The sequence below is a fragment of the Mya arenaria genome, chromosome 10 (genome assembly GCF_026914265.1).
Source record: "Mya arenaria isolate MELC-2E11 chromosome 10, ASM2691426v1".
Lineage (NCBI taxonomy): Eukaryota > Metazoa > Mollusca > Bivalvia > Myida > Myidae > Mya > Mya arenaria.
The window spans coordinates 36,847,025-36,910,651 of record NC_069131.1 but is presented as its reverse complement, the minus strand read 5'-3'; the positions used below and the strand labels follow the sequence as shown (position 1 = coordinate 36,910,651).

The window sequence follows — 63,627 nt, the reverse complement described above, 5'->3', positions numbered from 1 at the left end:
TTTCTTCCCGGTATCATGTGAGTGAGTTTCTTCCCAGTATCATGTGAGTGAGTTTCTTCCCAGTATCATGAGAGTGAGTTTCTTCCCAGTATCATGAGAGTGAGTTTCTTCCTAGTATCATGAGAGTGAGCTTCTTCCCAGTATCATGAGAGTGAGTTTCTTCCCAGTATCATGAGAGTGAGCTTCTTCCCAGTATCATGAAAGTGAGTTTCTTCCCAGTATCATGAGAGTGAGTTTCTTCCCAGTATTATGAGAGTGAGTTTCTTCCCAGTATCATGAGAGTGAGTTTCTTTCTAGTATCATGAGAGTGAGCTTCTTCCCAGTATCATGAGAGTGAGTTTCTTCCCAGTATCATGAGTGTGAGTTTCTTCCCAGTATCATGAGAGTGAGCTTCTTCCCAGTATCATGAGAGTTAGCTTCTTCCTAGTATCATGAGAGTGCGTTTCTTCCCAGTGAATGAGAGTGAGCTTCTTTCTAGTATCATGAGAGTGAGTTTCTTCTCAGTATCATGAGAGTGAGTTTCTTCCTAGTATCATGAGAGTGAGTTTCTTCCCAGTATCATGAGAGTGAGCTTCTTCCCAGTATCATGTGAGTGAGTTTCTTCCCAGTACCATGTGAGTGAGTTTCTTCCCAGTATCATCAGAGTTAGGTTATTCCCAGTATCATCAGAGTAAGTTTCTTCCCAAATATCATCAAATGAAAATTCTCACCAGTATCATGGGATTTAGTTGATACCCAGTATCATGAGAGTGAGTTTCTTCCCAGTATCATGAGAGTGAGTTTTCTCCCAGTATCATGTGAGTGAGTTTCCTCAAAGTATCACGTGAGTGAGTTTCTTCCCAGTACCATGTGAGTGAGTTTCTTCCCAGTACCATGTGAGTGAGTTTCTTCCCAGTACCATGTGAGTGAGTTTCTTCCCAGTACCATGTGACTGAGTTTCTTCCCAGTACCATGTGAGTGAGTTTCTTCCCAGTACCATGTGAGTGAGTTTCTTCCCAGTACCATGTGAGTGAGTTTCTTCCCAGTACCATGTGAGTGAGTTTCTTCCCAGTCACATGTGAGTGAGTATCACGTGAGTGAGTTTCTTCCCAATATCATGAGAGTAATTTTCCTTGTATCACAAGAGTGAGTTTCTTCCTTGGTTCTAATAGTGAGTTTCTTCCCAGTATCATGAGAGTGAGTTTCTTCCCAGTATCATGTGAGTGAGTTTCTTCCCAGTATCATGAGAGTGAGTTTCTTCCCAGTATCATGTGAGTGAGTTTCTTCCCAGTACCATGTGAGTGAGTTTCTTCCCAGTATCATCAGAGTTAGGTTATTCCCAGTATCATCAGAGTAAGTTTCTTCCCAAATATCATCAAATGAAAATTGTCACCAGTATCATAGGATTTAGTTGATACCCAGTATCATGAGAGTGAGTTTCTTCCCAGTATCATGAGAGTGAGTTTTCTCCCAGTATCATGTGAGTGAGTTTCCTCCCAGTATCACGTGAGTGAGTTTCTTCCCAGTACCATGTGAGTGAATTTCTTTCCAGTACCATGTGAGTGAGTTTCTTCCCAGTACCATGTGAGTGAGTTTCTTCCCAGTACCATGTGACTGAGTTTCTTCCCAGTACCATGTGAGTGAGTTTCTTCCAAGTACCATGTGAGTGAGTTTCTTCCCAGTACCATGTGAGTGAGTTTCTTCCCAGTACCATGTGAGTGAGTTTCTTCCCAGTACCATGTGAGTGAGTTTCTTCCCAGTACCATGTGAGTGAGTTTCTTCCCAGTACCATATGAGTGAGTTTCTTCCCAGTACCATGTGAGTGAGTTTCTTCCCTGTACCATGTGAGTGAGTTTCTTCCCAGTATCATATGAGTGAGTTTCTTCCCAGTACCACGTGAGTGAGTTTCTTCCCAGTACCATGTGAGTGAGTTTCTTCCCAGTACCATATGAGTGAGTTTCTTCCCAGTGCCATGTGAGTGAGTTTCTTCCCAGTACCATGTGAGTGAGTTTCTTCCCAGTACCATATGAGTGAGTTTCTTCCCAGTACCATGTGAGTGAGTTTCTTCCCAGTACCATGTGAGTGAGTTTCTTCCCAGTACCATGTGAGTGAGTTTCTTCCCAGTACCATGTGAGTGAGTTTCTTCCCAGTACCATTTGAGTGAATTTCTTTCCAGTACCATGTGAGTGAGTTTCTTCCCAGTACCATGTGAGTGAGTTTCTTCCCAGTACCATGTGAGTGAGTTTCTTCCCAGTACCACGTGAGTGAGTTTCTTCCCAGAACCATATGAGTGAGTTTCTTCCCAGTACCATGTGAGTGAGTTTCTTCCCAGTACTATGTGAGTGAGTTTCTTCCCAGTACCATGTGAGTGAGTTTCTTCCCAGTACCATGTGAGTGAGTTTCTTCCCAGTACCATGTGAGTGAGTTTCTTCCCAGTACCATGTGAGTGAGTTTCTTCCCAGTACCATGTGAGTGAGTTTCTTCCCAGTACCATGAGAGTGAGTTTCTTCCCAGTACCATGTGAGTGAGTTTCTTCCCAGTACCACGTGAGTGAGTTTCTTCCCAGTACCATGTGAGTGAGTTTCTTCCCAGTACCACGTGAGTGAGTTTCTTCCCAGTACCATGTGAGTGAGTTTCTTCCCAGTACCATATGAGTGAGTTTCTTCCCAGTATCATATGAGTGAGTTTCTTCCCAGTACCATATGAGTGAGTTCCATCCCAGTACCATGTGAGTGAGTTTCTTCCCAGTACCATGTGAGTGAGTATCACGTGAGTGAGTTTGTTCCCAATATCATGAGAGTAATTTTCCTTGTATCACAAGAGTGAGTTTCTTCCTTGGTTCTAATAGTGAGTTTCTTCCCAGTATCATAAAAGTGAGTTTCTACCCAGTATCGTAAGAGTGAGTTTCTATCAAGTGTCATAAATGTGAGTTTCTTTCGAATATCACAAGAGTGAGTTTCCTCCCAGTATCATAAGAATAAGTTTCTACACAGTATCTTGAGAATGATTTTCTACACATTATCATAAGAGTGATTTTCTTTCCAGTATCTTTAGAGCGTGGTTCTTTCCAGTATCGTAGGAGTGATTGGATTGGAGTTTTTTTACTTTATTATAAGCGTGGGATTCTTCACTTTATCATCAGGGTGAAATTCTTTACGATATCATATTTTCATCATCATGAAATTGAGATTCTTTACATGATCATCGGATTGAGATTCTTTACATGATCATCGGATTGAGATTCTTTACATTGTAATACGATAGGGATTCATCCCATTGTAATGGAGTGGAATTCTTCACATAATCATTAAAGTGGGATTTTTTCACATTTTCCAGTACCATGTGAGTGAGTTTCTTCCCAGTACCATATGAGTGAGTTTCTTCCCAGTACCATGTGAGTGAGTTTCTTCCCTGTACCATGTGAGTGAGTTTCTTCCCAGTATCATATGAGTGAGTTTCTTCCCAGTACCACGTGAGTGAGTTTCTTCCCAGTACCATGTGAGTGAGTTTCTTCCCAGTACCATATGAGTGAGTTTCTTCCCAGTACCATGTGAGTGAGTTTCTTCCCAGTACCATGTGAGTGAGTTTCTTCCCAGTACCATATGAGTGAGTTTCTTCCCAGTACCATGTGAGTGAGTTTCTTCCCAGTACCATATGAGTGAGTTTCTTCCCAGTACCATGTGAGTGAGTTTCTTCCCAGTACCATATGAGTGAGTTTCTTCCCAGTACCATTTGAGTGAGTTTCTTCCCAGTACCATGTGAGTGAGTTTCTTCCCAGTACCATGTGAGTGAGTTTCTTCCCAGTACCATGTGAGTGAGTTTCTTCCCAGTACCACGTGAGTGAGTTTCTTCCCAGTACCATATGAGTGAGTTTCTTCCCAGTACCATGTGAGTGAGTTTCTTCCCAGTACCATGTGAGTGAGTTTCTTCCCAGTACCATGTGAGTGAGTTTCTTCCCAGTACCATGTGAGTGAGTTTCTTCCCAGTACCATGTGAGTGAGTTTCTTCCCAGTACCATGTGAGTGAGTTTCTTCCCAGTACCATGTGAGTGAGTTTCTTCCCAGTACCATGAGAGTGAGTTTCTTCCCAGTACCATTTGAGTGAGTTTCTTCCCAGTACCATGTGAGTGAGTTTCTTCCCAGTACCATGTGAGTGAGTTTCTTCCCAGTACCACGTGAGTGAGTTTCTTCCCAGTACCATGTGAGTGAGTTTCTTCCCAGTACCATATGAGTGAGTTTCTTCCCAGTATCATATGAGTGAGTTTCTTCCCAGTACCATGTGAGTGAGTTTCTTCCCAGTACCATGTGAGTGAGTTTCTTCCCAGTACCATGTGAGTGAGTATCACGTGAGTGAGTTTGTTCCCAATATCATGAGAGTAATTTTCCTTGTATCACAAGAGTGAGTTTCTTCCTTGGTTCTAATAGTGAGTTTCTTCCCAGTATCATAAAAGTGAGTTTCTACCCAGTATCGTAAGAGTGAGTTTCTATCAAGTGTCATAAATGTGAGTTTCTTTCGAATATCACAAGAGTGAGTTTCCTCCCAGTATCATAAGAATAAGTTTCTACACAGTATCTTGAGAATGATTTTCTACACATTATCATAAGAGTGATTTTCTTTCCAGTATCTTTAGAGCGTGGTTCTTTCCAGTATCGTAGGAGTGATTGGATTGGAGTTTTTTTACTTTATTATAAGCGTGGGATTCTTCACTTTATCATCAGGGTGAAATTCTTTACGATATCATATTTTCATCATCATGAAATTGAGATTCTTTACATGATCATCGGATTGAGATTCTTTACATGATCATCGGATTGAGATTCTTTACATTGTAATACGATAGGGATTCATCCCATTGTAATGGAGTGGAATTCTTCACATAATCATTAAAGTGGGATTTTTTCACATTTTCATAAAAGTTGGATTTTTAACATTATCGTAAGGGTGGGTTTCTTCACAGCATCATTATCTATATCCTTCACAATTTCCTCAAGCTTCAAATTCCGCAAATTCCTAATAGCCAAAAGTTAGGGGATACACGGGAGAAACCTAGTGTTAAACTATTCGGGCTTAACCCTGGCCCCTAATTACATTCCAATTTTTGCAATTGTAACCAACAGCATTTAATGGATATATTCCGCCAATAACCTGCACGATCCATCCTCCCAACCCAGGTTCAACTCCATGGTCAAGGGAGATACATCCTTAAATAAATTACTAGAATGATTGATCTTGCTAGGTTTATCCATAGTTAAGACCATCATATGAATGGCAACACAAGTCAGAAGCATGCCGCCTAGAATTTTCCGCCACAGCAAATTTGTGGGAGCACTTCTAAACAACTTTGTCCCCCAAAATTATAATCTAAATTTCAACATTTTTGACTGCAGAAGAATCATTGAGGAACTTGATTAAAGCTGCCTGCAATGTGACAGGATACATCCGACAACCAACTTGGGACAGGTGGACACCGTCAGAAGAGTAGAAACCAGGCGTTCTGCGATCAATATTAGAGACAACTATCCGACCACTATGACTGCTACAAACAGCCTGTCGACCCAAACGATTTGCACGTTTTCCCTTTAAATCCATTGGCTTCGCAGAGGCATCATCCACCCCCTTCCAATGCAACCTTTGGAGGATATCAAACCAAGCTAATAATGCAGTAGGGAAAACGCTACGTATATATTTTAAATCTGATAAGACATGCGCTTTGATTTCAATTGAAGTTGAAATTTCGGCAAAAAATCTTTCCATTGCATCCCATGGAACCCCAGCCACTGTATATTAAAGCCATCGACCTTCAGACAGCGTTCACCTGACCCACTATGGGCCTGACCCGCGCTAGCCACCAGTGAGTCGCCAATTATCCAAATATCTGTAAGAACATCATTTAGTTAGGTAAGTTCGCTGTACGGATATATGTTTTGTAAGAGTCGGAAGTCCATCTCCCCATCCGTTGTATCTCACTATCGGGAACACCATCCAACGCTTACTGTGTGGCTCGAACAATGCGGAAACCATGCGATTTGAAATTAGCATACGATACATGCACTTTCGTGATGGTTTTGGTGAGGACCCCTGAGAATTGAGCCCTAGCTAGTGGCCGCCCGTTCTGATGGAGGAACAAGAAACCATTACCACATGGGCGTACCGAAATATAATCCTGCATCGACTTTACTGGACAAAGGTTGGCCCTCTCTTCGACAATATGGACTGCGTGATTGGGGCCCTGGTGTCGGGCCTTTTGCATGACCGACGACAACCCTCTAACATCTTCCTAACTACAAATGCGCTACATGGGTCTGCACAACCATGTAATTTATGATAAAAACTAAGACCTGCAAAATATACAGAAATTGTTGAAGAGGCATAATGTTGCTCAAAACATCTGGCTATGAAAAGAACTATGTGATTAGTGTGGGCCAGAGAGAAGGCAATTCACATTCCAGCCGAAACTTCGTCAAGGCAGCAACTGATCGTCGATAGACGCCTTTCGTGTTGTATGAAATACTAGCAGCTATTAATTGTGTTGCTGTGTGGTGAATATGCTCCATATTGAGCTGGGACCGGCTCCGGTTCTGGATTGGCTCTTGGAGCCAACTCTTTGAACCGCCTGATCTGTAAACGAGGTCATAGTGTTTATGACCGCCACCACAGATTGATTATCACAATTGAATTGAATTTTCTTGCTTTGCAGCTGGGCGCCCCATAACCTAATGGCCACCAGCATTGTGAAGATTTCTAAAAGCGTGATGTCTTTTGTTAACTCCTTCTCGTGCCAACTGTCAGGCCACGCATCATAGCACCAGTTGCCCTCAAAATACACACTAAAGCCCAAGCCTGCACTGTCCGTGAAAAGTTCAACGTCTGCATTACAGCACCAAAAACGAGATGATGATGCGGCTTTGACAATCCACATATGGAATTGATGAGCCTACGACAAAAAGGACGACCTGGAAGAATTGCTCTACAAGCGAAATTCAAAGCACCAATGAGCGACTGCATTTCCCGCAACTTTACCCTCGATTTTGCTACAACAAACTCTAATTTTTTAACAATGTCCTTAATTTTCTCCAGAGGCATGCGTACAACTAGTTCGTCTGAATCAAGCTCTAAACCCAGAAAACAAAGAACAGTTACTGGACCCTCTGTTTTCTCGTCTGCCAATGGTACCCCCAAATTTGCCATGCACTTAACAAATACAGACATCAGATGCTGACATTCGGTAGTATCACGTCTGCCCCCACCCAGAAAATCGTCAAGGTAATGTAATAAATTCTCACCCGATGCTTTTCGACGCACACAAAATTCTAAAAAGTGGCAAATTTTTCAAAGGTACTGCAAGAAATGCTAAAACCAAATGGCAGGCATTTATCAAAATAAAATTTACCCCCCCCCCCAAAATGGAACCCAAGCAAATCAAAGTCATTTGGGTGAACCGGCAAAAATCTGAATGCACTCTTAATATCCATCTTGAAAAGCATTGCCCCTTGTCCCAGTCCTTGTATCATTTCAACGGCCTTGTCAAAATTTGTGTACTGGTCCGAGCAAAGGGCTGGGTCAATAAAATCGTTTACAGAATTACCAACAGGATAAGACAGATGGTGTATCATCCTGAAGTCTCTTGGGGTATTCTTAGGAACCAGTCCAATAGGTGACAAGCGAAGATTCGAAATTGGACTTGAAACAAACGGGCCTGCTACACGACCTGCAGCTACTTCTTTCGCATTTTTTTTCTAAAATTATGCCCCGATTCGAGTTTGCAGACTTAAGGTTAGTTGCAAATGAGGATTGCCTAGGGCCGCTGTAATACAAAGGAAAACCAAATGTAAAACCGTCAAGTAAGACTATTGCCTGATCGCTTGGATAACAATGCAATTCGATTTGTAATTGTTGTATGTGAATTAGGGAGGGCGCTAAGGACAAAATACCAGGAATATACGCATGATTACTACTGACGGTTGTAAGACCCTCGCTGGCTATACACTCGTCCAAAGGTTCTCCTGCCTTGCTGGCCCCTAATCCAGTATTGGGAACGAAAATTATTACTGTTCATGTTTCCCATCGTAGGTGGTGTGCTCGTCAATGAAGATCACTGGTAATGAGATCCGGCTTGTCTCTGTAGTTTTATTTGGCATTGTATTTTCAATTGCCTTAATCATTGCTGGATATAAGTTTGTTGTTATGTATTCAAGTCTGCTGTGTGTCGTCCGGCGTTAATCACCAATCGTCGTTATTCGTCAACGATTTCTTTTTAACAACAACCTGGCCATAATCAGGTTTGCTAGTTTTTTTCAAAGATGTTTATGAAGAATTCTGACAGCGGAAAGTACACCATTTTGTCCGAAATCATCGGAGAAAATTATCGAAAATGTTCCTTGGCATAGCAAAAGCTTAGGCGGCGGCCCTCTATTAACGTCCAAGACGACATAATTCATGAAGATGGTTATCAGGGGGAGGCCTGGCTTTTCTCGTTAGGGCTTCATGTATAACGAAAACTTCAAATACTATAATATTTAGAATGAGGGGTCCGTTAGATAAAATCGCAATGCTTAAGATCGTAAATTTTCAGGCGTAACCCCGTGTTGTATGTAAACTGCGTTTTGATAACAATATAATAATACAATGTCCGTAACTTTACGGGTGACTCCGAGCGCGCTTTTATGCATTATAAGGTTAACGACTAAGACATCTTATTGCACAGATTTTGAAAAAGTTATATATGAATGTTCCGAAAGAAATATTCGACAAAAGTAATTATAACCGCTGCAATTCATAAAAATGCCTTGGTTTTATAAACTTAGAGTTAATAGAAGTATTGCTTTATCTTAAAAACATTTCGCCCTGCCACACCACTAAAGCAGTTTAAAGAAAAGAGTCATCAAACTAAAATCAGTTTTTCGCTTAAAGACGTTGCGTTGTGTTCAGTTTTTTAAACAGAAATGTACCCTTGACATATGTTTTATCATTGAAATGAAACATTTCATGAATAGTCTTTAGAGCGATATTATTATTTAAATTCAGGGGTCGACACTTACTTTATTCCCTAAGGATCCCGAAGGAACAATACTAGCTAAAATAGAGTGCACGCACGTGCGTGCGTGCGTGCGTGCGTGCGTGCGTGTGTGTGTGTGATGCAATATTATTTAAGTCTATATTTATTTGTGGTTGATAATGTTTTTGTTTTTTTTAAATATTATGAAATCAAAAGCGGAAAATAGCAATGTATTGTTTAATGTCAAACTGTGTCATTTTAGAAGACGAGTGCATAAACTTAAATTCACTAAAGCTTATGTTCGTCGCTCACCATCGTGTAGATTTAGTCATTCAATGATATAAATGTCATGCAATTTATTTTCTAAAATTTCAAGAAATCAATCAATTCCAATTTCATTTAAGTGTTTGTCTCATCCATTGGCCTGCTTGTGACTTTAGGTCTACGATTGTAGATTGTGTGGTTACATAACACTTGTGTTACAACGTTAAAAAAATTGCGACTTTCGGACCACTTTTCACTGAAACGGTGTATCGCAAATCGTCGTATTATAGATTTAGCTCATGACACATGTCAAGCTACCACCATTTACACTGTTGATGCTCTTTGATTAGTGAATTACCGTACCACAACGTATAGGTGTAATGGATTATTATTGTCATTTGATTGCTGGTTTTGAAGTTTTTTTCCTAACAGCTGATATTATATTATTTGTGTCAATTTTGTTATTTTACAGTTGTCAAGTGCTTTAAACTCGGATTTGGGAATGCGGTGATTGTTGTGTAATCGACGAAACATACTAGAAATTGTAGTAAGGAGTTGAAAAAGAAGAAAACGTTATTGATAAGTTAGTTTAAATCCTTTTCAGATGTCGTCTAAGTACCTGAATGACTAAAACAACAGCCTGACGCAAAGGTCAAAATGAAGGACGAGCTGAATGAAATTAATATTCAATATTTCGAATAAGCATCCTTTTGTTTAATTTAATTATATAACTCCCATTATGTATTAGTAAGGTAAAGTGTTTTTTTTGTATTTATATCAAAATGTCTTCTCTCAATCAAAATGCATTTATCGCAGTTACAACATGCAACAAAACCGAAAGTATAATCTAAATTTATCGCGCACAACGTCATTACGAAATATTTGCATAGCACATGACTTTCTGAATTGTTGCTAATATACTAATAATTTGCACTCTTTAACTAAGAAGGTTTTGTATTAAAAAGATTTCCAGGTAATGCATCAGAAAAAACTTATTGTACCATTATTTTATTCTATAAGACCGAGATTGCAGAAAAAAATGCAATTATAGTATAAAAAATACTTTGGTTTTACACTGATAACATCACGTGATAATGTCAATCAATCAATCACGCAACAGCAAAGCTATTGACGCAAGTATGAACATTGTGGTGTTGAAAACGATATAAGAGCAATTATAAACAATTGCTGAAAGGATCCAGCTTTTAGTATCTAAATTCTTAAAATAGTTCAATATGAAAAGGGTAAATAAAATCGGGGACATTATTTTTCTTATTACTATTTAACAGTTTGTAATTTTTACACGAAGCTACATGCCGCAAATCGTCATTAACATTTCGAACCTTCAGCTCGAACTACAGTTTAAAACTAAGTGTAAAGTAAACGTGATATTCGACCGAAGGGACTGACAAATGACCTCGATATGGCGATAAAGTCGTCATAAGCGAAATTGATTTAAATAGAAATAGAAGGAATACTTTCGGGACAGGGAAAAGATTCGATATAACCAGAAAATCGTGATATCAGACAGCGACATAGCGAGTTTAGACAGTATCTGTTTTATTTATTCTGTTTGCAGCTATGTTCATGGGGCAATTATACATACATTATGTTAGAATAAGCAGAAGATTCATTCAGTAGCAATATATTCAAATGTATGATAAAATTACGTCAATACAACCCTCGATACATGCAATGCAAGTCATATAATGCAATATGTGTGGATGTGAATTCAAACAAATAGTTTGGTTGAACTTATGCATAATTACAATAATAATATGTACAATTAAATTTAAATCAATATCAATTATACTACATTGTACGTAACAGTTAGATGACTTTAAGTAAGTATTATTGATTTAGAATTGGTGGAGTGAGCAAAGCAGACGAGCATTTTCTAAACAATACAAATTCTACATCAGGTAATCTACCTGACTTAGAAAAATAACTTCATTGACAGACAAATTGTCAGCGCAAAATTTGAGACATTGGTATGTATCGAATTAAGTGACAGTACACGCATCTATAAACACCCGCGAAAGTTTAAATTCTGAATGATTGAGCATAGTTCTTAATGACTGCCTTGGCATTGGCTGAAGATGTGGGTTATATTCTAAAATTGTGGATTGTATTCTAAGATAGGATATTATATTTTCATAAACACATACATTCGGCTCATTGCTAAACATAACGAAACAATATTACAAGTATTTGTATACAAAGATATACTTAACAATATTTTCCCACGTTTTTGCATATACACAATGTCCCTTACACAGGCATTTGGAAACACTTAAGACAATCATGAGATCTTGCCAAACAACACCAAACTAAATGTATGACCGTTATGAAGATAGAAGATTATATAATTCTCCATGACATGTGAATCGTTCTATGCATATCAAATATTTTATTTTGTTCAATCACACATCTGCGTTATATTAGGCAGTACTATCTTATTCTAGTATGACGTACATGTAATTAATTTAGAATTCAAGTGTAAATAGTACATTCTGTGTTAAGCATTGTATATATCTATATATATCTTTACGAATATTTACAAAAATATTAACAAACATTTTGGTTGGGTTTACAATAAAACATTTTGATTGGTCGGATCTGTTGCTTTATATCGCGTGTATATAAGTTCCAGCCGTAGTGTTTGTCCTTTGGTCTTGTTGGACGGATGAGGTATCCACGTAGTCGTAGTGGCATACGTTCCTGTTTAAACGGACTTGGTTGTCTTCCATAACCGATAGTGGATGTGTTAGTAAGTTGTCAGGCACAATTGCAGATGTCCTTCTCTTTAAATAATGCAATATAATTTAGGTTAAATGAATATAAGGCGATGAAAAAAACATTACTATCTAAACGTTGCTTCCTTTTCAGAAATGTCATAAATGATACAATCGACTCAACTGGTATGAAACTTAAGCAAACAGTGTAGCGATTTTATCTCTACATCTATTTCTTCTACATTTAATTGCATCAGATTAAAAACAAACTTACTAGATCCTGAAGCGCAGTTGTCTCAACAGTACACTGTACAGCATCGTACACATGTCTACTAGGATCGCTAGCTACAGGTCCTCTTCGGCGCAGAAACCTTTCATACGCTGTGTCAAGCAAAATTGTCCGTTATATTGCGCTTATAAATAGTTATCATTTTTTTCCCAAATTATAAGAACAAACACCTTAGCAGTCGAAATCAAATACGTTCAAATATGCCAAACCTTGAGATAAAGTTGAGGATTCTTTAGAGTGTTATTGAACAAAATATTGACAATGAGCAACGAGCGATAACGAATCACTCAACTTAAAATAATTATATTATATAAATCAATTGAACATATATTGAAAGGGAACTTATTTTCATTTAGGTGTCTCCATAATTACCATGAGATTTGCATCGACGAAGGAGAAGCAAGGTCAATGTTGTTACAAGTGAAAGTAATACGGTTCCAGATAATGCATAAAGGACCGACGTATGCCATTGTTGAGTTACAACGGATGCACAGATGGTAGTTGATTCTGCAATTTGAAAAATGTTCCTGCTCAGGTATTCAGTTACATTATGAACGTTTTTGTAACTATATTGTTTAGTCCATCTATTTGTTTTTGTTTTTATTGCGTTTCATTTATGAAATATCATGGCAACAAACGTACCTTCAAAAGCTTGAAAAGAAATTGTGTATGTTTCATGTTTTGAATCAGATGAATCGTCCCCGCATTTTGCAGAACATTGTATCCGTTTCCCGTCTACTTCTTTAGTAATGAAGTAGAGTGCATTTGAAACACTTATAAAGCCGGATGTACTGTGCTTTGTCCATTGTGATGTCGATATTGGGTAAAGATAGACAGAGCTGCTGTTCCACGCAATTACACATGGTATGCATGATCCACTAGAGTGACAGGTTAAGTTAAGTACTTTGGGACTGCTCTCTGTTACAATAGCTGCCTCCATCAATAGATCTGAAGGGTTATTAATTAACAATAATCGATAAATGCAAAAGTTTAATAATTAAAAATAAGATGATGTCGGACTTAATTCTTTTTTGCAAAGTTTGTGTTAATTATTGTTTGAGAAATTCTTATTGAACACAAAATGCAGTGAGATCATTTATGCCATTAACGTTCATGTTATCTACGGATGGAAGTGGCACCGAAAAACATCTCATTATATTGTTATTCCTAAGAGACAGTTAGTTAGACGTTGTCTTGTGTTTGAATATATATCTCAGGAATCACAATAATCGGAATTACAGACGTTAACTGTGTTTTATTGTTACCACTGCTTTCAATAAACATTATCTCTCAATTAAACTTAGTGTTTACAATTAGAGTAGAATTCAGCAAAAAAGAACAATTATTATTTTACATGTTTATGATCAGATATAGTCGATTTAACTCGTCGATAAAGACAGTCTCTTTTGATTTAGAGTGTGCAAAAAATGTATATGAACGAGTACTTACATGAAAAAGATAATGTATAGTCTTTATATAATCGAGATGGGAAATGATCGCATCTTGATGAACAGGTTATAGTTCTCCCGCCCATGTCTTTAGTAATACTTTGAAGCACGTTGGAAACAACACGGTAACTCCCACTGTCACCGTAAGTCCAGTTGTTCCTTTGAGCGCCTCTTAAATTATCGGTGTCACTTGACCATTCAATTGTGCAAGGGGGGTTTGATTCATTTGTTTCACAAGATATGTTTAATAAACATACATAAAAAGTGTTGTGATATTTATGTATTTTGTTTACAGACATCGAAATATCCGACGGCGGATCTGAAAACAGAACAGGTCAAACTCTTCGATTAATGTTTAATTCAGAAGACATGCATAACGTTATTATATCGTTATATAATTTCAATAACACACTCTCAGGCAAAAGTAACATAAAATATTTATCTAACAATAATGCAACAATTCACCATGGGAAATGTAGGTTTCATAAATGCGTTATGACTTATCTTATTCAATTGATACGTTCCGAGATTAACTTACATTTCATACTGATATTTTTGCATACTGAGACTGATTTTGGACCAAAATCATAAATGCTTGTCTTGGTGCAGCACATCTCTCTTCCATTCCACAATTTGATAGTCTTTGTCACCTTTGCTGAACTTGTAAAAGTATGAGATGATTCATTAAATGTATCAGATTGTTGAACATCACCTAGCAAAATTTTGTCAACGTGTATGGATATAAACGGAGCTGGGATAGCATTTCGCACTTCACAGATAGATGTAGAGTTTTCACCATCGAGGAATTTAGGAACTGTTAGAACAGGTAGGGTACCTGTCTCTGGAATTGAAACATGGTGATTTATCAACATTCAATTTTATACAAAATTCATTTTATTCAACAAAAAAAAGGTACAAAACTTGTCACTATATGTCTCCTATTTGCTTACCTACGCTACATAGAATGCCGTGCACTTCGTAAGGTGTTTCAAGGGCTGCATAAGAAACTTGACATGTCACATTCCGTCTAGACATTCCGGCCATTTCTTGAAAAACGTTTTGGTATCGGTACGACCCTTTATTCCGTTTGATTACAGCAAGAAGAAATGAGTCCTAATAAAAGTATAACATGTACAGGTTGTGCTCCATTTCCAGTTTAGCAATAAACGTCGGAGCCTCCATAAACATAAATGCATTCTGTTGTATCAAAGTGAGGTGATTTGGGACCAAGAACTGGGTTACCCGGTCTCTCTAAAAACACAAATCTTTTAAAATCCCTTGGAATACATTATACCATTTTAAAATGCAAACGAAAACTAAAGATTATCACATTGCTGCTCATGAATTGATATATTGAAACAGATTATCAGCAAAAGCAATGTAACTTTAAAGCTGCACAGAATCCGTATTGTATGATAAAGAACAATTTAAAATATACGCTCCTTCATTTCTTCATGTCCAATAATATAAGCAATTTATAACTAAATAATAAATGTAATTGTCGCAACAAAATCCTATTTTATTGCGGTTGTATAGAGACAATATCCACAAAGCAACAATTAGTAAGTAAATGGCAAAGTAACAATTGCAATTTTTATAACAACGAATATTTTAAATTATTCCTTAAACAATTAAAGTTAATTGATATGAACTGATTGATTAGATTGAGGTTATCTCGTTTTTCGCCTTGGTAGCTTATCAACATTTAACACGTTTTGATTTCTTTAAACTTCCAAAGATCACGTAAATAGGTGTTTCATGAATACGGTCACAGAAACAATTACTAGCACAAAAGCAACTGCATGGACAGGCCTTGTGGCAAAATCCTACCAAGATGGTGTAAGAAGTCTTAATAATAATAAATAGAACCCCAAATAACTTCAAATAGGAAACACGATACAACAAACACAACGAAACATAAATGGAAGTTTATGTTACCCCCTTGAAACGATCAATGATATATACCTTTCAAATTTAACGATATCATGGATGTTTTTATTGTTTTGTTTGTTGAACATCCAGCGTAGAAATAAGATCCGTCGTATTCAGTTGAAGCCGTCCATTTTAAAAAGAATGACCTATCGTCAGAATATCTTTTAACATTTGTCCCATCCATTGTTTGAAATGACGTGTCCCCGTCCTTTATGTACCTCCATTCTACGTCACATCCCCAAGGGAGGAACGGTGTCGCTTTCAGTGTTACCTCCGTGTTCACAAAAGCTGGTCCTTCCACTGATATCGTCCCATACCTCGATGCACAGACGTAGCCAAGAAGAGCTGAAAGTTTTCATACTATTTACAATTCACATCTCATCCTCAGTAACGAAACAGTTAAACTATAACTATGTATTAATATTGAAAATCCGATGGCTAACAAACGAGAGGGACACACAGGCTATCGATATGAATTGTCTGAAATTATAAGAACAATTCATGATCCCTAAACCTACGAAGAAATATACGTTACATTGTCTTTTCGTCTGTTACGTTAGCATTTAAAGTAAACCTTATACAATTATAAATTAGAAGTGGTAGTGTCACTAGCAGTAGCAGTAGAAGAAGCAGTAGCAGTAATAGCAGAAGCAATAGAAAAAGTAGTAGTAGTAGCACTAGTAACTAGTGATTGTAATTATCATAAAAACTCTTTTCTAATATTGAAATTAAAAAGAGTATATGATTTGCATTCAACATACCGGAATTGAGTACGGCAAGTTGAGCACATATTATCGTCCATTGTCGTGGCATATCTCTTCAAAATTATTTAACCATGAATGCGAATTATTTTTTTTCGGTCTATTTAATGCAAATGTGTTACATACGTTACTTATTATTTCAAGAAAATATAGACCGACCATCCCTTGAATTTTAACAAGGAAAGAAATGTGTTGTTTTCCGGTCTATCCACAATTGTTAACTGGAGTACCGGAAACCCTTAAGTTATACTTTCGATTTGACAATGACTTGAGTTTACTTTCATGAATGAAAGACGTTTGTAAATCATACCAGACAGGAAATGACAAACATCTAACACTGTTCCTAAATGTTGCATCGTTATGGATTTTTTTTCAAACCGCAATAAAAAGGATTATGAATTGAAGATGGTCGAATGTTCGATTTCGTATATGGTTAACAAAGACATTTTAAATTATCAGTATTCTACGATCACTCTTTTCTCTCAAGCTAATATTAAGGTATCTGAAGAACAAATAAACTCGTCGTTTCACCGAGTCATCGGTAATAATGTTTAATTTGACAGTGATCAAATATATTTTTGTCAACTTAAAAGACGGTGTAAGCTAATTACTGATAAATGTAAAAATGAGTAAGATCTTTCAAAGCCATACAAATCTCGTTGGTAACATATATTTTTTCTCTTATCTTTGTTAACGATACAAAAATAAAGGAGGAAGCCAGACTTCCAAAATTTCCATAATCGTATATGGAATACCTTGAATAGAAGTTTTTAGGGGAAGCAAGGTTTATTGTAATATGTTTGGGGTATTGTTTTACATATTATTTTTCTACTCATTACAATAATACCAAAATATTATTCAAAATAACATTCAAAACTCACAAAACTGTTCGTAGGATACCTTGAGTAGCATTTATGTTAGCATGTTGTGCAGTCATAACGTCCATCAACGTTAGCTAATATTTTATACATTGAGAAACGAAGCTTATACGGTTTAAAAATAATAATAAAATAATAAGACCACGGACCAAGTTGCGGAATGGACGTATTGTCATGGCTTTTTTGTCGAGTATATAAATATAATTCGCTTACAACTTATAAACAAGAAGTGTATTCTTTTTTTAATTTATGAACTCTTTCGCACATAATTTCTGTAATCAGAAAGGAATTCTTCAGATGTGATATAGTTTCCCTTAAATTGAGTGAAAGTGTGTGGGTTTAATTAAGTTAACTGACACCTAGATGCATGATGTAAAGCAACATTGTATCGGCTACTGATCATATCCTGGGATTTCTAGGGATATTTAGTTATTCTAGTATGTGGACATATTGTCGGGAAATCATGAAAAGTTGTTGTATTTTGTCCTAGCCCCAGATTTGCATCATACATCAAGTGTTTGTGGTTGACCGTGTATGTACGGGATGGATATATTGACTCCGTACAGGCAACGTGTACGGTATGGAGGAACAAACCCCATACACATAACGTGAACGGGATATGATTGTACAAACCATATACGGGATGGACCTTGGTAGCATGTGACCGTATAAGACACGGATGATAAAAAATAACAAATACGGGCGGCTTTGTTATAAAACGTTCTTTAAAGACATATGAAACCGACTATTTATATAAATTCATAAGATTTTTAAAAAAACATTTTTTGAATGATCATTGTAATTTTATTTTTAGATCTGCCTTTACATAATTATTTTATTGTTTCATTTGCTCAAACAATTTTTTTTTTATAATTAAAAATTCTACTGTTTTGTCATACAACAATTTATACAGTTATAACATCAAGAAAACCTTACACAACTAATATAAGTTCCATTGTGCGATTTCTTGGCTTCATGCATTAGGTCAAATTACGCATGGACAACAGGTCGCTGAAAACATAAACACAACAAGCTTATGGCTTAGAAACATTTGAACTACAGATTTGATATAAAACAGCAATATGGCAAATCCATCGCAAGGCTCCTCCTATGAAGTAAGAAATCCCAATCATAGAAAACCAATAGAAAATGTGATACAGCCTATATTCATCAAAGTCTAGACGTTTAAATATGTACTCTCAAAGCATTTAACTGTAGTCTTTGGCAGATTTGAGCAATTAGGAACTGTTATAGTGCTTTAAGTGGATTTGGTATTATTATTGGTATTTGGAATCACAATGGTATCAGAGCTGAGGACGAATAGAAAGTCAAAACTGTTTATTTTCTTTATCTTGATCACTTTAATAATTGTTTTAAGTGGAACTGGATATGTGTATACGGGACACAGAGTGGGATACAATGAAGGTAAGTCGATAATTTAAGCTTCTCTAGTATTATTTTTTATTATATGAATGACACACTAACGTTTTTTGGCAGTCTCAATACCATAGTGAGGGAGAATCTTTGGCAGTGACATTTATAAAATGGAACAGCCTTACAATTGTCAAAACCTTATGGTTGGTGAAATCATGTATGAGTTTCAACAAATTTGGTATATTTATTTGTTTTGTTAAATTATCATCGGGATATCTAAATGCAATTTTGTCTAAATAGCGTGTGCTCTCAAAAGCTTAAAAACTGAAACGATTTTCAAATGTCGTAAATAAAAACACATTTTCTGAAGTTAAGTTCGATGTTTCAGACAGAAACCATTATCTTTGGTTACGGAGATTGGCGGAGAAATCAGTAAACGAAAGCGGATATTCCTGGAAGAACGTCCGCGTTCTCTGCCTTATTCTCACTTCTAGTTCCGGTAAAATAAAAATGGCCGCCGTAAACGCAACCTGGGCGAGCAAGTGCAATAAAAAATACTTTTTATTGTGTAAGTGTTTAACAAAATTTAATATACTTTTACGTTTTCTAAATTAGACAAACGTGTTCTTTTAAAAAGAATATTTACCCTGGATATATAATATTATTGCCGTCTATTTAGTTGACATATAAAGTATACCACGGTAAATGTTGGGCAAATTGTTCAGAACTAAAGTTAAAGCGTTTTTAACGACATCGACAAAGATGAACTTTTTATTATGGGCTTCGGAATGCAAATGAAACTGATGAACTTCCATTTTCATGCACGGAATAACTTTGAAGTCTCATATCTTGATGAAAACACTGCAGTTTACAAATGCAATAAAATTTCTCAAGTAGTAAAGAGTGTAAACTTATCAATCTGATTTTCCAACCATTGTTGACTTCTAGTCAATCGGTCCGTTATTTTTAACATAATTATAAGTATCATTTTAATACTGAGAATTATTTATTAATATTCATTATTCCTTTTTTCAACGGATAAGGTCTTATATGCCTGCTGTTAACATTTGCATGAATAATTTCTATCCAATGAAAAACAGAGTTTTCTCTTAAAGGGACTGTCTCGCGTATGATTAAATAGGGGAAACAAAAGAAAATTGTCGAAAACTGACATAAATTTGCCATCGATGTGTACAATGCATTGAAATTTACTAACTGAAGTACCACATAGTTTACAAATTATTTAAGTTAAGCAGTTATATTGTATTGTTTCTATTAAAAAAGATTACTGGGTATGTCTACCAGGTAGAATTTATTCCTTGTGCGTGATTGGCTAGTCGGTGTTATCACTGGATTTAACCGAGGTAGGTGTATAGCTTATTTATATCACCCGATTAGTATACGCCACGAGCTCAGTGAGTAAGACGATGGACTTTTGGCGACGCTGGTGATCCTGTACAAACATTCTTTATACAACCTAACTTCCCTAGTAACTAGCACGTTTCTTCACAATCACCATAGCAACCACGAATTTTGTTTACAACACTGTTTTTGTAGCTCCCTAAGCAGCAGCTTGCGTCCGACTAGCAAACGCATATTCCCACAACACCCATGGTCATCCTAAGCAACCATCAACCGACTACCTTGGTAATGATTTAGTAGTGAACTGTTCCCTAATAATAATTACATTCTTTGCAACAATCGAAATCCACTTAATTGACTCCAATTAGTATCCAATCACTTCCTTGGTAATATATAAATGTAGCTTTCCTCCCTAGTTCTCTTCACAACAATGAACCTCCTAAGGAATATAAATCTTCCTTAGAAACCACATGTTTCCTTAAAAACCAGTGACCACCTTGCCTTTGGCTTGCTTTCCTATTAATCACCACATCAATTAGCAACCGCTAACAGTTATTAACTTGTTGAAGAACCAACTTTTGCCTCAGCGTTTTAACTTTTAACATAAACCCCGTTTAATGGCACAGGTCAACGTCAACGACATATAACACAAAACAAAAAAGTGAATGACCCTCTTGTCACGTACAAAACCAGTTGAATTGTTTAAAGGTTGATTTTAATTCGTTGTTATTTGTTCGTCTACTTTATGTACATAAACATCAATTAACACAATGTAAGCTATAGTGAGGAGTCCAGGGGTCAGAAATTGAAATATGTTTCCTGTGTAGAGACACATGGTCATGGTCCAAACGCCAATGGACGAAAGTCATAAGCGTACAAACACAAACACGCACAAACAAACACCACAAACAGGTCACATACGCCTCAAACTAGCTTTAGGGATTACCACCTTGGAACGAGATTGATACTCGAGCTCACACATTACGAGTTGACTTGGAATTTAAGCTAAGTTATATATATGACCATATCCTTATTTCATCGGTAAATGCTAGATATGAGGATTGGTCAATGCATGTCAATGTATTAAATAAAGGTTTATATTTCCATGAACTTAATAAGAGTCCTTGATGGTGAGTGGATAAGGTATCATTTTTCTATTATCTTCTTGATTGTACCGATATAATTATGATATTATTTAATTATTGATAATGAAGAGAGAAAAACCCAAACTGCGGAAGAGCTATCGGAAATTGGTTTTATCTGGCTATCAGCGATTGTATGTTTATTTAAGGCTTGTTGGTAATGTAATATACAGGTTATATGCCCGGCTGGTCCATAAATATGTTGTTTGTAACCAGCTATATTAGCTCCGTCTTATTTGTATAAAAAGTCCACACTAGGGTCCGGATTTTACGGGTTATTGTAGAGAGTTCAACTTGTAATAATGATAATCATAATCGTGAGAATAACCACGATAATCATGAGAATCGCATTCTGAAAATAGACATATACAATTATAAGAATAAGATAATACTTAATCTTATATAAATCATATGTATAGACATACATCGGGTATAATTAATACTTCTAAATCAACTGCATATATCAACATGATAACAGTTTATAACACTGAAACGTGACCTAACTCTAGTGGCAACGATAAAAACAAAGTACATAAAAACAAGTATAAACGCAGTACAATGACATTCAAAACATAGCCAACTGTAAATACAATAGGCTATCAAACAAACACATATAGCTTACCATTTGTGGAATGAAAGGATATAAACAGTTCTCTCTCTCTCTCTCTCTCTCTCTCTCTCTCTCTCTCTATCGTGTCTGGTTATGCATAGTCCATGACAGGTTTAGCAAAACATATGTCCAAATCCTGAACAAATACCAAAGTTGACTTCTGAAAGAAGTCCAACCCCCCTCATCAAACTCTGAATAGGAACTGCAATCACGTGACAGATCACATGATTGAAATGGCGGGAAAAACTATAATCCTATGCCAACATGGTTATGGTCAGAAGACAGGTAATTAAAAATACAATGGTCACAGTGAATGAACTTAAAGAACATGAAAAGGTTACACACAACCAATTCTTAATTAATACAACGAATTGTACCCTGTTACAGTACTAAACTCTAGTGAAATATAAAACGATAAAATTAACATTTCAGCTTGTGAGATACAGAAAACGGATAATGCTGAAATGCTTATCATCCCTGTAAAAGAAGGAAGAGACCATTTAACGGCTAAAGTAAGATATGCCCTGATGTATGCATATGAAAAACACAGGCACGAATTTGATTGGTTTCTGAAATGTGACGATGACACATACGTCATAATGGAGAACCTACGTCATATGTTGGCTAGTAAAGACCATAACAATCCGAGTTATATGGGATTTCACATGAAGGTAAGATTTATAAGACATTCTCATTCTATCAAGGAATGAGGAACAAACACAGCAGTCAAACCTTTCACCGTTATTCAAGGAACCCATCAATCATTAACAATATTATGTCGGTTTTTCTCTTCGCTGGCTTAAATCTTCCAAGATTCCCCTTCCTTCATTGGGTGCCGCTATTTTGTACGGACCCGGATTTAATACCTAGATACCGCAAAACCTGACATATTACAAAGTCATCTTCTCAAAATGATCGTAATTGTACTTCGACATACGAAATTACGAAATAAGTCGAAAATGCACGATCTAATGATGGATTCATAAGAGAGACACACACCGTCAGATAAGAATCATAGACAGGTCAAATGGGTAGCGTTATCAATGAAATAATAAACTTTCGCTCCCCCAGTTTTAATTTATAGATGTATTGTCTCAATTCGATACAAATTTACAAGCCTGATAGTATAGTGTGTTGTTGCAAGTAAATTATCTGGCATTAGGATGACAGTCAGAATTTCCAAGCGGCTATCGATAATAATCGGAAAATTAAGTTGATAAAATGTTGTTGTTTTTCTTTTGAGTCACCTAGTTGAATCTGGGAGTGGGATCATTCTTCCGAGTTTTAATGTGCATTTCTCATTCATCATTCATCATTTTTTTCTTGTTCCATGCTAGTTTAAGCCATATCTCTTTTAAAGATAGTGTTTACTTTAAGTGCAATAATTATAAATTTCATAATTAACACCTTATGTCAACAACCATTCGTTCCTTTTTTAAAATATGAACTTCCTGAAAAGAATGTTACGCTTCATTTATAATTTCTTAACAGCTGCATGTCAAGAATGGCTACATGAGTGGTGGTGGCGGATACGTCATCAGTTCTCGTGCCCTTCATGACGTAGTACGCATAGGTTTTAAAAATGGCTCCTGCTTGTTCGATGGCGGCAGTGAAGATGTGGAAATGGGAAAATGTCTTCAGGTAAGATCACCAGCAGCATGTTTCTTCTTCAAATGATAATGGAAATATGAATACTCTATAGAGATTTACATACTGGTCACTAATGTGACTCTTTTGAATTGAGGCTATATACGAAAGGCTTTATAGTGTACAAGTGTTAACATAGCTTGACACGCACAAAACCAAAATCGCGGACACACACACACACTTACACACACTTACACACGCAGGCACGCACACACACTATGATAATGAAAGCGGTAGAATGTTTCGTTTAATTAAACTGTGGAAACTTCAGGGATAATCACTACATACAAGCACTCTTTTGAGTTCATATATATCATCATCAGTGAATATATATGTGTATGTATGCAATTTACATTTGTTAATTAAGTGATCTAATATTTAATTAATATCCTTTGTAAATAATTCAAACTTTTTAATTCTTATTTTATGCCGGAACATATGGCTTAAAATATGAACTCAGCATAGCAATTTTGCCTAAATAATTGCTACATTTGCAACACATATTTTAAGTACTGGTCACTTCCTTTCTGATACAAATCATGCATTGTATAGAAGTTACAGACAATTTTCTAGTATAATGTCCTCCATTGTATTACTTCCATGTGATTAGGTAATCTGGTGTGTTATATTCAATGCTCTAAATACGATGGATAGTAAAGGATAAATTTTGTAAAACTGTCCGACTTTGCACTACATATGTTTTACCATTTTTTTACAAATGTAATTTCGATTCTATCGCAGAGAAACTTTTCACAACTATGTGGAAAACTAAAATAGAACACCTTATTAGTATTAGAACGGATATTAAAGAGAATTTTGGGTTTCAACTGACTGAGGTCGTTTATTTGGTTTAAATCACAAATAAGCTAGCTTCATTGACAAGTAATGTACGTGAAACAAGTCTAAAAATAATTGTTTTTATTGTGTCAAAATATTTTAGACCTTCCCATTAACAATATCAGCTCCTGGTTAAAAAATCAAATACCTTTAAAAAAAGTTGATTTTTTTATAAATAAGTGAACTTCCGAAACGCTTACACATGTATAAAATCTTGGTATCTGGTATTCTTGAAGAAACGGGCACCTGTCAAGGCTCTGTGTGGTATTCAAATTCTAGTTCTTATCCTTATCCTTAGACACGCCTCAGTGATTCCATTCAGTCCATTGGCCAGTTATTTTTACAGTCCAATCAAAACACTTGGATTCTACTCTTAGGTTCAATCTAAGGATCGTATTGCATATGACCCCTAGAGTCATTTTAGAGGCCCATTTATAAGTATATGACATGAATTTGTAAAAGTACATACACATGGCAGACACTTAATATTGATCATTATCAATAACCTTAAAAAGAGTGTATAATTAATATTTGTTGACACCTCAGATGATTTGCTTTCTTTCGTTTATATTTACGTGCACCATTATCATATACAAACATCATAAGTATAACTGAAATTTCTATTTTTACCGTCCAGGCTTCCGGTGTCCAAGTATTATCAACCCTTGATGTGTCTGGAGAAGAGACATTTCACGCATCCAAAATGTACGATCACCTTACGGCAAATCCAAAAACCTTCTGGCTGAAAGACTACGCATGGAACAATAATTCAATGGTAAGTTTAAAACAACAACACTCTTTAATGCACTGGCGATATAACATTGCTGTTTTTTGTTTTCTGAATATGTCAAAACTCTAGAAAGGCCACTCTTTGACGTTGAATAAGCAAAAATGTCCTGTCCTTGCTTTTGACTGCTCATCGTCATCAGTGTGTATGTTTTAATTTATGCACTTAAAATCTGATATGTATCATATACCATAAATACAATGTATAAAATCAGAAAATAAAAGTCATGTATTCCCTGTCAGTTCCTTTATTATGTAACAAATATTGGTGTTTATTTAATATAAGTGGACTTTTATGTTGTATAAATAGCTTTTTTTTAAATAAATACAATGAGATGAGACTGATAAAGTGTACATTCATTTGTTACTGTATTGCAAAACGTTCGTGCTACATCAAGAGTTGAAAGTGCACTATCCGTCGAAAAGAAAAACTATGCAAAACATTCAATGAAAATAGCACAAGCAATCGTTCAGCTTATACATTCAATAACTTTTGTGTTAAGGCCTCTAGAAACAGAGTTTAAAAGAATTGACAGAAGCTAACACGTGTGGCCTCCGGGTAGGCGTATTTATATTGCGAGAAAAGTGATAAAACTTACTAACCAGGTGACAATATCCTCCCAAAACACCAAAACCCCTTCAACACCGCCATTTTATTCCGGATCACACATTTCCTTCACTTAAATTTCGGGAAACACAAAACACGTTGGACTCCCTGCATGAATATGCAAACATTAAGATGAAAAAAGTTATTTGTGCTAAATGTGACCACTACATCTATCATGGTCAAAACTTTCATACAAAAAGGTTTAAGAATCACAAATCATGACTATATTTCTTAATGTCTTTAATATCTAAAGGTGAATAGTACTCTCTATCAACAATTATGTGAAGTATTAGACTAAAGATTTAGAATATTAAAACAGGTTTTTGCAGTTACTTTTATTTTACCCTTATTGGAGAATATAAAGTATGGTTTATTACCATCATTCATTGAATTAAATGTAGTATCGAATGCTTTTGCGGCGGAATATAGTTCTTGTCTTAAAGCCTGGTATACATGACACTGAAACAATACTTATGTGCAGAACAACAGAAACCAGCTCAGTAGTCAAAAATAAAACATAAAGTCCGTTTAATGACACAGAGTAAATGCCAAAGACATAGAACACAAAAACAAACAAAAAACACAACCAAAAAAAATTGAACAACAGCACAAAACTCCACAAACAAAACAATGCATATATTCTTACGAATACCGCTACCATACATCGGCGCGTTACCGTAACCGCCTAATGCAGACCAATTTTTCAAGGGTGCTGGTTACGCTACTGTTTTACTGTAGGAATACTGTAGACGACTATAACGTACCGAAATAATGGGTACCTCCTGTTTCGCAGCCGCAAAATGCACATTTTTCACAAATTTGCGGTGTGATTGTCATTAAAATAAAAGGATTGTGAATTTCAAAATCAGCATAAGTATACTATGGTACTTTGTCTTAGAAAATGTTACTACACTACGGTATTTCTTTCCAACATAATAACCATGCAACACTAAGCAACGTTATTTCTTTAAAAGTCGTCATTCAACATTATTCGGCTCTGGCTTTAGTATACTTGCTTTCATGAAACAGCAAGCTTATGTTATGCTCTTGTATCAAGAGTGTGTTATGGTATCACTGTCAAATTTAAGAAATGAGCAAAAATGCACAGTGGTATTACTGTGAGATAAAGATTTGTTTTACGGACCTGTGTGTTAACTTCGATAAGGTAGACATCACATGGTTGAATTAAACTATAATCAGTCGCACTGTGGTAGCGCTCTCAAATATAGAAATATGCAAAACCACGCTGCGGTATTATCGGTATAAACATAATACGTGACCAGCATAACACAACTCATTTCAAAGGCGAATGAAGTTGCATTTGAAGGTCATTTAACTCTAGTTACGCTCCCTTTAAAGGGACTATACACCAGATTGGCACAAAATCAGTTTTGTTCTGTAACAAATCTCAGGACAATTATTTAATGACATGTTTTACTCTTTGATATCACGATTGTAAAAAAAAATACCAAAATGTAAAATAAAATCGAGTCGGAGACCGGGTTCGAACCGGTCTCGCCAGAATTGCAGTCCAGTGTTGTTGTATCCACCGTGCTACGAAGGCTTACCCTGAACCGCAGGAATATTTAAAATATATACCTATATTAAACTTGGTAATATCACATGATAACATCGACTAGCCAATCACGCCTAAGAATGAATTCTACTAGGTAGACATACCTAGTAATCTTTTTAATGGAAAAATACGAAAAAACTGCGAAAATATAAATTCATTGTAAACTATGTGGTACTTCAATTTAATAGTTTGTTTCAATGCATTGTACACATCGATACCTAGTTGAGGTCAGTTTTCGACAATTTTCTTTTTTTTTTTTCGCTATTTCATCATACGGCGTGTAGCCCCTTTAACTGTTTTAAAGTTAGCCATAAGGTTCTTATAACTTCAACAGGGCATTTATTACCTGATCGCTATAAAGTCATCATGAAAACCAATTTGACTGCAAATATATCAACAGAACATTCATTACCAAAAAGCTGTATAGTTGAAACGGAAATCTAGATAGAAATAGAAATAGATAATAAACCAACAGGACAAATATCACAAGGTCGCTGTAAAGGTTACATTGGATCCACAGTGACCCCTCTTATAGAAGCTGTGTGAGAAAGCAGCATGATTTATTTCATCATGCATTAATACATATCTGTTGATGAAGTAATGATCAAATATGACGGTCACCATATAAAAATCGTTGGTGTTTCTTACAAGCCTGCGAAAAGAGGAATTAAAATGTTCGTTTGTCCTAATGCTGTCATGGGTTATCTCTGGAATTTCCAGGTGTACTTATGTCCAAAGACAGACGTTGGTTTGACTCAAACAGTTGTAGCGAACTGAAGAGAAAACATCACAGGACGAAACCATGTTGTATTTGCCGACATGATTAAAAGAACAGTGGTGCTTGGCAAATCTACACAATCGTGTGGCGCATTTAACACCGGGAGGAAATATTGGCCAATCACAAAATCAGTTCACAAAAAAGAGATGAAAAAGTTAGGATGCTCAGCAGAGAGGTACACATGATACGAAAGACCTCGGAAAGGAAGCTTATTTCCACTGCATGAAATTAATCTAAACATGTGTGCAACACGATCACATGTTTCGATCTTAATAAATAGCTGATAAGACAAGGTTGTGAGGGGAGAATGTTATACAAAAGGAAAGTGGAAAAATCATGCATCGCATTCCGCAATTGTTGACTTATATAAGTACATGGGTGTTGTGGACAGTCATGACCATCTCAACATCAATAACAGTGTACAAACGCAAAGCGATCGTTTTTGGCTCTATTCAGTGTGGTTTGCCTTGGATATCTCGCTTGTGAGCAGTTTCATCAAGACAAGGCAGTCAACACTCGGGCTACCAATAAACTGTTTCAGAGAATGGTAATTATACCTTATTTTACAGTAAATTACAAACATGCTGTAGAATGTTAAGCCGTAACCATAATCACGTTAGATAACATATTGATCGTTGCATGTACTACCAAAATGAAACATGAACACCATCTTTTAAAATTAACCAGCTGTTTAATATTGTATGTATCTGTTTTAGGTTGCAGAACAACTTATCGGTGTCAGATTATAGCACGAGTATAAGGAAATTCAAACAAACATGCGACATTGCTGAACTTGACCCCTTTGGCTCTGTGCAATGCAAAGTCAGCTTGCCCAAGACTTTGGCCCCAGAAACACCGTGGAAAGTAATAAACAACTCAAGTATGTAAAACATTTTTAATAATGTATGTTTTAATAGTACTGCATTTTAAAACGTCCCTTAAATCAAAACAATGTATGGTATGTTTGTCTTTTAAGTTTATGAAAACGCATACATTAAATTATTCTTACTGTTCAATGGCACATCTTTGATTTCAGAGTCTAGTACAAGAAAGCGCCGTTTAGATCAATCAGGTATTTAAAATACATTTTCAACAAAGTATTGATGAAATAGTAATAACAAAATATTGTTAAGGTGTCAACCTTTAGTTTCTGTTACATCATTGCGAAGGTCTAGGCAAAAAAGCCGCCAAGAAGAGAAAGTAATCCTCCTACAGTATTATTTGGAATAATACTTTTTTTACAAGTGACAAATAATGTTTGTTTTCAATTTTGTAATAGTATCAAACATTTCGCGCTTAAAATTGGGACATTTTTTTTACGAAAGTATGCATATACAATGCATTTGTTGCTTACAACGTGTCTTTATACCAAATATTCATCAATATGTGTTTTTTTACAGACCGATGTTATTGCATTCCATCAGAAACTCCACAAGACTTTGCTGTCTTTTCGTTAATCTCATGGTGCGATTATACTGAAGTTGTTTCCCGTGACATATCTTGGGATTTTTTGGCAAGATAATCGTTACACTCAAGTACATTGATTTATGTTTTGGTTAATGCTTTTCCTTTATGTAGTAATATACATGCGTTATTTGTTGATATAGAGGATCTTTACTTGTCTACCTAACAGTGAATCATATCATTATTGATGATCGTCATGTTTGATTTAATCCATATGTTTTCCCTATGTTCCTATGATGTAAATAAATGAATGAAATTCAATCTAAGATGTAAACATTGTATTACCTTAATGTAAAAATGATTGTAAATTCGTATTTGGATTTTATTCATATAACTTAAGTATACATTTATATGGAAAATGAATGAGCATGTGTGTAAAATATCATAATAGAGGATTGTTAATTCCTTTCTGATTTATTTGATATAAACATATTGTTTTGTAACCGTTCTATGTATGTGTAAATAATAAAAGAAATAGAAATATTTATATAACGAAAGTCGAAAACTACAGGGACAAGCCCATTAGTTGATCATTCAAAATTAAGTCCTGTTTAGGGTAACAAGTCAAGGACCCAAACAACAATGAACTAGAGACACACACATATTAACACCACTTCTTAAATTATAAGTTTCATTTTTTTGTTTTATTACTGACTTTTACATGAAATGATATGTGCCTGGAAAATTGTAATTATTTCATGCATTAAAATTAAGCACGGTTAAAATACCGTATTTCAACACACATGGTATAGTCATACATTACATTCCAGAGATTGTTTATGTGGTTTACTTCAATTTACTTCGATTCAAGCACACTTATGCATAAATTGATTAGAATAAAAAATCGTTGCCTTTCAAACATCTTCTGAAGCATTGTACGTTTGAAATAATTTTTGGAAAACCCTTTTCTAATACCGTAGTACAAAACTGTTGGCTTAGAAATATTCAATACTAGCCGTAGCGTATTTATGAGAAACACAAGTAACACTAATATCGAGTTACTACAAAGTTAAAAATGCCATAGTGTAACAATGCACGCTCACGTGGTATAATTTCAAAATTGATAAAAACATTAAACGTCTCCGGCAATTTTGAAATACATATAGATAAAAGTCAGTACTAGAATACCAAAGTGTATTGATGAATACCAATATCCTTTATTTATTTAACAAGTTGGAAAAAGAAGCAATTCCTATCTACAAAACTCGCCTATAGTCGTTTTATTAAAAAATAAAAGTGGCCAATATAGAAATGGAAAGTACCACAATCAACATATCACAGGATTACCATTGCGCTGTTTTGCATGTGCGTTTACCTACTGATGATGATATTCAATGACTACAACACACCTCTACGGTTATTGCTACCTTTGTTCAATATTCATCATATCCGTAGTGTATTAATGCGAGTGATGTATTGTTCTGAAGTCAACCAGAGCGTAGTTATGCCGATATGTCATATTTATTTATTAGTTAATATTTTTAATGCCGTTACATAATAAAACCGATAAAAAACATTTTATTGCATTCACATGTATATAAATGATTTTGAGTAGAAAGAAAAGTGTAAATGTTTACAAGAACATTACCTAAATAATGAAAATGTATATGTCACTAATTCGTGAAATTCAAACTTGATTTAATAAGGGTGTTAAATTATGTAATTTTATATATTATATAATGTTTGCAATTAATTTATTTAATTGTAGTAGAAATTTGTACTGTGTTTAATTTGATAAACGTTTTACCTTACTGATAACGCATGTTGATCATGAGATTTAAGACTCTGCTATTAGCAAAACATGTACAAAATTATAAAAATTAGCTGTATTCCGACGCTGTACGATAGCGCTAATCAGAAGCCGAAAAATTAAGTACGGTTTACACTGCTGCGGTAGTTCGCCGGTGTACGATAGAGGTAATGGGGACACCCAAATTTAGGGTCTGCATTAGGCGGCTATGGTAGCGGAAAGGATATATATATACTATATAAAATATAGGTATGTTTATCAAGGATTGTTAGGTACTGCCTTGGAACGTTTAGTAAAAATTACATTTACTGGGGGTTTAAACCAGTTTACGTGCACAAACCACACTCTTATCCCAACAATCCTGAATAAAGGAAACACGTAAAAGGTAAATCTTGAAGTTTGCAATAAATTGAGGAAACTTGATAATAAAAGAAATACTAATAAACTAATAGGTAAACCCCAAGTACTTCTATGGCTAGCGATCCCAACAATATCTGCAGACGGTGGAATACAATTCAGTGTACCTACTGCAAAACCTTTTATATCTACGATGCAATTATTGTTTGAAATTATGAGCATCACACAACACATGTTCCCCTGTTTCAATAGAACTACTGCAAAAAGGGCATATTCTTGACTCTTCTGGAATATTTTATATGTATATAAATGCCCGTCTGCAACCCAACATCTAAACTTTGCAAACGTTACTCTGCGTTTAAGTGCAAAACACATTGTGATATGATTTTCTATTTCATTTTGAAATTCAAAAAAGTGTTCTGAGTTTCTAGCAACTCTAGAAGAACCACAAATACAATGTTTATATTTTTCCAATCATGTATAAAAATATCTGTGCATTGCTTATTACAGTAGGATTTAGATGACATGTTTTATAAGCATATGACAGATCATTTTAATTGAGTTCTATCATTTTCTTCACATTGTCACATATATTTATATTGCCAATTACTAACATTGACATTTCTCTTAATACAACACTATCTAAATATTTAGTAATTAACTCCATGCTTCTCTTCAATCTTTACAAATCTATACCACTGTTGCCGTACTTCCATTTTGCTATCAATAAAGAAAGTGCTCGGCCAGCACTCTCAGCAACACATGAAGCCATTGTATTAAATCAAGGCATTATTCAGCAACAGGCCGATGTACATTGATTGACAAGCTCTTGTTTACCAAATGCAAAACTAGATTAAGTTTACATATTTGGGGTCTAAAATGTACTATATTTCTTTTAACAGAATTTAATTCCATGGGATTAGATGTATGCCATGTGTTTAGTACATAACCTTACTTTGTCATTTTCATTATCTGATATGAGAATAATATCATCTGCATAGAGTAATTTAGATTATTTCTCATTATCAATACACAATCATTTATCTGGTTATTTATTCTTAATAGCTAAATCATTCACAAACAGATGAAGAGGTTATGGCGATAACTACAAAACTGTCTTAAACCAGATTTTACATCAAACCAATCAGTAATCTCTTCATTAATCTTTACAATGGATTGTACATTCTTATATAGTAACAATTAGTACTTGCATTCATTTTTGTGTATGACATTGGATGATTGCCGGAACATTTAAACAAGCTGATTATCAACCTCCTGTGCAGCACATGTAAAACTCGCTGATTATTAACCACCTGTGTTTGAGCTTCGCCACGTGATTTTGTTTCTTTGATCGAAATTTTAATCGATGATTTAATTTACACAAGTTTAGTGTTTTTAGAGTAATTGTTTGTTAAAAAAACTTTATTGAAATCCAACAGATTCACTTTTTTAAAACTTTAAAATACTTATCTAGCGATAACTGACATAGGTATCAGCGCAAGTTGATATATTGCTCCATGGTATTGTCATAACTGCGTGACGTAGATGATTCATAGCACGAGATTGGCCAATGGAGAATTTGCAAACGATTTTGGATTGCAGTTTCGATTATTAATTTTGCAAAAAAGAGAGAGAAAATCCACGAATTTAAGTACCCATGATATGATCCTTTTCTAAAATTCTACGAAATTTTAAGCCCCGGAATTACTTTTAGTTTGTATAGCCACAACAAGGGACTCACTATTCCTAGTCAGCTTTCACACGTTCAGTAATGGCATTACTAATGTTCACCGACTGGGCTAGTTTGTCAGAAAGTAATTTCTCTGTCCCAAAACGGTCTTTACGTTAAGTACGACTGGTATTTACTGTTTTCCATGCAACTGATAGTTGGTTAAGCTTGTCGAGTATCAATAACGCGCTATCACTAGCAATGCCTGTGGCACTTGTTGTTAGGGATTGGGACTTGAAGTGGTCTGACCATATCGAATCTCCTGGCTTTGTTTGTATACGAGTAAGCTGTTTTCTTTAGTTTCTTACTATAATTCAAACCAATATTACTATATGTAACGTTTGTTTTGCGGCTTCCACCTGCTTTAATAGTGGCTTGCAATTCAGTAGCTCTCATACTGGACACTGGCTGAGAAGCCATAACTAAGTCAATTGGCTGGGATGCCATGACTTAATCAGCATACCCACGTGCATCCATATTTGCAACGTTTATCGGAATCAGGGTGAGGGGAACCGGTCTAATCATTTGGGAACTTTCTTACCTACGCACTTGTCAGCACAACGAAAACTGTTAAAAGCTTTTGCAATTTTCTCCTTCTGTGTAGTTCGTCTTTAAATCAATTCCTGCACCACGAATGATGATATTGCACATATACTTATCTGGTCTTTATTTAAATCAGTTTAATTTGCACGCCATTTTCCAAAAATATGTTGGTCACCGGGGGTAGCACTTAGATGTGCTCGGTCGTTACACTCTCAGTGCCTACTATGGTTATCCATAACAGATGTACATGTTCCACCAACAGCTCACATAAACTGTGATTTGCTTACGAAACATTTACTATTTACTGATGAAATATTTCAGGGTCGGATGTGCTGCAGTCGTTACTCGGTCACTTACCACTATGTTCGTCCAGATGAGATGTACATTTTCCACCAGCTGCTGTACCACACAGAGGTGTTGGGAATCTTGCGTCCACTTGTACCGGATAAAATCTTTAATTTAACGCCTGTCAATCCTTTTTTAATCAAAAATCATATGTTATTAAGTCATTTTTTAATTTTAACATGTTTCGTTTGTTGCAAAATTTATTATGAATCAAAAGTGATATAATTATGATGAACCGTTCAAAATGTACTTACTCACTTTTAAGGTATTTGTGATAATGAAATATGTCTGATTATGTCTTCCCAGTTCATGAGGAGAGATATTGCTTTTGCCCTGTCCGTCAGTCAGTCAGACCATTAGTCATAAACCGTTTCCGGTCAATAAGTATAGAACGCTTGGACCCAGGAACTTCATACTCGGTATGCAAATTGATGATGAACAGTAGATGACTTCATTGATTTTGAGATCAGAAGGTTAAGGTCGCGGTGACCGTGAGGTGTCCAGGTATGCGAGTTGGTCATGCATAATAGATAACCTATATTGGTTTTGAGATAAGTAGGGCAAAGGTTGACGTGACCTTTAGGGGGAAACGATGGTTTGGCAGTGATTTAAACTGAACTTAAATGGTTATATTCATCAACTAAAGAATGCTTGCACCCAGGAGCTTCAAACTTGGTATTACAGTTGGTGATGACTCGTACATGACTTCGGAACAGTTTAATATCAGTAGAACAAAGTACAATGTCTCGTTGAGGTAAAAAAGCGAGTTTCACTCAATAACGAAAGAACGCTTAGGCACAGGAACTTCGTACTTGGTACACACATTTGTCATGATTTGTAGATCACCCCATAAGTTCAGCAGGTCAATATCACACTGACCTTCAGTTGACAAGCGGGATATCTTATTTATGCAGTAGATGCTCTAATACGGATGAATAATCAAAACTTCAAGGTAACTGTTGGTTCGTCTCCAACCAAAGTGCAATTTTCTTGTCCATCATTCATTATACTCAGCTGCGACCACACAATGGGGAAGACAATCTCTTATTGATTCATAAAAATTGAATATCGCCGAAGCTGAAGCTTGTGCAGATGTGATGACAGTGATGCACTTATTACTACCATCAATCATCTTTCTAGTGTAACCGGGCTGTTATTTGCATACTTTGTTATGTTTAGATTTTAATGGATTCCTTGCAGATTGTTTTACCGACTGTATTATATGTATGATTTATATCGTTATATTGCTGGTTTAGGTCAAGGGGAGGTTATGTTCCCTTTCCTACTTCCTTTTTCATAGAAGATCGTGATTTGTATTTCAAAATAATCTTTAAAAGCTTACACACGGATGATAGTGACCTTTTTATTAATGTAAGGTTTTGATGGTAAGCGTTCACACACGCACACATTTAAACACACGCACAAACACACACACACGCAAGCACGCACCCACGCACGCACACACGCACGCACACACACACACACACACACACACACAAAGTGATGTCCCTTTTTATGTTTAAAATATTACTTTATTTATATAAGGAAAAAAAATCAATGGTGTGGTATGCGTTGTTTAGGCTAGATGTGTCTAATTATGTATAATTAGTTGTTCAGAATATTGAGTACCTCCCATTTATTTCTGTGGGTTTCAAACATTGTTTAATGCTATTTGCTCTTCTATTTTGATTCTAGGTTTTGAAAAATAATTGTCTGTCATTACATTTTGCTGAGTTTATATAAAATTTCATTAAGATAATTAAAAAATTACAGATATTAATGTACTTGCCTTTTCGTACTATTCCCAATAGGGCTTCGTGTTTGTAACTTGTTATATTCATTGAGGTCAATGTAATAAAGTTGTTTGATTTGTTCCAAAGCTGTTGTGTTTTTTTACACTCCCAATATAAATGTTCAATTGATTCTACATTTGAATTGCAAAATGTACATAGACTGCAGTCAACTTATTTGAGTTTAAACAGCAATGTGTTGGTCGGTAGTATTCTCATAAGATTTGTAGTTGAAGCTACGCAATGTTGCTCCTATCGTTGATTTGTAAATGTTAACATATATAGTTTTCCAATCTAGATTTTCACTAATTTCCAGAGTTTCTTTCCATTTTGTTTCAGAAGTCTTTAAATTGTTGAATATTAGTTTGAATAATCCCACCTGTAGTCAGCTGTGTCTTAATATATAATGGAATTGATCGAACAAGTGTTTGATACTTTATAAAATCTGTATTCCTTATGTTGTATATGTATTCAATTTGATTAAATTCATAGAAATTGTTTGTTCTATTATTATAGTCAAAATATGTTCAAGATATTTAATACTTTTTTAAACCAAAGCTTGAAGAACATAGTCTTTCCTATACTGCAAATTGTGTGGTTATTCCATATCACTGCTGTAGCTGTTTCCATTGAGTTTGCGTCATATATTTGTTTAATTTTACTCCAGGCTTTGAGGATATCATTTATGAATGAACCTTCTTTTGAGATTTTGTTTATTATGCCATTGCCTAATTCACATTCAAAAACCAATTCATTCCCATGATTAATAAGCTTCTTTTTAAGATTTTTTTTCCATTGACTTTTGTTTTTGTCGTCTAAATATCTTTTAACCCAGACATCTTTGATGGAGTTAAGAAAGAGTTCAATATTTGTAAGTTTTAGTCCACCGTTTTCTTGGTTTTGGTACATAATATCTCTTTTTATTTTGTCTGGCTTCTCGTCCCAAAGGAATTTAAAGATAGATTGTTTAATGTTCTCAATAATATACTTGCTTGGATTTGTGAGCACAGTGAATGGGTATATGATTTTTGGTAGCGCTTATGTTTTCACTACGGTAATCTTACCCATTAATGTTAGTTTTCTATGTTCCCAGTGTTTTAGTACTTTATGGAATTCGTCGACTTTTTTATTTATATTTTCTATTGTCTATTGTTTTTTTTTGTTTGTTATTATAGAATGTAATACCTAAAACAATTGAGCATTCGGAAGTCCAGATAAATGTGTTTTTTTCCCGAGCCTTATGTTTGTGTTTTTTAGAGTACCCACTCTAATAATGATGGATTTATTTGTGTTGAGGTTTAGACCAGAACATTTTGAAAATGATTCCAATGAATTAACCAAAGATTGAAAAGATTTTTCTGAGCCGTCATTGAAATATGTTGCATCATCAGCGAAAAGAGATTGTTTTATTTTGCGGATTATAGCCGAATGAATAATGGACCTTAAATGGCCATAACATACAAATTGTAAACGATTTTAAAATATTTGGGGATGTATTTAATGATGATGATAATTCAATCCAAAATCCATGAACACTTATTGACAATGAATTTTGTGTCTTATAAATGCCAGGGTAACGACATAAGACCACCAAATTATATGTGAGTTATTTTATGCATTCGTTGACTGTTTCTTAAATGAAGACGTTTTGGGTTAGAGTTATAACGACTCCGAGTGGTATGCAAAACAATACCTGCAATGCTGGTGTGAACCCATGTATAATTAGGCAGATAACTATTTATATGTACAGAGATGTGTGTATAATTTTTTTACACTATTGCTTTTACGTGCTTACCTCTGACAATACTATTCAAAATTGCATATAATCGAGCTTTGTATAATTATAATAAAGCTTGTCATTTCTAAGTATATATTGCTAAGATGTAAGATGCTTATGGATTTAGGTATGCCTTCGATAATGCTCTAAATAATGATGTCAATATATAAGTTTTTAATATAGAACACGTATTGTCTTTGCTGCAATTCTGTGTTTAAGTTTGTTTTACAGCTGATGCAATAAAACAATTAATATGGAACGAATAAAGCTATGCTTTTTGTAACGGAGTCTCTTTAAGACGTATATCGAAACATAATGTAGTTATTTTCGTTTACCTTCTGATTGATGTATATTGTTGAATTATTAATCGTTGATGTACTGTAAATGTGTTGTTGTTTTGCTTTTTTGTATTGCACTGTCCATATACTTTTTGATAAATGTCATATTAAATGTTAGTTTAAACATATTGTATTGACAACAAACAAACAAAAACAACAGCATATATACATAATCAAAATTCAGGACTAGAACGGGAGAAATAAACTAGAGCTGAAATTAAATAGAGCTCCTTTCACTGTTATGATAAGTTAAAATTAGCATTTGAGGCAGTTTTTACAAATGGAATTATTATCAAACAAGCTCATATAATAGTTTGATGCATTATCATATCTAACTGTAGTATACTAGGATGAGAGACGGAAGTCTTGAGATGTAGTTTGATGCATTACCATATCTAACTGTAGTATACTAGGATGAGAGATGGAAGTCTTGAGATGTAGTTTGATACATTATCATATCTAACTGTAGTATACTAGGATGAGAGACGAAAGTCTTAAGATGTAGTTTGATGCATTATCATATCTAACTGTAGTATACTAGGATGAGAAACTGGAGTCTTTGGATATAGTTTGATGCATTACCATATCTGACTGTACATAGTATACTAGGAGGAGAGACGGAAGTCTTGAGATGTTGTTTGGTGCATTATCATATCTGACTGTAGTATACTAGAGGGGAAACGGGAGTATTGAAATATGGTTTAATACATTGCAAGATTTTACTGTAGTATATTAGGGTTGAAACGTGAGTGTTAAGATATAGTCTGATGAAATATTATATTTGACTGAAGTATACTATGGTGGAAATGGGTGTATTGAGATATTCTTTGATTCATAAACATGGCTGACGGCAGTAAACTAGGATGAAAATGGGAATCTTGAGATAGAGTTTGTTGATATCATATCTGCTTTTCACATAGATAATAGTGGAATTATAGTTGCAAGAAAAATCATGCCACCAATTATTCCCTCCTCGTCTAATCAGAACAAGGCAATTTTCTATATTACCGCGTCCTGGCTCTCCTATATCAAAATTTTGATACGCCCATTCTTCTCCAGATACCCATTTCCATGTCCCTTCTGAACTCTGCACTTGTTTCATGCAATACATTTTCATAAATGAAGTTGTTCTCCTCTTGACTTGTAACTGAAGCCAGGAAGGCCTTTGCCTGCTCGCATCTGGTCTTTGCATTGTCCCAGGAGTCGCTGTGATCGAACAGCTTATAGCAAGAAGAATGAAACGTGGTCCAGTCATCATCGTATTTCTAGAAGTGAACTTTTTAGGGACTAACCTATCAGTCACACTTTAAGTTTAATGAAGTATTTACTCCCATAAAATGCGCACACTGCTTTTTTAAGATTGATAATCGGTCCGAAGGCCTTGCAAACAATGCAAAGGTTGATTCCGCTCGCCATTGTTAAAGGGCCGTTACCGATATTTATAAGCTGAGAAATAAGTGTATCCTTATAAAACCGTAAATAAACATCTTGGTGTTTGCATTTTGTATGGGTCAATGACAATAGAGGATTTTTCAAATATTTTGTTGATTAATTTTACGTAATTCGATTCTAACGAATGCACAAACATGATTTCATTCATCTTTTTTAAATTTTATTTCGTAAACCAGTAGTAAAATGTAGCCTACAAAAAATGTCATGTATACTTGGTGTATGCTGTTGTTTTCAAATGTTCTGTGCATTAATTTTACATTGAACGATTATGATGAATACACCAACAAACACCAAATAAGTTAACAATTTTAACAATTTTACTCAAACATATACTTATATAGCCAAAATTAATTTCTGTCACAATCTTGAAATGCATTAAAGATTTATACCATATGTTGTTATATATTATATTTCATTGTTCTATTCTTTACGATGAGTGCACAGCAACTCTAAATGATGATTATGCAATTCGTTAAAGCACTACCGACATTTGACAGCTTTTCATATACATTTTCTCTTATTTTAATTTGATCATGTTTTGTAGCACCCTTCTGCCCTAATGGAGATCAGAAGCGCACCCTCCCTCCTCCATAAAATATTAATGCACCCTATAATCAAATATTTCTTTAACCTTGATTAAATCTTCAATTAAAGAGATATTCATAAAAAGTATTTGACATTTAAAACCTTCAATTAAGCATAATTCCTAAATTCTGTGAAATTTCAAAAGCTCAAATTTTCACAGCCAGACACAATGCGACTCTATCTCCTTTTGCATCCTGTTCCTGTTTCTGCAACACCTTGTCCCTTTAAAAACCTGGCTAAAACCTTAAGATTGAGAGGATTCAAATATCAATCAATTCCAACTACTGGAACTTCAGAACCTAGTTGAAACCGGTGGTGTAAAGTTTTAACCTTGCGATCGTTATTTGGAAACGTCATAGTCAAAGACGCACAATAATTTAACTATGAACTAATATGTTGATAATTTATTTTTATTTGCACATGCATTTAAAGAAGAAATCAGTATCGAACACGTCGATTACCTTTGGCCATACTATATATAATTGTGAATACTTTTAACAGATGAGATACTATCGGAGAATACGTGTACCTTGCACGTTACGTCGTTCACGGTCCACTGACCGTCTACGCCACATTGGACATTATTTATGGTGAACGACTGGATGAAGTCTTCTTTACAGTCAAGACGAACCTTACTGCCGATCCTATTCATATTTCCACGAACGACAACCCCATCCGATAAAATGAGCGGTCCACACTCTGAAAAGGCACATTCGGTCGATAGATGAATATTTCAGTGGTTTTAATTACCAGTGTAACGTATTTCTGTCAGATACGTTCAAATATGAATAATTTACTTGTTTCACGTTAACTTTCGCAACATGATAAACTAGAAGACTAATGTATTTCTAATTGAATTGCATTGTAACTTTATGTTCTGATAATACAAAACAAGATTTAAGATAAATAAATTTAAAGGAATACAACACGGGGAACTCTGATAAGCGTTATAGTTTTAGCTTTCAGCCTCATTTCTCCTTATTTCCTACGATGACATACTTATTATATGTTTCTTTTCAATGTATACACATCAAATAAATCATGTCTATAAAATATATGACCTCAAACTGCACATCATATTTTGAGGTAAACTGTGCTCAAACCATTGTTAAATACAACGTCTAATAAAAAGTGATATTTTAACCAAAAAAAAACAACTTGTGAATGTGTTTCATCAATACTCTGGACAAAATAGGTTTAACTTATAAACAAAATCATAGCGGTCTTGCTGCATAAAGTAAGCGTCACAGCAACACTGCGGCCTTCAGACACAGCGGCCTTTAGACACAGCGGCCGGGCGGCCCAAAGGACTTGCGGCTAAAATGCAGCTGGCCAGTGGTGTATTACAATATCAAAACGGTAGGTTTGGAGAAAAATGGATAAAATGTATGGCTTGATAGTTGATTAAATAGTAAAAACTAATCTCATTCGCGCTGAACTCCCTTACAGGAGAAAACGATTTCTGCCATACTCTAATAGCTTGATTCAGCAAAATTAATTCTTTTGAAAAACAGAGTATTTATACAAAAGGTAATCAGTGTCTTTTAATAACGTTGTTTTCGAAGTGTTTTTGATTTGTTTTTATTTTCAATGAAAGAACATTTCACTTTGGTCACTATCACGTCTTGTTCGTGACGACAGTCCTAACTGTGCAACAAAGGGAAGTAACCCCTGTGCGGCGCTTGGGTAAAAACCTGTGTGTTTTTAAGGCAATAATTTCAGATTTGCCAAAACACATACATTTCGTGATTCGTTCGTTAATTATACTACTCAACGCATAATTAATATTCGTCTTCTATTATAATACATTTATAAATTATTTTGAAAAAGACATTATTTCACTTTGATTCAATGAAATGTCATCGCTGCAGTATATAAAAAGGTGGAATATTAGATAAAGATGTTTAAACGAATGTTTTAGTCATAAATGGTTGCACTTAGTTCTCAGAAATTGAAGACACATATGCTGACCTTTGAACTGTAGACAAAGTTCTCATAAGAATGTTGACCGCCAGCTTGACCTAAGTACTAATCCATCAAAACAACGAAACTATTATACAGTTAAGGGTAATGGATTTGTCAAAGGTAACCTACCACTGACGTTTAATGGCCTTAAGACTAATCGTTCAGTCAAACAGTGAATTTTCATAAGACTGTTTATCATAACATTGAGCAATATATAATTTTTCATTCATTATAGAAATATCATTATATAATAGCCTGTACAATGTTCATTGGAACCAAATACATCATTTACCATTCAAAGGCAGGTAACAGATTATATTTTAGAATACTTTTTGTTCTAGATTGACTGTTAGCAAAACATTCACCATTTGATGGCTGCTTGTTGCAGAAGTCACATCACAAACTCTTGTAAAAAGGATTTTGGGCAATACAATCACCCAGTTGGTGGTCAGAGATTTCGACAATGAAATTACTCTGAAAGTATTGTACAAATTTTTTTATATTCTATGAGAAAAAATATTTAGGACAAAATATATATTGTACACCTTTTGTGTCGCATGTGCCTTAATTCTTGTCGCAAGTTTGTCCCAAGGAGCAAGTCACAGAACCCGCTGATCCGCATGGTATTGTGTTCTGAAAACAAAAAATACATATGATAAAAATAAATAGATTGAAACATCATTGGAAGAAAACAATATTTTTCCATAGTTAGTCCGGTGTTACACTAATATCAGTTTTAATAACAGTTAACCAAACATAGATTGGGAATGTTAAAACCTTTCTGTTACTAATATATATACAACATATTGATAATGAAAATTAATCTCAGAAAGATGACTTTTTTCAAAACCTTAAAGGGCTTGAAACCTGATGGTCCAAAATCGGAAAATGCAGTATTTCCTAAAAACATGCCCAGAATTGTCAATGCGAACTAGTAGTAGGACGATAATACATCACTTAACATGGTAACAATAATAAACGTAGCAATCGTGTTGCTGCCTCATTTGTATTTTCCCATTTAAAATAGTGCATAATGGTTTCTAAATTTAAATCATATCTTTGTATAAGTACAGATAAATATACCGACGCTATTTCTAAACTCACTGGGATTTCCGTGGTAGACATCTCCAGTAAATTTCGAATTGGAAAAATGCGCAAAAAGTGCGAAAGACGCATGTGATACATCAGTAAGTATGATATAATGCATTGTGCACAACGATGTCAATTTTATATTAGTTTTTGACAATACTCCTTTTTCTTGAAATTGTATCATCTGGTGTCTAGCACCTTTAAAAAAGTCTATGTAATTAACGAAATGCTTGATAAACTTTTATAAAAATAAAAGTTTTATTTTAAAATGTATGATGAAATGTTTACGGTATGATTTTATTTAAAATGGTATCTGATATTGTTATAAAACATTTAGCCCCAGAACGGATAGGGACACTCGGCATAAGTATTTTTAATGTACTATATTGCCATAGCGATAATGGCGAAAGTGAACAAGTTCTTACTGCTTATCAATTTATTAGTCAGTTTTAAATCTCGATATATTTGTAAATCTTCTTGTAAGAAACGGACAAGAATGCTTCAAAATACTTTTAGCAGCCGTTTGTAACAGTCACGGTCAAGATTTATGGAATGTAATGGAATGGTAGTGGTTATCAATATTGGTCTTAATTGGATCTAAAAACGATGTAGCTAATTGAATAACGTGATATTCAAAACTGACAAATTAAGTGACAGAGGTCAATTATGTATGATAGTGAGATTGCCTAAAGTTGCAAGACCAAAGGGGTGCAAACCAAAACCTGTTTAACACTATAAGCCCGCTAAGTACACGACACCAGTCTCTTAGTCCCCAAAACACCAATCTGTTAAGCTGCTTACTACACGACACCGGTATGTTAGGCTCCCAACTTTAAAACACCAGTGTCTTTGGCTGCTAATCACACGACACCAGTCTCTTAGGCTGCCTACTTTATGCCGCACGTCTGTTAGGCTCCAAACTACGACACGCAAGTTTGTTAGGCTGCTAATCACACGATATCTGTTATGCTCTTAACATTAAACACCAGTCTCTTAGGTTTCTAATTGCACGACACCATTCTCTTAGGCTGCTAACTTCACGACGCAAGTCTCTTAGGCTGCTAACTTCACGACATCAGTCTGATAGACTGCCAACTACACGAAAACAGGCTGCTAACTTCTCTTAACCAGTCTGTTAGGTTGGTAACTTTACGTTGCAAGTCTGTTAGACTGCTTACTTCACGACACTAGTCTGTTAGGCTGCTTACTACACGACACTGGTATGTTAGGCTCCCAACTTTAAAACACCAGTCTCTTAGGCTGCTTATCACAAGACACCAATCTCTTAGGCTGCTTATTTCAAGCCGCAATTCTTTTAGGCTCCAAACTATAACACGCCGGTCTGTTAGGTTGGTAACTAGACGAAACCAGTGTGCCCGGCTGCTTACTTCTTTTAACCAGTCTGTTAGGTTGCTAACTTCACGAACCCAATTTGTTAGGTTGCTAACTTCACGACACTAGTCTGTTAGGCTGCTTACATCACGCCACAAATCTGTTAGGTTGCTAACTACACGAAACAAGTCTGCTAGGCTTTTTACTTCTCTAAACCAGTCTGTTCGGTTCCTAACTTCAAGCAACAAGTCTGTTAGACTGCTTACTTTACGACTCCAGTCTGTTAGGCTGCTGAATTTACGAATCCATTTTGTTAGGCTGCTAACTACATATTTAGGTGTGTAAGTCTGCTAACCACAGGACAACAATATGCTTCACTGTTTAAACTACACAACACCAGCCTGTTAGGATGCAACTTTATGTGACAAATATGTTAGGCTGCTCAAATCATGCTATCAGTCTGTTTTGCTACTAATCTACCGACACCAGTACTCAAGGCTGCTCACTTCAGGACGAGATTCTTGTAAGCTGCTTACCGAACGACACCAGTCTCTTTGGCTGCTAACTTCACCTTGCGAGTCTCATAAACTGATTACTACACGCTACGAGTTTGTTAAGCTGCTATATTCAGGTCGCCAGTCTGTAAGTCCGCTACTTTCGCGCCGCCACGCTGCCAACTGTACGATGCCTTTAGGCTAACTTTCCAAATAAACAGACGCATATGCACACACGTTTCAAACTAACCTCCAGCTAAGGTCAGAGGATACTTTGAAGAAGTTGCATACGCATTTTCAATAAGCATGCACAATGAGTGGCCTTGATACACGGCATGTTGTTGTTTTTGTTAAGAAAATGGCGAACGTTGCTCGTGTCTAAGGCATTTTCGAGAAATCTAATATTATGATGGTTATTTAAAACATGAAATACATTATATAACAGGTGCATATTGTTAATTGTATAATGTACAACGACGTTTCATTCACCGCTGCTTATAATTATTTTTATATGTTATTCTCTAATGGGTCTTACCGGAAACTCTGCCTTTGCCCAGTGCACAACGCCGCATTCGACAAATGTTTGACTGGTAGATGCGTCAGTGGGTAAAGAACACTGTCGACATGGTGACTTTAGATTTCGTACTACACTTCATTTCCGATGTTCGAAACCCAATTGTCTCTACGCTTGAATTAATAAATAAAACACAAACAACCAACAATTGCCGCCTTCTCTTTTTAGTTACGTGTTCACAAATTTTAACAATAACTTCCATTGCCTTGTTGCAGTTGAGATAAAATAGGTCAGTGAAATTAAACGATAAAACAGGAAGTTTCTTTATTTGTTTGAAAACTGAAAGAACAATCGAATGGCGGAGACCAGTACCTTGTCCGCAACTGTGCAACTGCTGTATTATCTTTTGTTTCTGTATCCTGGGTGATATTATATAGATAAACATTATTATTAATTGAAAACTTGCTTTGTGCACTCTAACATAAAGAGATGGTTGTAAATGAAAACGTGCTTTTATATTTTCAGCTTCAATATTTATGTATTCCTTTGATTCGATTTGTAGCAATTAGCTAATGTCATTTAGAAATGAATAATTCGAAGATCCGATATGAAATACTTTTGAGATGGCAAGCTTTAAACCATAAGGGCAGTTATGCTCGGGGTCTGATAAAATCAAACATTAGATATTAATTAGCCACAAAAACCATTTATGTTTTGTTTGCGAAACAGAAGTAGTACAATATACATATGAAGAATGCTTTTTCATGATTTTTTACCCCACAATTGTATCGCGAATATTGTTTTGCCATAAATTATTCAATGATTTTAAAAATAATTTTCAGAACGTTTTATTCCGGAACTTTTCCATGACAACCAACTGCGCGGTTGTATTACAAAACAGTTTGCGCTATGATAATTGCAGTAACCAACTGCAAATACATCAGTTAAAAAGTCTCCTAAATCATATTTCTATGCCAATTTATTGCACAGATCTTGATGAATTTTGTTCTAAATAACAGAGTACAATAATCGTACAATGAATGAAATATCCTAGTATATTGATTGGAATCAATTAACAGCTAAGTCTTACAGTGTTAACCTAATGCAGAAATACGTCCAAAAACTAATTAAAAATACACATGCTTGTTTCGTGTTACGACGATGTATATACACCCAAACACCCCAAAACTGCAATCCACTGTTCAGGTTGTTAAAACGGGTATTCGGTTTTAGTTGTACATTACAACGGATTAATTGATGCACACTACCCCTTAAAATTTCCTTAAACGTGAATCTATATGTAAACAGTATTTCAAAGAGAAATACTAATATTAAGAAAGAGCATTTTGAAGAAGTCCATTGAAAAGGTATCTGTAGCCGATTAGTGCACCATACATGCTTCTCACTCATTCACTTTCACTTTCGTTTTGTGGGATCCGGTTTCATCATGAAACAGTAATCAACAGCTCGCTTACTAATGTATTCATCGGACAGGGATAAAACAAACCTGCAGTCCCAAATGGAAAGGAACACATGAGTCGACAGCTGCAGGTATGCCGATAATATGACATTAATAAATGTCAGAATGTCACCGATATTTCAAAGTTGATCCAATTCGCCGAATACGGACTAGTAAAAATTTCGGATATTTTAATGAAATACAGTCATATTGTTTATAACATGTCTCATCTTAACACCCCGTATCAATATATCATATATGGAATAATTAAAACCATTATTTTGGGAAAAAACGTAAAAGTACATAATAATTAATAGATCTATTTAATTGTCTAAAATGTACCACTTTGAAGTATGCACTTAAACAATTATTGTTGTCGGTGTTGAATTGCACGTCAGATATTATATGGCATTATTCAAATATTAAGAGCGATTAATCATCACACAATATATTCTGTTTGATATTGTTCAGGCGTGCAGACATCGTCGCCATTTGCTTTATTTATTAACGCTGTAAATTGTCCCTTATGCAAATTCCTGTGTAGTGTTAAGCGGCCGTGGCGGAAACTAAATAAATAATTGGTAAGTGAATTTGTTTCGAACACGATGTTAACTTATCAAGTTTGTCATGCAGAATTAAGCTGATATAAATGCTTTTTATTTATATATTTCTTTACTATAATTTACCACACAGCATTGTATATTTGTCTATGTATGATGAAGCCATGAATGATGAAATCATTTGTGATTGACATAGCTGTATACTTTGTCACTATCCGTGACGTTATGAGCACATACAATAGAAGCTTGCATATAAGGTAACGTTGATCTACCGTGCAAATATTTAAGTGCTGTTGGGAATCTCCAGTTACTATCACCATTTCAATTAGGTTGTGTAAAGACGTAGATGTGATAGTTGCAGTGTTCAGTATCTTTGCTGGGTAGGTAGGAATGGAATATGTTTGTGGTTGGACAAATGTGTGGTTCATCAGGGAGTCGCCCCTTACCTAGATGGAACCGGTCCAGGGTCTTCAATGAGAGTGTATGCGCTTAGATGGAACCGGTCCAGGGTCTTCAATGAGAGCGTATGAGCTTAGATGGAACCGGTCCAGGGTCTTCAATGAGAGCGTATGCGCTTAGATGGAACCGGTCCAGGGTCTTCAATGAGAGCGTATGTGCTTAGATGGAACCGGTCCAGGGTCTTCAATGAGAGCGTATGCGCTGAGATGGAACCGGTCCAGGGTCTTCAATGAGAACGTATGCGCTTAGATGGAACCGGTCCAGGGTCTTCAATAAGAGTGTTTGCGCTTAGATGGAACCGGTCCAGGGTCTTCAATGAGAGCGTATGCGCTTAGATGGAACCGGTCCAGGGTCTTCAACGAGAACGTATGCGCTTAGATGGAACCGGTCCAGATTCTTCAATGAGAGCGTATGCGCAGAAAAGAGCGCACGAAAATTCCTTTCTGGAGTCTTGCCAATTGCACAACATTTCTGCAGAGTCTTTGTGCCCCTGAACTGAAAACGGCTATGACAGTATCAAAGTAAACCTGGTAGGAAAAGTGCAACCGGTGTTAATTAATGCAATGATATATTATAATGGACATGTAATGAGTAAAAATTGGAAATTGAAATCGTCTAAATCGTTCCCAGCATCATAAGAGTGAGCTTTTCCAGTAGCATGAGAATGTGTTTCTTCTCCGTATCATCGGAGTACGTTTCTCCCCAGTATCATCAGTGTAAGATTCTCCCCAGTATCATCAGAGTGAGGTTATTACCAGTATCATCAAAGTAAGTTTCTTCCCAGTATCACCAGAGTAAGTGTCTTCCCAGTACTATCAGAGTTAGGTTCCTCCCAGTATCATCAGAGTGAGGTTATTCCCAGTATCATCAAAGTAAGTTTCTTCACAGTATCATCAGAGTAAGTTTCTTCCAAGTACCACCAGAGTGAGGTTCTTCACAGTATCACCAGAGTGAGGTTCTTCCTAGTATCATAAGAGTGAGATTCTTCCCAGTATCATCAGAGTAATGTTCCTCCCAGTATCATCAGAGCAAGTTTCTTCCAAGTATCATCAGAGTAAATTTCTTCCCAGTATCATCAGAGTAAGTTTCTTCCCAGTATCATTAGAGTGAGGTTCTTCCCAGTATCATCAGAGTGATATTCTTCCCAGTATCATCAGAGTGAGATCCTTCCCAGTATCATCAGAGTGAGGTTATTCCCAGTATCATCAGTGTAAGTTTCTTCTCAGTATCATCAGAGTAAGTTTCTTCCCAGTATCATTAGAGTGAGGTTCTTTCCAGTATCATCAGAGTGATATTCTTCCTAGTATCATCAGAGTGAGATTCTTCCCAGTATCATCAGAGTAAGGTTATTCCCAGTATCATGAGAGTAACTTTCTTCTCAGTATCATGAGAGTAAATTTCTTCTCAGTATCATCAGAGTGAGTTTCTTCTCAGTATCATCAGAGTGAGTTTCTTCACAGTATCATCAGAGTATGTTTCGTCTCAGTATCATCAGAGTTAGATTCTTCCCAGTACCATCAGAGTAAGTTTCTTCCTAGTATTATCAGAGTAAGTTTCTTCCCAATATCATCAGTGTACGTTTCTTACCAGTGTCATCAGGGTGAGATTCTCCCCAGTATCATCAGAGAGAGGTTCTCCCTAGTATCATCAGTGTAAGTTTCTTCCCAGAACCATCAGAGTGAGGTTCTCCCCAGTGTCATTGGAGTAGGTTTCTTCTTAGTATCATCAAGGTTAGTTTCTTCCCAGTACCGTCAGAGTGAGGTTCTTCCAAGTATCATCAGAGTAAGTTTCTTCTTAGTATCATCAAGGTTAGTTTCTTCCCAGTACTGTCAGAGGGAGGTTCTTCCAAACATCATCAGAGTAAGTTTCTTCTCAGTAAGTATCACCAAAGTGAGGTTCTCCCCAGTTTCATCAGAGTAAGGTTCTTCCCAGAACCATCAGAGTGAGCGTTTCCCAGAACAATCAGAGTAAAATTCTTCCCAGTATAATCGGAGTAAGTTTTTTCCCAGATTAATCAGAGTAAGTTACTTTTCAGTATCATCAGAGTGAGGTTCTTCTTGATATCATCAGAGTAAGGTACTTCTCAGTATAATCAGAGTTAGATTCTTGTTAGTATTATCAGATTGAAATTCATTTCAGTATCATCAGAGTAAGTTTCTTCCCTGTATCATCAGAGTGAGGTTCTTCCCTGTATCATCATAGCAAGTGTCTTCTCAGTATCATCAGACTGAGGTTCTTACAAGTATATTCAGAGTAAGTGTCTTCTCAGTATCATCTGAGTGAGATTCTTTCCAGTATATTCAGAGTAAGTGTCTTCTCAGTACCATCAGAGTGAGGTTCTTCCCAGTATATTCAGAGTAAGTGTCTTCTCATGATCATCAGAGTGAGGTTCTTTCCAGTATATTCAGAGTAAGTGTCTTCTCAGTATCATCAGAGTGAGGTTCTTCCCAGTATATTCAGAGTAAGTGTCTTCTCAGTATCATCAGAGTGAGGTTCTTCCCAGTATATTCAGAGTAAGTGTCCTCTCAGTATCATCAGAGAGGGGTTCTTCCCAGTATATTCAGAGTAAGTGTCTTCTCAGTATCATCAGAGTGAGGTTCTTCCCAGTATCATTAGAGTGAGGTTCTTCCCAGTATCATTAGAGTGAGGTTCATCCCAGTATCATTAGAGTGAGGTTCTTCCCAGTATGTTCAGAGTAAATTTCTTCTCAGTAACATAAGGGTTAGGTTCTTACCAGTATCATCAGAATGAGTTTCTTCCCAGTATATTCAGAGTGAGGTTCTTCCCAGTATTATATGTATCTTTCAAATTTTATAATATGAGTAGGATCCTTTACATTATCATAAGAGTGTGTTCTTTTTCATTTTAATTATACTGATTCTTCACATTATCATATGTGTTTTTTTTTTCTGATTATCATAAGAGTTGGCCTTTCCCATTATCATTAGAGTGGGCTTCTTAACATTATCGTAAGTGTGTGTTTTTTTCACATTATCATTACAGTGGGTTTAGTAACATTTTCATAAGAGTGGTATTCTTCACATTATGATAAGAGTAGGTTTCTTCAAATTATCATATGAGTAGGATTCCTCACGAAATCATACGATTGGGATTCTTTCCATTTTCATTAGAGAGGTTTCTTCACATTATAAGAATCGGATTCTTCTCATTATCATAAGAGTGAGATTCTTCGCATAATCATTTGAGTGGGATTCTTCACCTTGTCATCAAGGTGAGTTCCTTACATTATCCTAATAGTGAAATTCTTTCCTTTTTGTTTACATTTCCATAAGAGTGAAAATCTTCACATTAACATAAGCGTGAAATTCTTGACATAAACATAAGGACGGTATTCTTCACATATTCATTTAATTGGGATTACATAATCATCTGAGTGACGTTTTTTCCATTGATCATAAGGGTGAGTTTTTATTTTACAAGTACATCAAAATTGGATACATTGCATTCCGTTAATCGAACATTCATTCAACCATTCAATGCAGAGCTATATTTTTGCTAGTTTACATGGCGTAATACTAAATTATTTATAAGGCCGCTGTCATTTTGTTATAAATAGAACAATATAGAACACGTAACAGATCATTTATTCAAACTAAAGCAACATCTGTGGGGACAAGTACAAAACTGTATAAGATCACGCAATATTAACATCTATCAAACATCGTAAATTCATTATAAACAATACATAATCAGGGGTGGGTCCAGGATTCAATATTAGAGGGGGCGTTCATTAATTGCGTAACATTTTGATTGCGCCCCTCCCTTTAAACTGATATATATATATATATTGTTTAAAATGATCTCATTGATTTAAAGGGAGTGTGGAGGGTAGTAGATGCACCGTGTGCCTCCTCCAGGATCTACTAGCGATAATGGACTTTTTATTTAAATACACAAAACGAATAAAGTTCACTGAAATATGTTTCAAATGTTTTAACATGTTAATTTAAGATTTAAAATTACTTGGTGTTGTAGATAATTACAAAATGCGGTATTTTAAGGTCATGAACTATTTTAAGACAATGGAAAAATATCAACTCGCAATGATGGAGATGTGGACAAAGCGAGGCAAACAAACGTGTTCAAAAGAGCGAAAACTATACATATATATCCACACATGAACTAATAATAAATAAAATAAAGGTAATCCATCCATCATTAATAATTATGCAATATTATGGTAAAGTTTAATTTTAAAATTTGAAAAAATGTTATGTTTGAATATATTTTTTCAAGTTTTCAAGCAGAGCTTTTGATATAGACATAATGTTATTCAAGAAACAATTTAAAATTTCCTAAACACTAAAGGGTATTTTTCCCTTTAAATATCAATTCATAATAGTAGCGTCATTATGGTGTTATTCCAAAATAATTTCCTTGCAAAAAAATGATATAATGGTCAATCAATATAAATTAAATATGGAAATAGCCTCTATGTTAGTGTCTAAAATACACTTCCACAAATCATCTTTGCATCCTTATTATGGATGGTTTACCTTAAGGAGATACAATATTTAAACTCTATAATGCGATGATCGAAATAACTTGTTATGCATACACAATTAAAGAATGAATAGGAATCACACGATTGCACTAACTGTTCCGCTACCCTGCAAATATGCTGTACATTTATACATAAGCAGATGTATAAACAAGTAATAGAACACGGTTTAGAAACATACATTAAGGTCAAGGTCGTTGGACGAGATAAAGGCATGGGGCCATGCTTACGGACTGTCTCAAGTCTGAGTTCAGAATCAATTGGCAAAACTGCAAATCTTCATTTCATTGTTATTTTCTTTCTAGTTGAGTTTTGATGATGAAATTCGCTCAATTTTTACACTTATCTGAATTTGTATAATTATAGCAACTGAATAAAAAAGTATTCCATAAAATGTTTCACAAATCAATCACGTCGCTATCATTCCCAAATGAAACCTATATAAGCTACAAAAATGATTATAATACTAGAAAAGAAAATGCTCGAAAATTGTATCGATAACCGTTGAATTAATGAATGCAACAGGTATTTGGCGAACACAAGGTACAAGCCGCATCCCCTTACCCAAAGGGGTGAGTGTTGTCCAATGGTAAATATGTCCGTGTGTTCGAGTCTCAACAGGGGCACGTTCAATTGTCTTTTTAAAGTTATTTAAGCGCAATATTTTGATTCAGATAGAGAGAATTTTCAGATGATTATTAGTGTAAATATAAACATTGATTATTTTAGAATTGCGGTTTATTTGTGTATGATAATATTTGGTCAGTAAAAGGATACTCGTGGAGTTCTTTCAACCGCAATTCTTCAATGAACAAAGATTATTGGCAAATCAGGACTTTCCTTTGGCCATTAACCTTCCAAACATATTACCATGCTTGTCAAAATATGAACTTATAAAATGCATAATTATTATACACACAAAAACATATATTTCAGAGAACACAACATGTACGTGATATTATATAGTATAACACAATATCATTTCCATTCTAAATGATCAAAATCAATGCTGTTAAGAAGCAGCTAATAATAATGTTTGTTATACAAGAATATCGTTAGATTTATTTCTTCTATTATGGTCAAAACGTGAACACATATAAAATGGAATTCGTCTTCTACCGGTACAAAAGTGTTGTTTTGTATATACTAAATTAATTCAATAGTGTTTTTTTGAATATGCCAGAACAATAGTGTAGTTTTGTACATATCGGTTACGCTAGCGTATATTTGTATATATCAGTACAATAGTGTTTTGTACATTTCATTACGATTGTGTTGTTTTGTTTATACCAGCACAATAGTGTTGTGTTTCCATACAATTCCAATAGTGCTGTTTTGTTTATGCGAGTACAATAGTGTTGTTTAGTATATAATAGTACAATATTGCAGTTGTGTACATACCAGTACAACAGTGTTGTTTTGTATATACCAGTACAATAGTTTTGTTTGTATATGCATACATGCAACAGTGTAGTTTTGTATATACCAGTACAACAGTGTTGTTTTGTATATGACAGTACAAAAGTGTTGTTTTGTATATACCAGTACAACAGTGTTGTTTTGTATATACCAGTGCAATAGTGTTGTTTTGTACATACCAGTACAATAATGTTGTTTGTATATACCAGTACGACAGTGTTGTTTTGTATATACCAGTACAACAGTGTTGTTTGTATATACTAGTTCAATAGTGTAGTTTTGTATATACCAGTACAACAGTGTTGTTTGTATATACCAGTACAATATTGTTGTTTTGTATATACCAGTACAATTGTGTTGTTTTGTATATACCAGTACAATAGTGTTGTTTTGTATATACCGGTACATAGTGTTGATTTGTATATACCAGTACAATAGTGTTGTTTGTATATACCAGTACACAAGTGTTGTTTGTATATACCAGTGCAATAGTGTTGTTTGTATATTAGTACCATAGTGTTTTTGTATATATACCGGTACAACAGTGCTGTTTTGTGTATAGCAGTACAATAGCTGCTGTTTTATATATACGAATATCATAGAACACAAACAATTAGCAGTGCATGTTTTTCGTAAGAAAGAGAATAATAGTAGGAGAGAATAGCTCGATTAATCGAACCATTATACTTAATATTGCCCGTTTGACAGTACGTAAATGTACAATATTAGGCCAAAGGTCTGAGGAATTCTGTTTAGAAAAGTTAGTGTATAACAGCAGGCCAAAAGCCTGAAAATTTCAGCTAAGATCAGTAATCTTTTATCTAATTCTCAAAAACAGGAAAAAATTCTGTATAATTTTGAACAAAAAAGCCAAGCAATAAAAGGTTATAAATTAAAAATTGAAACATTATTTTTTCTAGTGTACAAACAGAAATCAGGATTACAATTCAATAGTTTGATGCATAACCATATCTGACTATTGTATACTAGGATGAGAAACTGGAGTCTTAAGATATAGTTAGATGCATTTCCATATCTAACTGTAGTATACTAGGATGAGAAACAGGAGTCTTGAGAAATAGTTTGATGCATTACCATATCTAACTGTAGTATACTAGGATGAGAAACTGGAGTCTTAAGATATAGTTAGATGCATTACCATATCTAAATGTAGTATACTAGGATGAGAAACTGGAGTCTTCAGAAATAGTTAGATGCATTGCCATATCTGACTGTAGTATACTAGGATGAGAAACTGGAGTCTTGAGATATAGTTTGATGCATTACCATATCTGACTATAGTATACTAGGATGAGAAACTGGAGTCTTAAGATATAGTTTGATGCACTACCATATCTGACTGTAGTATACTAGGATGAGAAACTGGAGTCTTGAGATATAGTTTGATGCATTACCATATCTGACTGTAGTATACTAGGATGAGAAACTGGGGTATAAGATATAGTTTGATGCACTACCATATCTGACTGTAGTATACTAGGATGAGAAACTGGAGTCTTAAGATATAGTTTGATGCACTACCATATCTGACTGTAGTATACTAGGATGAGAAACTGGAGTCTTAAGATATAGTTTGATGCACTACCATATCTGACTGTAGTATACTAGGATGAGAAACTGGAGTCTTGAGATATAGTTTGATGCATTACCATATCTGACTGTAGTATACTAGGATGAGAAACTGGAGTCTTAAGATATAGTTTGATGCATTACCATATCTGTCTTGAGATATAGTTTGATGCATTACCATATCTGACTATAGTATACTAGGATGAGAAACTGGAGTCTTGAGATATGGTTAGATGCATTATCATATCTGACTATAGTACACTAGGATGAGAATCTGGAGTCTTGAGATATAGTTTGATGCATTACCATAACTGACTGTAGTATACTAGGATGAGAAACTGGAGTCTTGAGATTTAGTTAGATGCATTGCCATATCTGACTATTTTATACTAGGATGAGAAACAGGAGTCTTAAGATATAGTTTGATGCATTACCATATCTGTCTTGAGATATAGTTTGATGCATTACCATATCTGACAATAGTATACTAGGATGAGAAACTGGAGTCTTGAGATATAGTTAGATGCATTATCATATCTTACTGTAGTATACTAGGATGAGAAACTGGAGTCTTGAGATATAGTTTGGTGCATTATCATATCGGACTGAAGTACACTAGGATGACAGACGGGAGTCTTGAGATAAAGTCTGATCCATTACCATATCTGATAGTAGTATACTTGAGTGTTAAGATGTAGTTTGATGCATTATCATATCTGCTTTTAGATTACCAAAGTGAAAACGGGAGCGTTTAGATGTAGTTTGAAGCATATCTGACTGAATTCAACTTAAGTGCAAACAGGAATGTTTAGATAAAATTTTATTCATATCCATATCTGAGTATAGTATAAAAGAGTCGCAACGGAAATGTTGACCTTGGTTTGGCGCATAATCATATCTGCTTCTCACAAAGACAAGAAAAAAATAAGCCATATTCGCAAGGCAAATCAATCCACATATGATTCAATCCAAATTTAAAAAGTCCAAGGCAATTTTCTGATTCAAAGCCATTTGGCTCTCCAAAAGCAAAATTATTATACTCCCATTCTTCTCCAGAATCCCATGACCACGTCCCTTCACTTTCTCTGTCGCTTGCTCCGATCCAGATTATTCCCACAACTGTTTCAAACAATAATTCATTGATAAAGTTTGTCTCCTCCTGACTTGTGATTGAAACCAGGGAGGCATTTGCTTGCTCGCATCTGGTCTTTGCGTCGTTCCAGGTGTCGCTCTGATTTAACAGCTTATAGCACGAAGAATGAAACATGGTCCAACCCTCATCGCATTCCTAGACACGAGAATATCAATTGTTTATAAGAGTAAATTTGTTAGGGACAAACCTATCAGTTACAGTTTAAGAGTCATGAAGTGTTTACGCCCATGAAATGCGCACAATGCTTATTAAAGATTTGATAATCAGTTCGAAGACCTTGCAAACAATGCAAATGTTGATGCGGTACTTCATTGTTTAAGGTACTTTACAACATGTACACTCGGAGAAATATGTTTATCTTTATAAATCCGTAAATGAGCATCTCCGTGTCTTCACTTTTGTATGGGTTAATGACAATGGAGGATTTTTAAATGTTTCTGTTTATTAATTAAACGTAATTTGATTCTGACGAACGCACAAAAAAGTTTCAGTCATTCTTTTCCAAGGCTTAGTTCTTTAACTAGTAGTAAAAATGTAGTGTATACGTGTTTGCTTTTTAGTGTTGACCAATGAAAATCGAGGATTGTTCAAATTTTCTGTTCATTAATCATACGTAGATCGATTCTGACGAATACACCAGCAAATAATAAATAAGTCAAATCTGTCGAAATGAAAATGTCAAAATTGAACTCTGTCACGATCTTGGAATGCATATAAGAGTTCTAACACATTTTAGAATTATATATTATGTTATTATTCTAATCTTTACGAGGAGTGCACAGCTAATCTATATGATGTTTATGCAATGAGTTTAAGGAACACCGACTGTCAACAGCTTTTTATAGACATTTCCTCTTATTGTAGTTGAAAGATGGAATTGAACCAAAGGGGAATCAAATTCCAACTAATTAAATTTATAAACTTATTATAATTGCTAGTTCAAAGTATTAACCTTGCTATCATTGTTATTTAACGCCGAAGTAATATGCAAACGTATCGGCCTGGAAATAAATTACAGCCGAAACAGATGGCTCGATATCCTCTTTGGCTCGAACTGAATTAGAAGGACCGATTTGTTTACTATAGTATCGTATAAAAAACAATTGGATGGCTCGATTTCTCCAGGATCGATTTCATTTTCTCTGTCCTGAGTAAGAATTGTCTGCTTGTCTCGGCGTCATTCTCGCGGTGCCAGGTACACATTTCACAGCTTGATTTGTTTGCTTGGCTCGGTTTCGCAAACGGCGTTACTGGATTGGAATCGCTTGATTGGTATCATAATAAAAATAAAATGATACTGGCTTAAAAGTTTGAGAAAGAAATGCCATCAACTTTATTGCTGTCCTTAATTGGCAAATTGTCTTTAATTGTGTCATAGCATGTATAAATCTCATTGCATTTTGAGAAGGCGTCATTGTGGCGGATCCTTGGTCTAGTGGTAACTGACTTGACTGTCAATCCAGGGATCGCAGGTTCGATTCCCCGCCGCACCACTAAAATTAAACTTCCATGAGGGAGGTTAAATATGGGTCCCGTGTTACAGTACTATACACTGGTGCACGTTAAAGAACCAGGGTAGCTCTAACCAGTGTTACACAACGTCTGTGCACTTTGCTCCTAAAACCGAAAATAACTAACAATCTTATCAAAGCACTCGCCAAATGCGCCTTGCCAAAGTGCGAGTATGAATAAATAAGCTTAAAGTTCAAATTGTAAAAATGTGCTAGCTATATGTTCACTGATGTGTTTATTTTTAGTGTGCGATGTTTATATGGTACTATGTGTTTATATTTGTATTTCAATGTGTAAATAAATCAGAAACAAAATATATGGTATTGTCATAGCATCAAATTTTTCGTATGCGAACAGTACGATTTGGGTACGGAAATATGTTCTATATATACTCTTCTTTAGCAGAGATAACGTTAGAAAATAACAGACCAAGTTAAAATGACTTTATTAAACGTATCAAAGAAAAATGCACATTCAGTAAGCATACACGCATGGATCGATATTTGCGGTGCTCGAAGTATTTTGCCGATCCCTGGAATTTCGAGTCAACGATTTCGACTGTATGTACTATTATGATGATTGTATTTTCGTATTTGCAGATTTAGTTCAAGGAAATGGGCTCATTATCAAACTATAAAGGAGTGTGAGTAGTCAAAACAGAAGAGATACCATTGCTGATACAGAGCATACACCTGGGGCAAGTCCAGGATTCGACGTTCGAGGGGGCGTTACTTGGGGCCTAACTTTTCGAAACCGAATTTTATTTTATTAAAATATTGGCAGGGGGTTTGGAGGATGTATTTCCGACGTAAATTTTAACAATTCCTTGTCATTTATGCTGCCAGCCTATATCGCGGACACCTTCATACATTTTTCTTCCTCTTCCTAAAAAGTAAACTTGAGCGAATTTAGGTGGGAACTCCCCCCCCCCCCCCGTCCAGCCTCTATCGTACATGTACCTTGCAAGTAATGTCGTTTTCGGTCCACTGACCGTTCGCACCGCATTCGACAACATTCCTGGTGAATGACATGTCGTAGCCTTCTTTACAGTCAAGACGAACCATGCTGCCTATCCTGTTCACATTCCCACGAACGACAATCCCATCCGATACAATGAGCGGTCCACATTCTGAAATTCATGTTCGGTCGATAGTTGCTACAATCGGTTTTAAATACCAGTGTAACGTGCTTCTGCCAGATCCGTTCGAAAATAAACATCCAATTGTTTCACCTTAAGTATCACAACATGATAAACAAACAAGACTAATGAAATTTTAATCGATTAATTATTGCATTGTAACCTTATTTTCTGATATTACGAATCACAAGATACAAGCTCAATAAAAAGAATATAACAAAGGAATATGAGAGAGGTAAGAGGGAATAGTATCAGCTTTCATCAATCGATGTTATATGTAAAAAATGCTTGGATTCAATGTATTGTCATGAAATTAATATTTCTAAGCCGAAAGGAGTTTTTATATGACCACTTACTGTTTAAATCCTTAAACAAAAACACAAACGTCTCTTAAACAGAGGAGTTCTCATAAATATACATAAATAAAGTTGCAAAAGGCATTATTTCGCTTTATAAGCGCAACTTCAGAAAGAAATGTGGAATATTAAATAAAGGTGTTTTAAGAAAAAGGGCATTGATTATAAATGGTAACAAAAAGTTTTCAGCAAAGAAAGGACAAAGATACATTCGGAAAACCTCAACAATTTCCCTTCTTAATGACTTAACTCTTGGAAATCTAAATTATTTATGCAATAATACACTTAACTGGTTATAATTCTAAACTTAGTAATACCAAATACACATTAGAACAATACAATTAATTGATAATATTTTTCAATTTTTACGAACTACTTCTACTGATGTTCGACATACATACGAGGTTGTTTTTGTTGGAAAATGGCCGAGGAGTTCCGAGTGGAAACAGATTTTGACGATTATACTGCCGGCAAAGTTTGCATAAGAAACTAGATCGCGGGATTGACCTTGAATCTATTACTTCAAGTCATACAACTGAGGTTGCATTGTCCTCAGTCAAATTGCTCTGGCGGAGAAACTTTCATAAGCCTGTTGACCATAGCCTTGGTCATTCGAAATGGATAACTGTAAATTGAGTCCAATTAGTATCGGATATTTCATTCACTTATGTAAACACTATACACTGTTTTCTAGATCAAAAATAAGTATTATGATGGAATAAAATGGCTTATTGTTGGGACACTCATTCGTTCGGAATTTACTTGTAGCAAAGAATTCATTACGCAGTAGTCATAGCAGTCATAGCATAAACTCTCGCAAGGACTTCTTTATAATATATTCGTGCAGTTGGTCAAAAGGAAGTTCAACAATCCAATCATTCTGAAAATATTGTAAAACTATGGTATAATGTTAGAGAAAACAATATCTAGGAAACAATATTCAAAGAACATAAAACATAACGGATTTTAACAATTTTTTATATCTTAATTTTAAACCTTTCGTTGCGCATGTGGTTGTGTTTTTGTCGCAAGTTTGTCCCAAGGAGCAGGTCACAGACCCCGCTGATCCACATGGTATGGTGTTCTAAAAATAATAAAATACATACAAACATCTTTGAAAGATTTTTTGCTAAAATGTGTGTCAAATGCGTTTGTTTGTGGAAAATAGAAAGTTTTTGGTTGTTTTCTGTGTGTTTTTTATAGCAAATGTGAGTTTGAGGCAAATAAGTGGGCTAAAGTTGGTCTTTTTCTTCACAAGAGTGCCAGAAGGTGATCTTTTACAAAGTAGCAGTCTTTATTTCTTTGAAGCAAGTCTTCATTCTCTGATAGTTAGTTTCTAGACACAGAACTAAGTATTTTGGATAGAAAAGTGACTGAAAGAAGTGGGTCTTATCATTATAAGGGTATTTATCACAGAAGGAAAATACTATAAAAATGAATTAAACTAGCTTCTTCGTGTTATGTAATGCTACCATTAAGCTTATTCAAAGATAACTATGTACTGTTGTTTAATGCATTGTAAAACAAACTTGAGTGGTGATTTCTTTCTTTTTTAGTGTTTTAATAATAAGGAAACAAAATCAGAATAGCATATGGGTCCAGATTCTTGATAAGTCTTGAGTTCATTATTTAAGTCCTTATTTTGAATATAAAAGTCATAACAAATATGTCTGCTAATTCTAATTTCTGATTGCGTTAACAACTCTTGTTACAATTTATTTTTCATTTTGCGTGTAATAGATTAAAAACATATTTGGATCAATGCCAGATGATATGTTGTTAAATGTGTAGAACGAATACTGTAGTAAATTCTGAATTTTTATCCCGAGAAACTGCGACCAGGATTTTAATCGCATAACGAACTAAGCAAATAATTTTCGTCCAACTGATTTTACTGTGATCATTTCTTTTAAATGTATTACGTCATTTTGTTTAGAGTATTAGTTTTGTTGGTAAAAAGCACGGGTTTTCCACCAGTTCATAAATAACCACGATAAGTTCTTTTATACGCAACAAAAGCAACGACCATGCAGTTGATAAATTGATAAATCTGAGAGGTTGGCAGCTTCGTAGCCAATTAAAGATGCATCCTATCAATCTAAAGGTGTCCGCTATTTAGCCTGGCAGCATGATCGATGATGCAGACTTTCATTATGAAGATGTCCGCGATATAGCCTGGCAGCATACACGATGCAGCCGATCAGTATGAAGGTGTCTGCGATATATCTTCGCAGTATACACGATGCAGCCTATCAGTATGAAGGTGTCAGCAATATAGCCTGGCAGCATACACGATGCAGCCTATCAGTATGAAGGTGTCCACGATATAGTTTGGCAGCATAAACGCTCTAGCCTATAAGTATGAAGATGTCCGCGATATAGCTTGGCAGCATAAACGATGCAGCCGATCGGTATGAAGGTGTCCGCGATATAGCTTGGCGGCATAAACGATGCAGCCGATCAGTATGAAGGTGTCCGCGATATAGACTGGCAGCATAAATGATGCAGCCTATCAATATTAATGTGTCCGCAATGTAGTCTGGCAACAGGAACGATGCAGCCTATCAGTATGAAAGTGGCCGCGAAATTGCCTTGCAGCGTAAACGAAGCAGCCTATCAGTATGAAGGTGTCCGCGATATAGCTTGGTAGCATGAACGATGCAGCCTATCAGTATGAAAGTGTCCGCGAAATATCCTGTCAGTATAAATGATACAGCCTATCAGTACGAAGGTGTCCGCGATATAGCCTGGAAGCATGAAAGATGCAGCCTATCAGTATGACGGTGTCCGCGATGTAGCCTGGCAGCATACACGATGCAGCCTATCAGTATGAAGTTGGCTGCGAAATAGCCCGGCAGCATAAACGAAGCAGCCTATCAGTATTAAGATGTCCGCGATATAGCCTGGCAGCATACACGATGTAGCCTATCAGTATGAAGGTCTCCGCAATATAGCCTGGTAGCATAAACGATGAAGCCTATCAGTATGAAGTTGTCCGCGATATAGCCTGGCAGCATACACGATACAGCCTATCAGTATCAAGGTATCCATGATATATCCTGACAGCATAAACGCTCTAGCCTATCAGTATGAAGGTGTTCGCGATATAGCTTGGCAGCATATACGATGCAGCCTATCAGTTTGAAGGTGTCCGCGATATAGACTGGCAGCATAAATGATGCAGACTATCAGTATTAATGTGTCCGCGGTATAGTCTGACAGCATACACGGTGCAGCCTATCAGTATGAAGGTGTCGATATAGCTTGGCAGTATAAATGATGCAGCCTATCAGTATAAAGGTGTCGGTGATATAGTTTGGCATCATACATGTTGCAGCCTATCAGTAAGAAGGTGTCTGCGATATAGCTTGGCAACATGAACGATGCAGCCTATCAGTATGAAGGTGTCCGCGATAAAGCTTCGTAGTATACACGATGCAGCCTATCAGTATGGAGGTGTCAGCGATTTAGCCTGGCAGCATACACGATGCAGCCTATCAGTTTGAAGGTATCCGCGATATAGCTTGGTAGCATGAACGATGCAGCCTATCAGTATGAAAGTGTCCGCGAAATATCCTGTCAGTATAAATGTAACAGCATATCAGTACAAAGGTGTCCGCGATATAGCCTGGCAGCATGAAAGATGCAGCCTATCTGTATGACGGTGTCCGCGATGTAGCCTGGCAGCATGACAGATGCAGCCTATCTGTATGACTGTGTCCGCGATGTAGCCTGGCAGCATGACAGATGCAGCCTATCTGTATGACGGTGTCCGCGATATAGCCTGGCAGCATGACAGATGCAGCCTATCTGTATGACGGTGTCCGCGATGTAGCCTGGCAGCATACACGATGCAGCCTATCAGTTTGAAGGTGTCCGCGATATAGCTTGGTAGCATGAACGATGCAGCCTATCAGTATGAAGTTGTCCGCGTT

General features: G+C 35.6%; 1 protein-coding gene across 1 annotated transcript; it reads left to right on the top strand.

Annotated features, from left to right (window-relative positions):
- The first annotated feature begins 22,002 nt into the window (after positions 1–22,002).
- LOC128204663 (glycoprotein-N-acetylgalactosamine 3-beta-galactosyltransferase 1-like) lies at positions 22,003–34,548 on the top strand. Its single transcript, XM_052906062.1, has 6 exons — positions 22,003–22,054; positions 22,202–22,440; positions 23,261–23,410; positions 24,891–25,028; positions 34,165–34,281; positions 34,495–34,548. Exons 1-6 carry the CDS (start codon positions 22,003–22,005, stop codon positions 34,546–34,548), a joined length of 750 nt encoding a protein of 249 aa, XP_052762022.1.
- The last annotated feature ends 29,079 nt before the right edge of the window (positions 34,549–63,627 follow it).

Bases quoted from the DNA above. Each gene is read 5' to 3' on its own strand.
- LOC128204663 (XM_052906062.1), top strand. From the start codon at position 22,003: ATGGCGGGAAAAACTATAATCCTATGCCAACATGGTTATGGTCAGAAG. The intron at 23,411-24,890 runs GTAAGATCACCA...TTTACCGTCCAG, and splicing joins AAATGGGAAAATGTCTTCAG to GCTTCCGGTGTCCAAGTATT. The intron at 34,282-34,494 runs GTACCGGATAAA...ATGTCTTCCCAG, and splicing joins TGGGAATCTTGCGTCCACTT to TTCATGAGGAGAGATATTGC.